The sequence below is a fragment of the Mesoplodon densirostris genome, chromosome 17, assembly GCF_025265405.1.
Source record: "Mesoplodon densirostris isolate mMesDen1 chromosome 17, mMesDen1 primary haplotype, whole genome shotgun sequence".
Lineage (NCBI taxonomy): Eukaryota > Metazoa > Chordata > Mammalia > Artiodactyla > Ziphiidae > Mesoplodon > Mesoplodon densirostris.
In genome coordinates, this window is record NC_082677.1 from 46,150,672 (window position 1) to 46,211,619 (window position 60,948).

The window sequence follows — 60,948 nt, forward strand, 5'->3', positions numbered from 1 at the left end:
TGGCTCACAGGCTCTAGAGCGCAGGCTCAGTAGTTGTGGCACACGGGCTTAGTTGCTCCACAGCATGTGGGATCTTCCCAGACTAGGGATCGAACCTGTGTCCCCTGCATTGGCAGGCTGATTCCTAACCAGTGCATCACCAGGGAAGTCCTACAAGTACTTGTTGAATGAATGAAATTTAATACATAGGCTGGGTGGGTATTTCTGGGCTTTGCACAGTCTTTTAGAAGACCTCGTGAAAGCTTGAGTGGTCGTGAGAAATGGTTGAGCAACCATAATATGAAATGCCAAAGGACCCAGAATGAGACTCCAAGTTATGAGGCTTTTAGAGCACCAATCTTCACACACCCAGTTGGCTAAGAGGGAAATCTCGGATGATGAACAGGAGGGCGCACAAAAAATGTGGAATCCAAAGCAATGGGCAGTTTTCCACATCATTATAGCAGTATTTTGTAACAATTTCTTTGGCAACTGACAGCAGGCGTTTAAATCAGCTATTTCCTCCTCAGAATTCCTCTCCAAAGAATAATAATGACCTCTGCAACTCTGAAGGAAATGTAGCCCCTACTCGGATACAATCTTATCTGGGAAATTGCCATGGTATTCGTCACAGCTGTCATTGCGTGGAGCCCATTAGAGTTGTGCTGAGTGTAGATCTACAGGGTTGTAAGCTCTGAGCTCTCCCACTCCACAATCTCCCCTGGTTTCAGCGGGAAAACAAAACCACTCTGTTTTGGGGACAGAGTCTCCTCAGAGCAGGCTCAGCGTGAGAGAGCCATTCATACAGCTCTAAGCCCATAGAAGTTAGTCTATGGCTTGGGTTGTAGATTTATAGGGACATTTGCAGTGATACCATTGGGAAGGGCAGAACACAGAGTTTATAGAGAAAGCCCAGATTCCTATTTCTTTAATTGGAGAGCACGAGGGGAGCTTAAGACCTAAAAAGCTGGGCTAGCTGTGGTAGGAGGTTGGCACTGGGACCTTGGACCAGAATTCTTTTTGGTTTGTTTCAATGAAACAGTGAGCTGTTACAGTTCTTTTTCTTCTCATGCAGAGAGTGTTAGAGATGAAAGTCTAATGCTGGATGATATATAATTTAAGAAACTGGGGCCCAGATTTCTGTCCAGTGACTGGGCAGAGGCCCACATGCAGGAGGTGGCAGGACCCAGGGTGCCTGGACTTGGACCAGTGGGACTTATTAAAATTTGATTCTGTGAGGGAATTCTCCTGAAAATCTAATGTAAGTTTTCTTCATTAATAACTAAGTACCCCAAATCCAATTCCCTTTTATTTTCAAATAAATTTTGTTTTTAACCCACAGTTGCCTTTACGAAGAAACAGACATAAAAATAGTCTTCTACGCAATAGGATTTAGAAACAATTTATTTTAAAATTACAGGAGAGTTCCCTGGTGGCCTTGTGGTTAGGATTCTGGGCTTTCACTGCCGTGGCCTTGGGTTCAATCCCTGGTTGGGGGACTGAGATCCTGCAAGCCATGCAGTGTGGTCAAAAAAAATTTTTTTTAATTAAAAAAATTTTTAATTAAAAAAAATTTTTTTAATAAAATAAAATTACATTGTCCTAGAAACTAACTTACTGCACCATGCGAGTTGCTTATTTCCAGAAAGTTGTTTACCCACCTTGACTCAAAACAAGATCTTTGCCCACACACAGCACAGCACAGGGTTTTCTAAACTAGAGACTCTAATACTGGGTATCACTTACTCTGCACAGATAACATTGCAGATGTGGTTCCTACCTCCACTCCCCTTGTGCCACCAGAAGACCATCCCTAGGTTCCTGAAGATTGTAGGCATTACCAGCATGCCCCAGAGTTTCCCTTTTGTTGTTTTGTTTTTGTTTTTAATTTATTTTATTTATTTTATTTTATTTTTTATTTTTGGCTGTGTTGGGTCTCCGTTGCTGTGTGTCGGCTTTCTCTAGTTGCGGTGAGCCGGGGCTAGTCTTCGTTGTGATGTGCGGGCTTCTCATTGTCGTGGCTTCTCTTGTGGCAGAGCATGGGCTCTAGGTGCACGGACTTCAGTAGTTGTGGCACGTGGGCTCAGTAGTTGTGGCTTGCCGGCCCTAGAGCTCAGGCTCAGTAGTTGTGGAGCATGGGCTTAGTTGCTCTGCGGCATGTGGGATCTTCCCTGTCCAGGGCTCGAACCCGTCTCCCTTGCATTGGCAGGTGGATTCTTAACCACTGTGCCACCAGGGAAGCCCCTCCCTTTTGTTTTTGTTTGGTTGGGGAAGAGGCAGTCAGCAAAGGCTGGGAGAGAGAGCTGAGGTAACTCAACAACACCATGGCAACTGTTACGTAATCTCATCAATTCTTTTATTTCTTCCCATTTGCTCACCTAACATCTCCCCTCCTCTCTCTATTACTTGCTCTCATTTTGAAAGAAGAAACCATGTTTCCATCCTCACCCCAGCGTCTGACTGAGAACAAGCACTCATCAGATGCTCGTGGACCACACCAGTGATTGGACTTCACTCCTTTCCGTCACCTCCCATTTTCTATCCTTTCTTGTTTTCTGCTCTTTTTTGACAGTCTAGTCTTCAACTTTTTGAAAACCAGTTGTAAGAAAAACAGTACTGAAAACAATGACTGAAATAGGGACAAAAGTTTCTTTGAACTAGTTTGTATTCTATAATTTGATATTACATTATCAAATTATGTCTGTGTTTCCCAACACATTCTCTTTTGTGTAACTTGCTTATTTTTGCTCTTTGTAGGTCCATAAAATAATTTTCTCTTTGATGGTAAATGAACCAGAGCAAGGGTACAGCTGTTTGTGAAGCTATTCTCAAGTGCCTAGTAAAGTGCTCTAATGACAAATACCCCTAAAGAATTATTGTTGATAAATGTAACATGACACACGAAATCGGGGTAAAAAAATAAAAGCCGCGTTAAGGTTATTAGCATAGAAAGAAAACGATATACCACGTTTAACTTTTGAACTGTATTTACCTAGCTAACATAGTTTTTATTCTCTTTCTTTGTTAAAAAAAAGTATTTTGAATTTATAACCATGAATGTATCATCAATCTTTGTAATAATATTATCATTATCTTCAATATATCATAATTAAGTATAGTTCAATTGTACACCTAATTATATCCATATGTAACATTTTTAAAGTTTCTGTATAAATTTAAAAGTGTATTTAAATACTACCTTTTATTTTTTGATTTGTATTAAAAGAGAGCATGACAGTATTCTAAAGTCATTGAAATTCCATCACGTATATATCAAATGAGATGGGTGCATACATATGTACATATATAAACATAAACTAATTCAAAGTTTTCTCCTTAATTTTAAGCTTAATATGTTTAAATTAGTTATAAAATAATCAGTTGTCTTATAATCAGATTCTACTGTTCAAACTAAAATGAAATATACCTCCCTTTATTAAAAAAAAAAGTCTGGGGAAATGATTAAAGAGATGACACTGTAATTTCCATTACAAGTGCTTTTTCTGCCATCTAGTGGAAAAATAAAATCTATGAGGATTCATAATTTACATTTTTAATTCTATTGTCTCAAATTACTTAGCAAGGGCTTATTTGAAATATCAAGAAAAGAAAGCAAATAATGTGTTCTCTCCCTGGTTCTGGTTTGATCTGCAGGTGGACCAAATGGGGGTAAGCCTGAACATTCCCCATGTTGCCAAAGGGACTACAAACAGAATAATGCAGGGGATGCTTCAGGCCATCAACTCCAAACAAGGTACTAGCACCCACTGTTTTATGTAACGACAGTGATCGTCGTTCACTGTCAAAGTGATGAAAGATGCCTCTTTCCCCTACATCCCTTTTTGTTCCTGTCTCACTGCTGCAATCCTATAAACTGGAGGAGAGGGTTTAGACTAGAGAGATGTTTTGTTGAGCACTGTCTAGATCAATGGCTTTCAAACTTTTTAAACTGCAATTCACACTAAGACGTGTATTTGACATTGCGACCCAGTGTATGTACATAAAAGAGAAGACAAATTTCCACAAATAGTAACCTTTATATAAGTGATTACTACGATATTTCACATTCTGTTCTGCTTTATTCTATTTCACTTTCTGGTATTATTTTATAACTTTTTAAATTGATTTCATGATCCACTAATAGTCCTGAAGTTTGAAAAATCACTGATAAGAGTTTCCTGAGAAGTCCTAAGTGTTTACCTCCTCTGCTTTAAAAATAAAAATGACAAAAAGTTAAATGAAAAAAGATGATAGAGATTGGTTAATTAGTACAAAGACCTTTGAGATCTTCTCAAAGATTTTTTATTTGGTGAATGTTCACTATTATATATCACTAACATCATCCTCTCTGTCGCCAAGAATAGAAGGCTTGGATTCATCTTCATAGCCACCTCTCTCATTGAATCAATCATCAAATTCTGTGGATTCTATCATCACAACGTGTCTCATATCTTTGTTCCTCTTTTCATCTGGTTTAGACCCTTCCCATTTCTCCCTGGATGGTCACAGAAGCTTCCACACTGCTCTCCCCACCTCCATCTTTCAACCCTCTGGTCCAACCTTCACACAGCTGCCAAGACTTTCCCTCCTCCTCACGGGTCAATGACATCATTCACTGCATCCCGTGACTAATGAAGAACACCCAAGCGCCTTAGGGTGGCATTCAAAACCCTCCCTGCTCAGTGCTTTGTTGGCATTTAATAGTTTAGATTAGATTATTGCTCTCCCCACTAGATTGTGAGCTAGGACTATACATTTGTCTCTCTTTGAGCATATTATATTTGCCCCAGCAGATGCTTAATAAGTGTCTGTAAAAGTCACTGAACAAAAAGCAAAAGAACCAAAAAAAAAAAAAAAAGTATCAAAAAAAAGGCACGGAACAAAATTTCCTTTCTGACTTTCAGTTCTCCCTGTAGTCCTGTGTACACTCTCCATTCCAGTTGCTATCTTACGAACAATTCCCTGAACTCTCGTTTATTAGTTAGTTTTTTAATTTAATTTTTTTTAATTGAAGTATTGTTGATGTAAAGTAGTATTATGTTATATGTGTACAATATAGTGATTCACAATTTTTAAAGGTTATACTCCATTTATAGTTATTATAGAACATTGGCTATAGTCCCCGTGTTGTACTATATACCTTTGTAGCTTATTTTATACATAATAGTTTGTACCTCTTAACTCCCTACCCCAATATTGCCCCTCCCCCTTCTCTCTCCGCACTGGTAACCAGTAGTTTGTTCTGTATATCTGTGAGTCTACTTTTTTGTTATATTCACTAGTTTGTTGTAATTTTTAGATTCCACATATAAGTGATATCATACAGTATTTGTCTTTCTCTTTCTGACTTCTTTAATTTAGCATAATGTCCTCTAAGTCCATCCATGTTGCTGCAAATGGCAAAATTTCATTCTTTTTTATGACTGTGTATGTAGTATACCACATCTTCTTTTCTTTTCATTGATATATAGTTGATTTACAATGTTTCAGATGTACAGCAAAGTGATTGTTATATATATATATATATATATATATAACTGAATATATATATTCTTTTTTAGATTCTTTTCCATTATAGGTTATTACAAGATATTGAATATAGTTCCCTGTGCTATACAGTAGGTCTTTGTTGTTTGCCAATTTTAGATATCGGAGTATGTAACTGTTAATCTCAAATTCCCAATTCATCCCTCTCCCCTTTCCCCTTTGGTAACCATATGTTTGTTTTCTATGTCTGTGAGTCTATTTCTGTTTTATAAGTTCATTTGTATCATTTTTTTATTTTTATTTTATTTTATTTTATTTTTATTTTTTTATTTTATTTTTTTTTTTGCGGTATGCGGGCCTCTCACTGTTGTGGCCTCTCCCGTTGCGGAGCACAGGCTCCGGATGCGCAGGCCCAGCGGCCATGGCTCACGGGCCCAGCCGCTCCGCGGCATATGGGATCCTCCCAGACCGGGGCACGAACCCGTATCCCCTGCATCGGCAGGCGGACTCTTAACCACTGCGCCACCAGGGAGGCCCCTGTATCATTTTTTTAGATTCCACATATAAGTAATATCACATGATATTTGTCTTTTGTCTGACCTCCTTCACTTAGTATGATAATTTCTAGGTCCATCCATGTTGCTGCAAATGGCTTTATTTCATTCTTTTTTATGGCTGAGTAGTATTCCATTGTGTATATATACCACATCTTCTTTATCCATTCATCTGGCAATGGACATTTAGGTTGCTTCCATGTCTTGGCTATTGTAAATAGTGCTGCTATGAACATTAGGATGCATGTATCTTTTCAACTTAGAGTTTTCAACTTTTCTGGATATATGCCCAGGAGTGGGATTTGCTGGATCTTATGGTAACTCTATCTTTAGTTTTTAAGGAACCTCTATACTGTTCTCCATAGTGGCCACACCAATTTACATTCCTACCAACAGTGTAGGAGGGTTTCCTTTTCTCCACACCCTCTCCAGCATTTATTAGTTGTAGACTTTTTGATGTTGTTTATTTTAAAGAATGTGCCTATGTTCAAGTTTTTTCCTGGCTGCCTTACTTTCTGTTTCCTGCCTGTGGAAATCCTTTACCCCTTTAAATTCCAACTCAGATGCCATCCCTTGAAAGAAAGTCTCTTGGTCCCCAGCAGACTGAATCCCCACAGTCTAATAGTAACTTCAGTATCTATTCAGTGCTTATGCCATTGTGCCCAGTTTAAGATCATGTTTCTCTGTGTCTGTCTCACTTGTCTGTGACCATCTCGAGGGCAGGGAACATGCCTTGTGCATTTTTCTAGCCTTTGGGGCTATTCCAGGTGTTGAATGTATGTTCATTTACTTGAACACACTGGTTACATGTATCTTTTTAAATATATAATGATGTATTATCATCTGATAATGATGTTATCAGATGTGTAGGCCAGCCACATCTTAGATGAACTATTTTAAGTTTTAAGTTTCAGAGCAGGTATTTGGTAAAGATTTTCAGTTTGAATTATCAGTCCACACTCCAACAATTTGTTTTAGTATTTCTCAAGCACTATATCCTTCTGAAAATACCGGAAGGTAGAAAAGCTATCAACAAACAGCCCATTGCCATGTTCCCATAATGATCTGTACTTTCCTCTCTCACTGGACTTCCTCCTTGTACTGCATGATCTGGTTCCATGAGATCCTTGAAGGTAGGGAGTCTCTCATTCATTTGTATACTCAGCAACGAACGTACCACCTGCACCTAGCAGATGGTCAATAAATGTTTGTCGAATGAGAGAACGAGAGACACAGAGAATTAAAATGGGTAAAAAAGAAGTATTCGGTACTATGTCCATCTTCAAGGAGATTATGCACCAGTTAGGAAAATAATTACCTAAATAGTCTGACCATGATGTCCTACACTTAATAGACGTTCAGTCCATTTTAATGAATTACTATTAATGAAATGAGAGCCAATTTCTATGTGCAGGAAAAATGCTAAACACTCCTCAAGAAGTGCAAGTGCTGTCTCTGTCCTCTAGGAGAGCACGATCAAGTGTGAGATAATAAAAAATGTTCACAACACACTACTCAGCAGGTTGGTTTCCTGCCAAATGTGTTTTGGAGATATCACTGTAAGCTGTAATGGTTAGATAAGACTTCCCCAAGGAAGAAGGTCTTTGTCAAGAACTGTGGAAAGTTTGAGATTTTACGCTATTTACAAGCTGAAAAGTTAGTCTGCCGCATTTTCATAGATGCTGGCAGAGGCCACAAAACTCCTGGCTCCGAAGCAACGGACTCTATTGCTCTGAGAACAGCAGGCAGCAGGAGCTTTGTGTCCACATTGGTCCCCTTTGTCCTCCACAGCCCACGGGGGCAATAAAGGAGGATGCTGCACACTCTGTGGGTTTGCATCACAGCTGAGGGACACTGAGCTAAGGAAACCCCAGTCCTCTGAAGAGGCGGCTAGCAAACCTGTCCAATCTTTGTCCTGGAGGGAGACATTATCCTTATTATCCTGGTCAGAAAACAAATCTGTTCTCTCCCAAAGGGAGATCCTGTCTGCGTTCCAAGGCTTTTTGCTGTACAAACATCCTTGACAAAATGGCCCATAACAAAAGCTGTCAAGGTCTTTCCTCAGAAGATAGACAGAAACACAAGAGCCCCATGGAGGACGTGTTTTCGACATTTTAAACTTGGTTCTTGAAGGTCGGGTGTGATTTGATCACGTAATAGGAAGAGAAAGAATATTCTAGGAGAAAGAAGAATTTCGTGTGCACCTACTTATTTGATGACAGACCTCTCCAAGCCTCAGTTTCTTTACCTCTGTGATTGAAATAATACCTACTTCACAAGGTTGCTGTAAAAAATGACATAAGGTAATGTATGTATGGCATCCAGCCTGGTTTTTGACACATAGGAGGTGTCAAACTGTTAGTTCTTTTCCCCAGAATGTATAGATTGAGACTCTGTACACTGCCCTGGCATTAAGAAAGGGAGAAAGAAAGGCCTTTAGTAGTAAATTTGCAAAAATTTTTATTGAGCATCTACTATGTTTCAGGCACCAGGCTAGACATGGTGTCCGTCCTTTTTTTTTTTTTAAAGAATGTTTTCTGTTGTTGTAGGGTGTGGTATTTTTTATTTAATTTATTATTATTATTATTTTAAATTTATTTATTTTAATTTATTTATTTTTGGCTGTATTGGGTCTTCGTTGCTGTGTGCAGCCTTTCTCTAGTTGTGGTGAGCGGGAGCTACTCTTTGTTGTGGTGTGTGGGCTTCTCATTGCGGTGGCTTCTCTTGTTGAGGAGCACGGGCTCTAGGTGTGTGGGCTTCAGTAGTTGTGGCATATGGGCTTCAGTAGTTGTGGCACAAGGGCTTAGTTGTTCCGCGGCATGTGGGTCTTCTTCCCAGACCAGGGCTCGAACCCATGTCCCCTGCATTGGCAGGCAGATTCTTAATCACTGCACCACCAGGGAAGCCCCCATGCCTGTCCTCTTAAAGCTTACATTCTGCTTCATGGGGAAACTAGAGAATAGAATTATGTTGCTTCCATCAACTAAACTTGTTGAAGGTATACTTTCAACAAGGTTTTATGGCTATGCCATCTGACCAGGAAGCCAGGGAATTATTGAGACAGAGAAGGAGCATAAACCTAAAATAAGAACAGAGAAATGTCAGAGTTCGGTGACAGTATACACCAGTCAACAATGGCTTTTCAGGATTATGTTGAAAGAAGGATACTAATAATCACAGAAGGAAGATTTCATGTGAACTTTATCAACAACTACGTATGATTGTTAAATCATTAATTTGATAAATATTTATTGAACATTCACTCCATGTTACGTTTTGTAATAGGTGCTAGAATTCCAGGACCAAGAGCAGCAATTCCACTGAGGGTGAGATGGCCCCCAGGAAACAAGGGATTAATGTTTCACAAGCTGGTATCAATGTTCATCTACATATGGATGGAGAGAAAAGTGTGAGAATCTTGGAGATACTATGATAACGTATTTCATGCAAGGATGATTAGATTATTGAATCATTGGACAATCTTAAATTAGAACTTGAATTAGGAGAAAAGGGAGCTGTTAACATTTCTGTCTTTATCTATGGAAAGGGCAAAAAATTATTTGTCATATCATAGACCATATTTATGCCTGAAATATTTAATAGTAATAAAACAATAATTTTTGAGAGAAAAGAGAGTGTTATAAAGACCATCCCTATTTGGGGGTGGAATGGGTCTTGATAATTTAGCCACTATGTTAAGTCTGCTTGGTGCATTAGAATAGTATATGAAAAAGCATCTCCAGCTGTTTTTTCTGGAAGAATAATGTTAACAGTACTTTCTTCCTATCTTGCTTCCAGTGCAATGCAGACTAGATTTCAGTTATTTGTCAAGAAGCTACCCAAGGGGCTAGATTGTGAGAAATGGCACATGATGTTTGACAGCTGAGTGATGGGGGCTACCTAGGAGAAGTGAATTACATTTGAAATGAGAAGCTGAGATCAAGGGTATGCAAGCAAAGCAGAGGGAGCAGCACCCCATCTTTAGCTTCCATTACTCATGGATCATGAGATGGGCTTAAGCTGATGCTGAGTTGGTCTTCCATTGGATGCCTTCAGGTAGTGTTGTGTCCAGCAGTCAAATGATTCAAAAGACCTTGAAAACTCTCCACCCTCCAATCTCATCCCCTCCCCTACTGCCCTGTGCTTCTAGCTGGCTGCATTCCTTCAAGTTGAATGGTCCTTCTAGGACTTGGCTTTCCCCAGAAAGGGGAGATGCATTAACAGTGAATCCTAGTTTGGATTCCTTTGCTCCGATCTGAGTTTGTGAGGAAAAACAAGAAATCTTGGCACAAAATGCTGAAAGGGAGAACAGAAAAGAGCTGAGAAATCCCAGGGGTGAAAGCATCTTCTCTCTTCCACACGTCATTTTCCCCAGGGGCTCCCTTGTTAACCAGATTTACAGCTACATCCCAACATACCGTCCAAAACCTCTCCTAACTGATGAAAGTGACAGTGCAGGAGTCATAATAATCCATCACAACGGCTCTCTTCCTTTCTAAGTCATGCTGGTGGCTGCTACCTTGAAAGGTCAAGTCCACACGTTTTTCCTAAGACCACAGGGCCCCCAAGGTCTTTGTGCAGTAGCATTTCAATGTAAGAACAGCTCAGGATACAGAGTGCCATTTCTGTGAAATTGAAGCACTTCTGTCTTTGTTCCACACAAAATGCTTTTGTGTCTGTCTTTCTCTCTGAACTTGGCCCTTTACATTTCTATTAGGTAAAGATGGGTAAAAGCAGGAATGGTGTTTATCCAGGGCTAAAATGAAACATTACAGATCTCTCTCTCTCAGGCTGCCCCTACTCTCCCACAATTTTCTATTAGTAGATTTCCAAGGAAGCTCCTGTTTAGCCAGCTATTTGCTCCTATTTTACATGACGATTTTCAGTGTTCAACAGGAACAAAGATCACTGATATTCCCACTGGGCTTATCAGAAGCAACTGAACAACAAGCTCTTTTATGTTGAAAATAGAGATTTAAACATTATTCATAATCCTTACTTCTCCCAACACATGCTCATCCTCACGGGCTCCTTTCACTAATTAGCTATGCAAGGCTTTACACTAAATTTTAGCTACATATTAATCTTTTGGTTTTATTGCTAGTATGTCTTGATTTTCCTTGCTATACAAACACAGTATATGCTTACGTTTAAATACGTTTTGTCTATGTTTCCAAAAAGAGTATGTAAAAGCAGGAGTTTATGAAAACATCAGGTCTGATTCCACTGGTGAGAAGAGTGTATTTTGAATTTGTGCAATCAGAACCATTGAACCACTCTGTAATACGGAGGAACAAATCTGACTCCATATTAGATCCGTTTATTTTACTTTAACCTTTGTATTCTATTGCTTTTGATTAGAGTTATGAATGTTGCCTGTAGCCTGAAATATACAGGATAGCCCATTTTCAAGGCTCTGAACTTTAAGTGTATAACACTTTTCTATTCATATAGAGATAAAAAGTTGCAGAAGAGAATAACATGTGTCTTGCTGGAGGTTTACAGGGACATCATGACCTCAGACCAAGAAGTTTGCAACAAACAGCCACACCCCCTCCCCTTTGAGTATAAAAGAAGCCTAAATTCTACCTCGGGTAAGATGGTTCTCTAGGACCTTAGTCCACCATCTTCTCAATCTGCTGGCTTTTTGAATAAAGTCACTATTCCTTGCCCCAATATCTCATCTCTCGGTTTATTGGCCTGTCGTGTGGCAAGTAGGACTTGGTAACAGCTCCTGAAATTAGGTTGCTAGATAAGTCCAATTAATGTAAAATATAAAATGAAAATTAATATTTATGAAGCCTCTACTATGTGCCAGGTGGTAAGTTATGGATTTTACATATCTCCACTTAATCTTTGTAACACTGTGAACTATATATTATTATCCTCATCCTACAGATAAAGAAATTGAGGCTTGGATAGGGCATATGGAATCCATGCCCAAAGCTTGAGCTTTCTGCTAAACTATATGATTAGAGCCAAAATGAATCTTGGGGATTACCTAGGGTCGTGGCTTTCCAAAATGTAGGATGGGTGTCAAAGGGGGTGGTACATGGGACAGTACATTTCAAATGCAATAAATGCCATAGTGAAGAAGTTCATTCTTTTCAACTCTTTTCATCTTTTTGATAACTCAATTCTCTCTCTCTAAAAGTTGTTCATCTTTTCTATCACAGAAAGAGCCAGTCTCAGTATCACAGCTTCTGAAGACAATACCTAACTAAGATGTAAGTCTATGTTTATTTTTCATTGTAATTATTTTTATAGCTACTTTCTAGCTAGGGCAAATGATGCTGGTTTTCCTTTTTAGTAGTCATGCAAATTTTTATTTTAAAAATCAACATATTTAGATTATTTTAAGCTGGCCTATTTAAAGAAAAATGGTTATAAATAATAGTTCAGTGGTATACACACATGGTAAAAATCATGAAGACGCCCTAAGAAATCTAGACTTTGGGGGCAAGGCTTTGGAGAGTCTAGGCTAAAACTCACATGAAACAATTGAAGAAGCTCACATGATACAATTGAAGAAATTCAGGAGGCCTAGAGAGATGTAATTAAATGTCCATGACATAAATTTTACTGAATTGCTGAAACATGATTTACCTTTTTTTTTAAAATTGAAGTATAGTTAATTTACAATGTTTCAGGAACAGCAAAGTGGTTCAGTTACATATATATATATATATATATATATATATATATATATATTTTCACATTCGTTTCCATTATAGGTTATTACAAGATATTGAATATAGTTCCCTGTGCTTTACAATTGGTCCTTGTTGGATCATTACCTTTTAAAACATACAATGATCGCCCCACAAGCAGGTCAGTTTCCACTGCTGTTTTCCTGGTGGGGCTTCAGACATCTTTTGACTACACATACAAACTAGAATGATAGAAAACAAAAATTCTGTCTCCTTCTGGAGCAGTCACATAGTTTCAGTTTTCTCCAGTGCTAAAAGGTGTGAAATTGAAGTGGGTGGTATGTTAGACTAGTTTGACAGACTGGGACTTTCAACATAAGTCAGAAGTAGATATTTTATATTTGTTTTTATAAAATTTACATTATTTAGATACTTCAACATATAGCAATAAGCACATTCAAGTATAAGCTGTAGCTGTTACAGTAAAAAGACCCTTTACTTGTAGGAGAGCAGGTAGACTGTCTAAAAAATTTAACATGTGACATAATTTTCCAAAATTACCTCTTGAAAGTAAAATTATCAGAACCACCTCTTCAAAGGCTTTTGATGTAACTTTTCAAGTGTGCATCTGGCAATCCATAGTTAGAGGTGAAAATGTGGACTGCTTCTGATATAACATGCCTCCATTTCCATTCAGCTCCTGGGGACCCACAAGATACCCCGGTATTCTGCTCTATTCTAATGGGCAAAGAAGCATTATCACTTAAGAGGTAGAATTCCTGAGGCTATTTAGGGCTGTCAGATGTACCACCTTTTTTTTTACAACACTTAAAATACCTGGTGTATATGAGTTCAATACTGAATTTCATAAAACAAGAGATTTTTGTTGTTGTTGTTAAAACTGGACTCACCAAGTACAGTACTTCTGGAGAATGAATGGTTTAAACCTGTTATTAAAATGCGATAATATAGATCCACAGAGACGTCACAAAAATTCACAAGCCCACCAACATCAGCAATAGCATTCTGGTTAGGAAAAGCACCCTGGAGAAGCTAAGCATCTATCATTAGTCTTTTGTAATATTCTCAGCTTCTGCTTCCAGTTTCAGCTACTACGGTTGGGAATCTGATTCCGTCTCTTTCAGCCCCTCCCATCTTGCCTCTTCACCCCATGAGATTGTGACATAAAGTGAGAGGCACATGATGTGTGTGGGCTCTAGAGTCAGTTCACCTGGGTTGGAATCCTGGCTCTGCCACTTTCGTGATTAAGCCATTTCTTTACCACTCTGTGCCTCAGTTTAAAGCACCAAACAATGCCTTGCATGGAACAAGTTCTCAATATGTGTTAGTTATTATTTTTCAACTGCATGGTGGATATTGTTTCTTGGGTGCTGAGTTTACCCATGCTTTCAGCTAACATATTTATTGAGCACTTATTACATGCCAGTTCAACATGCTTGAGACACACCAATGAACAAAACCCCCCAAAATCCCTGCCCTTGTGGAGCTACTTCAGGTAGAAGGAGACAGACAATAGTCAGCAAATATCACAACTAAGTAAACTGTATTAGAGAGTGATAAATCCTACAGGAAAAAAGAATAGATTTGGGTAAGGGGACCGGGAGGTAGGCAAGGGTGAGATTTCATATATATGTTCAATATGATATTCCTAAGATGCATTTTTCCAGAAAAATTAGATTCCCTTGATTTCCATTTACTGATAAATCATTCTCTTTGCTACCCAGGTTAAAAACTCAAGTCACTTTAGTTTTTCTATTTTCCCCCTAACGTGCCATTAAATCTCATGCGTTTTTCTTTATTGCTCCCTGAATCTACCGATTTGAACCTTAGGCCTGCGTTACCGTCTCCTGTCACAGCCTCCTAGCCAGTCCCTGCTTCTGGTCTCATCCTGCACTTCACTTGCAAAGCAAATTCCATAACAGAGTTTACCCCATCTCTTCCTTTCTCTGATGCCTGTGAAATGAAAATTGAACTCATTCAGGGATGTTGATAATCTGGCTTCATCCTGTCTTTTCAGCCCTCTCCTACCTCCCCCCCCCCAAATATAACTTTCCATTTCAGCCAGAATAATCTACTTCTATGGATTGCCCCTCTGTACCTACACACCACACTAGGTTCTTTTCTAACACTCTATTGCTTAGTGTTTGCTTTCTCTTTGCACAAGTGTTAGAAATTTCATTAAATTTAATATTCCATATGGAATTTTGTATAATTTGACTTATTAAAGTATCCCAGGTAACACATCCTCATGAGGGAAGTGGTGTGCACCTGATCTCAGCAAGGTGGACGTGCTGACGGAAGGGCTCACTGTTTTCTGGAGAATTCGCAAACATCTAAAACTGTTTTGATGCCTTTACTCAGCTTACTCAAGGACAGATTACCAGCTAACTAATTTACCGCCAAAACTGTGCAAACAAGGTCTTTTTCTAGACTGTTTGCCTTCTCCCCTAACATATAAATCCTGTTCTCTCCTGTTACCTCAATGATTTCCCTCTGAGAGCAATTTCTGTAAAAATAACTTAATACCTGCTTTTAGAAATAGACATAGAAACATTTGTTGTTTACACTGAAAAATGTTTCAATGATTCAAGTGATTAAGTCTTCAGAAAAGCAAACCCATCTTCTATTTTTGTTATGTAAAAAAATCCAACCGTTCATTTAATGTAGTTTGTGTAAAAACACCCTTGCCACTGGTGAATATCAAAGCACTTTTATATTAATCTTTCTTCTGTGACATCCTAATCCACAGTGGGTTACCATCTTGATTTCTCAGCAATACCATCCACTTGAGACTCTTCAGGCTGCTTGAATGTAAGTGATTCAACCGATTTCTATTACTTTATATAGGTTTCAATACTAGTGACATACACATTTCTGTCACATAAAATGCAGACTTTCCCAAAGATTCTTTTTAATTTAAATGGTAACCTTCAATTGTGCCAGTCTTCAAAACTACAGGGATCTTGTACCTCGAAAATAAGAAATCTATTATTTCAGAACTATCACCAGCCAAAATTATTCTTATTTCAGATTCAGGTTTCCCAAGTGGCTGGCTGGTTTCTGGGCTATTTTCAGCTGAGTTCTTAAGTAGGACTAAACACAGGGTGCCTCTTCACCAACATGGGGTAAGGCAGCCATCAAGGCTGTGTTACAAAAAAAGCCTATTTCATCTTCCCAATTTGTTTATTAGCTTTTGCTTACTATCCCGGGTAGACCGACTACAATGGTTTGTTGATAATAGGCACTTTATAAATATTTGTTCCTTTATTAGTTTGTTACAGTTGCCATCACAAACTACAGACTGGGTGGCTTAAACAACAGACATTTATTTTCTCACAGTTCTGGAGGCTGAAGTCCCAGATCAGGTTCCTGGGCAGCTTGTTTTCTTCTGAAGCCCCTCTCCTCGGGTTGTAGATGGCCGTCTTCTTGATGTGTCCTCACATGGTTTCTTCTGGGTGCATGCACTCCCCCCTTGTGTCTCTCTGTGTGTCCAATTTCCTGTTCTTGTAAGGGTTGTAGTCAGCTTGGATTAGTTCTCACCCTAAAGACCTATTTTTAACCTAATCACCTCTTTAAAGGCCCTACCTCCAAATACGTCACACTCTGAAGTATGGAGGTTAGGGTTTCAATGTACAGATTTGGGGAAACACAATTCGGCCCAAAGTTTCCTAACAGAGATCCCAACTGTCACTTAAACCATGTCTAAAAAGATTTTGGCTCTATTGTTGAGGAAGGTGTTAAAGTGAATGTTCTTAATGTCACTGAACTGTACAATTTAAAATGGTCAAAATGGAAAAATTTATGTTGTGTATATTGTACTACAATAGAAAAGTGGTTAGTGTGAGAAACTAAACTTTTAATTTTAATTAATTTAAATAGAAGTTTAAAAATATATAGCATGTTTGAAACATGTATGTAAATTTCATAATGTCCACTATGTAAAGTTCTTATTTGAAATACAGAAAAATATAATCTCACATATTTGAAATGCCAACTTTGTTTTCAAGTCTGGGGAAATGTTATAGCTATATGCTTTCATTACCAGGGGAAAAGTACTCCATTTTACCACCTCAAGTCTAATTTTAAATTATAAATTATAAAGCCTACCTTTAAACAGTCTTCAATCACACATAACAAATAAGCATCTAAATATTTACCAAATACCTATAGAAACACAAGTTGAATTCATAGAAGCGTATTTTAAATCAGAAGTACATGCCGATACCACCAAAATGGTTTTATTTCTGACACTGCCAACATGGACAACAATGCATTACTTTGGTTTCCTTAAACATTACTTAAGTACGCATTAGAAATATATGTTTACATTTAAGAAATGTAACACATTAAGAAAGTCCTCTAGAAACATAACTCCTTCTCAATATATTTTCCTGCTTTGTTTCACACATAAATAACATAATCTACAAAGTCATAAATAAAACTATTAACTCTTATGACCTAAAAGTATATACAGATTTTGGAACTTGACAAGAATGTCCCTTTCCTGATTGCATATAAATAACAACATGCAGTATTGGCAATGCTTTTTAATTAAATGAATGACTTACAATCAAAACTTTTATTGTCTCCCAACCAGTTCTCCCTATAATAGACCTTCAGTGCACTTGGTAAAGATGTCATGTATTTAAAAAGTCAAAGTGGTCAAAAGACTAGATTTTTAAAATAGAACAGAAGGTTGCCATTAAATATTATTAAGCCTTATTAAAATCACTTTGGTTTGCCTGAAGAACAAAAAATGCTACCAAAGAGTATATGCTTGTACTATCATTTTAAAAAAAAAATTTTGGCTGCACCCCGCAGCATGTATCGGGATCTTAGTTCCCTGACCAGAGATCAAACTCGCACCCCCTACATTGGAAGGTGGAGTCTTAACCACTGGACCGGATTTCCAGGGAAGACCCTATACTATCATTTAAATGGAAGCTAACAAAGTCTTAAAAAATCAGATTAAATCTGTATTAGTCTTGGGAAAAACATTCCAGTGAGATTCTGTTATAGGAACAGAATCCATGCTATCCTAAGTTTTCTAAAATTTATTTTGAACCATCACTTCAATTAGTTAAAACTTTCAGGGTAAAAATAATGACACATAAAAATGATCTTAGAAAGGCATATTTAGAATTCCTGATACAGAACACTTGATTATTTAGTTTTTGTTTAATGACTAGAAACCTTTATTCCTTCAGAAAATAATTAACACTATTTGTTGAGTGACACCATCTATTTAGTGATTAACTAGATAACCACTCAAGGTATATTAAGTAAGCACTCAAATTATTTTTATGTAACGAAAGTAAAAAAGACTTTTCATGTTGGAATTGTTTCATTATGCATTATTATTTTTAAGGCTGTGATTTACAGAGTATAAAAATTAGAAAGAAAAACATTCTCTATTAATATTCTCACTAAATTTAATTGATTCAAATGATAATAGTAAGCTAAGCACTGTCAGTACTTTTAAAATCTAAGTTTCTAAGTTTAATTTTTCAATCAATACAAATATGATCTGCTTCACAATATTAACTGCCAGTCAAACTTTATGTTTTAAAAAACTAAATATTCTTTGTTAAAGAGCAGTTTACAACAAATGTTTTTCCACGCTCTTATAAAAAACAAGATTCTGATATGCATAATGAATCTAAGTCAAAATCCACCACTGGTAGCCGAAATTGTCAACTTCCAGCCTAATACAACATAAATCCAGTTATTTTGCATAAACAATTCAAAATTAAAGTTTATAATGGAAATGTCAACAAGTCGTAACTACAACATTACTACTGAAGGGTTCCACTATACTTCAACCAGGCACAGCAGATGTGCACATCTGATAGACAGACTGCTTAGAAAATTAAAGCTATCAGAGCTATAAATAAGGAATACATAAATATGAACACAGCGGTGCCAAAGCATTAGAACTGTTAAAAAAAAAAAAAAGATGTGGTGTAAACACAACTGATAGTTTTCTCCGTAAGCCACTTTCCACTGATTTATAAAGCTATGGTTTTATAATTCTTTTAAAAAGGACAATGTTTCCACATTGCTACATGCAGTGATTTCATTCTGCATTCTTAACTACAATGCAATCTTCAATCCTCTTGCAGAGCTTGACATATCTCACCAGGATTTCTTCAGAAAGTCAGCTTGTCATATTTTCAGCAGCCTAGAACAACAAAGTATGATTCATTATAATAAAACCATGGAAAAAGAGACACCATGGAAATAAATCTGTCAATACTGCACTGTTATTAACAAACAACTCCTCCCCCACATATACCAAAGAACTTTTATCAGGATCATGCATTGGTTTTCACTTTTTGCAGTACATTCTTAGAACTACCTTTTGAACTGATTGCTAGGCTAACAGTAGCATTCAAATTGCATTACATACAAAAATCTCTTCCTGGGCTTCCCTGGTGGCGCAGTGGTTGAGAGTCCACCTGCCGATGCAGGGGACGCGGGTTCGTGCCCTGGCCCGGGAGGATCCCACATGCCGCGGAGCGGCTGGGCCCGTGAGCCATGGCCGCTGGGCCTGCGTGTCCAGAGCCTGTGCTCCGCAACAGGAGAGGCTACAACAGTGAGAGGCCCGCGTAGCGCTAAAAAAAAAAACAAAAAAAACTCTTCCTATGCTGCCTCCTTATTCTCTTTCAAACTCCAGCATAGGTGAACAAAAGTTCTTATAGTTGTGGAAGATGTATATTAAATAAATCTTCTTCCACTGGAATTTCAGAAATGTACTGATGAAAGGGTATGATACCTTTTATTTTTATCAACAGGCTTATGAGACAACACTAAGCCAGGGAATGGTCCCAGGCTATAGTCCACTGACCCAGTTCTAATCACCATTTTCATCCTTTCTTAAATAGCAGGCTCAGATATTTTTTAGAACTTACTGTAGGGAGAAACTTAACAGGTAACAACTCTCATGTCAGAGTGTCTGAGTTCAACTCCCAACTCAACCACTTGTAAGTCCTGAGAGAAGTAAGTTAGTCACCATAGCTTCAGGTTCCTTAGCGGTAAACTACTACTAGCTGTAGTACACATCCCTGTTGTCATTATAGAGGAAACAATGCAAGGAAAGCCTTTAGTGCACTGAGTTTGGCAAAAGAAAAAGTACTCATAAATATTAGCTATTCTTATTGTATTATTCAGTTATTCTTTTGTCATATGAAAGCAACAGTTGTGAATTAAAAAACAGAAAATCTGAAGTTTTTATAATTATTTAAAATTTTCGATTAAAAAATCAGAAACCTGACACGTATATCTGACAAAAGGTATATTTCCAAAATATTTAAAGAAAGACTACCCACAAAGAAAAGGACAGACAACCCAGAAAAATGGGCAAGCTACACAAAAAGATATCTCACAAAAGAAAATGGCCAAAAAACATGTGAAAACGCATTCAATCTCACTGGTACTTAGAGGAATGCCAATAAAATGACAAATTCATAAACGCCTACCAGAACAACTAAAATTAAAAAGACTCACAATAATAAGTGTTGGCAAAGTGAAGCAAGGGAAATTCATATGCTGCTGGTGGGGATATAAATTCATACAAATACTTTAGTAAAGTCTGACATTACCTCTTCAAGTGGAAGATACACATAAGCTATGATCCAGCAATTTTACTTCTAGATACCCACCCAACAGAAATGCTCACATACATGCATCAGGAGACATGGAGAACTAAGCTAACAGCAGCACATTTGTAATGGTTCCCGACTGGAAGCAACCTAATATCCATTCATAGTAGGAAGGATAAATAAGTTATAGTATATTTGTACAATGAAACATGGTTCTTACAGTGAAAAGGAATGCACTCCAGCTATACTCAACAGAAATGAACCTCATAAACATAATGTCAAATGAAATAACCCAGTAAAAAAACTGTGCTGGCGTTGTTCATAATAGCCAAAAAGTGGGAACAACCCAAATGCCAATCAACTGATGAATGGATAAAATGTGGTATATCCATACAATGGAATATTATTTGACAATAAAAAGAAATAAAGTACTGATACATGCTATGACATGGAGGGATCTTGAAAACATTATGCTAAGTGAGAGAAGCCAGAGACAAAAGGTCACAAGTTATATGAAATGTGTGGAACAAAACCATAGAGACAAAGTGGATTAATGCTTCCTAGGGGCTGAGAGAAAGGGAGAATGGAGATGACTGCTAATGGGCATAAGGTTTCTTTTGGGGGTGATTAAAATGTTCTAAAGTTAATTGTGATGGCTGTACAACTTTGTGAATACACTAAAATCTATATAAATTTTACACTTAAAAAAAAAAACTGTGCTGCAAGATTCCATTTATATCAAGTTCAAAAATTTTACAAAATGAAACTGGTGTTTAGAGATCCATGCTTAGTCAGTAAAATTGTTAAAAGAAAGTATCTGCCATAAAAATCAGGACAGTAGTTACTGGAGTGGGTAGTGGGAAAGAGAGGTTAGTGATGGGGGAGCATAAGGGAACTTCTAGGGTGCTGGCAATGAGAATTGCATAAGTATTCTCTTTATGATAAATTTTTGCTCTGTAAATGTGTCTTGTTTACCTTTTTGTGCCAGATTTAATACTGAAAAAGTTTTTAAAAGCACAAAACCAATGACCCAAATTATTGGAACTTATTGGAGAGTAACTTAATCTAAGATGGGTAAGCTACAGGTTTTATACGGGCCTACATCCTCAAAGGAAAGAAGGAAGGGTAGAGAGAAGCCATTTTGTCCTTGGACAAGGTTTAAGAGGGACTGACTTGAAGTTTCAGTATTCATGGTTAGTGAGTGCTACATAAACACGGAAATAAAAATCGTGAGATTTTAAAATCAGAGTGTGTGCAAGCAAGAGAGGGAACACAATGCTTTTCCTGTTTCCAGTCTCAGCAATTAAAAGGTGGGGAATGTGGGGCTTTCCTGGTGGCGCAGTGGTTGAGAGTCTGCCTGCCGATGCAGGGGACACGGGTTCGTGCCCCTGTCTGGGAAGAGCCCACATGCTGCAGAGCGGCTGGGCCGGTGAGCCATGGCCGCTGAGCCTGCGTGTCCGGAGCCTGTGCTCCGCAATGGGAGAGGCCACAACAGTGAGAGGCCCGCGTACTGCAAAAAAAAAAAAAAGTAAAAAAAGGTGGTGAATGTGAATTTGAAAAACAGTGGTCCTCTGGGTCCATGTTGGCAGTCCAGCCCACAGGCCTCAGCAGTTCCTGGCCTCTGAGCCACTCTCCCCTCTTCTTGAAGGATGAGCATACATTCACAGCCAGGTAGCTCCAGAAGCCAGTTTCCTGCCTGTGCAATCCCAGAAGTCTGGCAGCTTTCCTTCATTTCATCCTGTACTGGCTCCTTTCAGTCCAAGCTGGCATGGTTTTGTGCTGAGATGGTGGACTGAATGGACATCTCGTGCTGAGATGGTGGATGGTGGACATCTGAGTCACACAACCTAATCTCTTCACCAAAAGGTTGTCCAGCCATACTCTCGGCCTTCTGTCTAGAGCACGCTACCTGGGTAAGCTGAGAACTTCCCAAAGCAAGTGCCGGTTCCTTTTTGCTTATCAGTTCCTTGCTCAATTTCTCATTTATCCTACATTTTACTGTAAGCAGCAAGGAGAAATAAGGCTGCACTTTGCACACTTTGGAAATTTCCTCAGCAAACATCCAAGTCATTGCTTACAAGTTTTGTTTTCCTTTCAACAGCAGAATATAATTCAGCCAAGTGCTCTTTATACCGAGGATGGCCTTCCCCTCCAGTGTCCAACAACTAATGTTCCTCATTTCCATCTGAGACCTCACCAGAAGCACCTTTCATGTTCATATTCTAGCAAGATTCCGTTCATAGTGATGTATGTATCCTCTGAATGACTGAAGTTCTTCTCTCTGCTTTCTGAGCTCTCACCAGAACCACCTATAACACCTACAGTCACCTACAACAGGGTCTTCAAGGCAATCTAGGCTTTTTCTATCATGCATCTTAAAACTTGCCAATCTCTATCCATTACCCAATTCCAAAGCCACTTCCCCATTTTTAGCTATTTCTTACAGCAGCACCCCACTCCCCAGTAGTGAATCTGTATTAGATTTTTGGGGCTGCCGTAACAAAGTACCACCAACTGGGTGGCTTAAAACAACAGAAAAGTATTCTCTCATAGTTCTGGAGGCAGAAGTCCAAAATCAAGGTGTAAGCACGGCCATTCTCTCTCTGAAGGCTCTAGCAGAGCACCCTTCCTTGCCTCTAAGCTTCAGGTGGCTGCCAACAATCCTTGGCCTCCTTTGGCTTGTAGACGCCATCACTCCAATCTCTGCCTCTGTTATCACCTGGCATTCTCCCCTGTGTCTGTGTCTTCACATGGTGTGCACTTTGTATATATGTGTCCAAATTTCCCTTGTCTTTATAAGAACACTGGTCTTTAATCCATTACAAGCTCATCTCAATCTGATTATAGCTACAGATACACTGTTTCCAAATAAGGTCATAGTCACAGGTGGTGGACTTAAGCATATCTTTTGGGGGGCAGACACACTATTACCCACAATACAAGGAGAATTCTAAACACAACTGGAAACTTCTAAGAAAATGCAACATGGTCCAGATAGCAGCAAATTTTGTGATCTGAACATATGCTACAAAGCCCCTGGCCGTCAGAATTTCTCCTGATGATGATAGATGCTAGCTGAATCATGTTTAGAATCTTTCACATAACTTCATCACTAATCATTTTCTAAACAAAAGCATCTTTACTTAGAGAGTTAATATACAAATTTCTACCTTTAATGCTTCAGCGGCCTTGCGAAGTTCCTTAATAACTGATGATAAAGCTTCTGGGTTAATTCCTTGTTCACAGAGCCGTACACATATAGACAGAGTTTCCATATCTAATCCAGTATTCAAAATTCTTGAAATCTCAAGCAGAACTGTAAAAAGACAGAAACTTTTAAAAACAAAATCTTATAACATTTTAAAACATGCACATTAATACTTGTTTTTAATTCATGTAATACTGCATAATACAAGAGAACTAGCATAGCATCCCTAGATTTGGAAACTGGCATGTAATACTGTCTTCCCCTTACCTATAGCTCTAGAAACTTAAAAATAAATTTACATCCTCCCTCCACAAAACTGCTTTCTACATCTTGGTTTACATTCTACCACTCATTTAATATCTATCTAAAATTCATATATCATAATCAAGACTATTTTGAACATTTGTTCACTTTTTAGTATTCTTTTACAATGTAATTTAATTAGTCATGTTACATTCCACTTTATGGAAACATTATACATTACTTAACCACTCTGCTATTTTGTTAGATGGGTCTCATGTTTCCCCCATTAAAATAATATTGTAATAAGTATCTGCACATAGTAACTTAATTTTATCAGAATAAATTCCTAGAAGTGGAACTGCTCAGTCAGTAACATACCATTTGGATTCTGATTTGAATTGTATGAAAACACCACATTATTTTGGGATGAATGAACAAGTTAACAATATTAAGCCATCCATTAACTTAAGTCTAAGTCCTTCTGAAAACTTTTACAATATTCATGATGTTCATGATACGGGCCATTTCCCATTTTTTCATACCTTACATTCATTTTCATCTCTAGTTCAATTTGAGTCTTTTAAAAAGCCTTTATCTTCCATTCCTCTACTTAACTTTTTGAACACATGGAGTACCGTTCTAATGTCTTCATCTGCTAATCCTAACATCAGTGTCAACTGTGGGTCTGTTTCAACAGATTAAAATTTCCTCCTCATCATGGGTCATATTCTTCTGTTTTGCACACCTAATAATTTTTGATTGGATGCCGGACATTGTGAATTTTACCTTGTTGGGTGCTGGATATTTCTGTATTTCTATACATATTCTCAAGCTTTGTAATGAGATACGGTTATAAACAGTTTGATCCTTTGGGATCTTCTAAGATTCATTAGTCAGGACCAGAGTCCCATTTAGCATAGGGCTAATTAATACCACACAATGTCTTGTGAATTATGAAGTTTTCCACTCTGGCTGGCAGACACAGGCTCTATTGCCAGTTCTGTGTGAGCATAATGTACTGTTCCCTTTAATCCTTTCAAATGGCTCTTTCCCCAGCTTTCTGGGTACTTTCCTTGCACATGCGATCAATGCTATGCTGAACACTTGAGGGAGACCCCTCTGCGGATCTCCAGAATTCTCTCTGGGCGCAGGCTCTTTCCTCTCAGGTACTCTGTCCTGAAAACTCTACCTGCCTTGGTCTCCCTGAACCCTAAGCTGCTGCTCAACTCAGGGTGCCCCCTGGGTCCTGCCTGAGTTACTCCCCACCCCCCCACTGCAGTGTGGCCTGGAAACTCTGAAGGTAGGAAGCTGGGGCAGCTATCTGGCTCACTTCGTTTGTTTTCTGCCTCTCAGGAATCATGGTCCTTCCTTGCCTGATGTCCAATGTCTTGAAAACCATTGTTCTGCATGTTTTGCCTGGATTCTGTTGGTTGTTTCAGGTAGGAATGTAAATCCAGTCCCTGTTACTCTATCTTGGCTGGAAGCTGACAGTGCTGTTTTCATTTCTTCAGTTTTTATTTATTTTTTTTTGCGGTACGCGGGCCTCTCACCGCTGTGACCTCCCCCGTTGCGGAGCACAGGCTCCGGACACACAGACTCAGCGGCCATGGCTCACGGGCCCAGGGCTCCACGGCATGTGGGATCCCCCCGGACCAGGGCACGAACCCATGTCCCCTGCATCAGCAGGCGGACTCTCAACCACTGCGCCACCAGGGAAGCCCAGTTCTTCAGTTTTGATATTCCAACATACTTTGCTTTTCAGTTGTATTCATGTTATCTGCTGAATTTATTTCAATAAATCTATTTTAAGATTTCTAATTTCCCCCCATAATCACGTTCTGGTTTCACAGCTAAACGCTTATTTATAACCACTCCTTATTTTGTGGCTGTTGTTTCTGCCTTTACCTACTGGAGGCTATATGTTCTTACCTTTAGCCATTTTTAAGATTTCTGTTTTCTGCTTCACATATAAACAAGCAGCAAAAGAGAGTGGTTAAGAGTGTGCTCTCCAGAGGCAGACGACCTGGGTTCATTTTCCACTTTCATTACTTACTAAGCAAGGTAACTGCTCTGTGCCTTTCTTTCATTATTCTACAAAATGGGGATAACAATAGTACTTACTCATAGGATGGTGGTGAGGATTGAAGGACGCACTTAGAATGGTGTTTGGCATATGACAGTGCTCAATAAAAGGGTCAGCTGTTACTTTCTCTCTCCCTTTTTTTTCATTTTCATGTTAGTTGTTTATTTATGTTTTTCATCTACCTTAGGTGCTCTGTGACTTTTGGCGGAAAGCTCATCTTCCACAGGAGGTTTTTCTTGGACATCCTTGGATGTTCTTGGATGGGTGGTCTCACACTGGCTTCAGCCCTCTGGAAGCATCCTGACTCCAGACCCATAAGATACATGGATGATGCTTCTCAATCCCTGGCCTGGCAGATGGCACAATTTGGGCCGCCGGCTTCACTCAGGCAGGGCGGCATCCTTCCCCCGCAGCAAGTCTGCTTCTTATCTGGAGGTAGACGTTACTTCATCCCTCATGGCTACTCACTGTCACCACAACCGGAGAAACAGCAGGAGGAAAGAGCAGTCAGGGCCTTGCATTCTCGGCAAACAGAGCTCAGGGCTCATGGAAGACGGCATTCCCTAGAGTGACACTGCACGACTTCGGAGGCTGGGTTAAAAAGGCAACAGAGCTCTCTCCAGGCTCTCTCTTGAGACGCTCCTCCTTGGAACCAGCCTCCAAGTGTGAAGAAACCCACGTGTTCCAGGCAGCAACCCCTGCTGAGGGCCCAGCTAACACGAGCATCAACCAGCAGGTATGTGAGTAAGCTCTGAGATGACTCCAGACTCAGCACTGTCTGATGGCAATGTACAAGACACTCTCGGGGAGAACTACCTAGAGCAGCGGTCCCCAACCTTTTTGGAACCAGGGGCCGGTTTTGTGGAAGACGATTTTTCCACTGGGGGGTGGCGGGATGGTCAGGCGTTAAAGCGAGCAATGGGGAGCGGCAGGTGGAGCTTCACTTGCTCGCCTGCCGCTCCCCTGCTGCTGTGCGGCCCGGTTCCTAACAGGCCGCGGACGGGTAGCAGTCCACGGCCCGGGGGTTGGGGACCCCTGATCTAGAGGAGTTTGGGCAACACCCAGGACTGTGAGAGAAAAGTAACTGTTGTGGTTTTAGGCCCCCAAGTTTGGGGTGGTTTGTTACAGGGCAACAGGCAACTACAACCCACATCCTGACCCTATTCCAACTGTGTCGTCATCTTTCCAGTTCTCTCTCAAATTCTCCTCTCTCTCCAGTTTTCTCCTCATGGTAGACCCTCATCTATAAATGCTCTAGTTTTATTTATGTTTTTATAAATATTTTATACTTTATTTATATTTTTCTTACTCCTGGCTTCATGCCTTTGTTCATGCTTTTCTCTTCCCTGCATACAACTCCACATTGTCTTTCAGGGCCATCTCAGTACTAGTATTTCTTCTGTTAAGCTTTCTTTTAAAAGTCACTTTGATCATTATGTCCTGACTTCACATACTGTCTGCCATCAGTCAATAAATATTTCTGTAGTGTCTACTGTATAATTGGTACCTGTATGTATTTTGTGCCTACTATGCTACTGCTGGAAATGTAGCTGTGGACAAGACAGATATGGTCCCAGTCCTCATGGACAGTACAGTCTAAAAGAGACATATGTTAAAACAACCACTGATTCCAGTTATGATAAGTAAAATGACGGAAAAGGATAGCATGCTTCCAAAACAAATTACAAGGCATCTTACTTAGCTGTGAAGGACACAACTTAGGAAAGACTTGTCTGAAGAAGTGATGATTAAGCTTAGACTTCGAGGGTGACTAGAAATCAACCTGACTAATGCAGAGGCAGGAGGAAGGGCAAAGACTGGGAGCCAAGAAAACAGATTGTGCACGAGGTCTTACGCTGGGGAGACTTTGGTAAATTCACAGATTGAAAGCCTCATGTGAAGGCTGTGTAATTAAGGGGGCTGAATACGTGTAAAATATGAGATGAGGCAGACATGAAAATCCACTAAGGCCCTATTAAAGATTTGAGAACTTTGGGAGGCTATTAGAAGATATAAAACAGGAGTGTGACAAGATCAGATTTTCATTTTTTAAAGATTTTGGCTACAAAACATAGAATGGATCCTGGAAGGGGGTAGAACATGTGTGGAGAGGGAGTCCAGCTAAGTTATTGCAATTATGGAGAAAAGACTGGTGGGTGGCATGGACGGGAGAGTTTAAGACAAGTGGTCAAATCTAAGATGAGTGAAGAATTGAAAAAGATTAGTGAAGAGGAGGAGGAGGAAGGGGAGGTCTCACATGAGCAACGGGATTGATGGTGGAAGCATGAGCTATACGTTTGCTTCACTGACACTGCCCTGTACACCGTGGACTCTCTTCACTCCTTTTGCTAGTTTACTATCTGATACATAAAGTAGAACAGATGGCCTTCCGTATCCATGGGTTCCACACTGCATTCAAGCAACTGTGGATTGAAAATATTTGGGGAAAAATATTCCAGAAAGTTCCCAAAAGCAAACCTTGAATTTGCCATGAATGTGCAGGCAACTGTTTTCATAGCATTCACATTTATTAGGAATTATAAATAACTGAGAGGGGATTTAAAGTATACAAGAGGACGTACAGAGGTTATATGCAAATATTCTGCCATTTTATATGATGGACTTGAGCATCCACAGATTATGGTATTAGGTGTGTGGGTGGGGTCCTGGAACAAATTCCCCTGCAAATACTGAGGAACAATTGTATTACAACGAAGCCTCTAGCAGGGAAGAGGTACATTTGAATCACAGTTGCCAAAAAACGTAATTACTAGTAGTGAAAAATTAGAGGCATAAGGAAAACTCTAGAACTTTAAGAAAATAAGAATTAAAGTATGAAGCTATCAACAAAGAGTATCTAAAATTTCAAAATGTTGAAAAGCAAAAGGAGCAATTAAGTACATTGGAGGAGGGAGAAAGGTAATTGAAAGAGGCTGATATTTTAAAAAGGAAATGCAGGAAGAGAATGTTGAGGATCTAAGAGAGAGTGGAGGCCCTTATGCAATAGACCCTATACTAAATCAGGGCCAGGATCAATCAGTTTCCTTTCAGAGTGATCTGTGCAGATAAATAAAGTCCACCGCTTTCCTGTCTAAAGTACCTTTATCAAAATCCTTTCATTTCACAATAAAATTACAAATATTCATAGCTGAATTCTACAACCACTGCAAATCATCTGACATCAATTAAAATATTAAATCACTTAGCTGACTCTAATACTGATGGGAAGCAGGTAGAAGAGGATGAGGAGAAATATACTAGATCTTGAAGGAGGGCAGTCAGACCCAAAAAGTTTTGAACACTTCAGACTGGCTCCCACAGATAGATCTGAATACAGGGAAACCCCACATTAACAGAATTTCAAATAATAATGGTTTTTGAGTAGGTCAGCCCAGTCCATTGGGCAATTTAAAGCTCTATTTCTGAGAACGAGCGTGGAGGAAGGTGGGTTTATGAAATGACTGCATTTAGGACTTTTTCAGTTCAGTGTATGGTCAATTATTGATAGCATGTGCACTATGTTTCCCACTGTGCCTCAATCGTTACAGGCAGCATGGAAAATATTTTCATTAACTTTGCAATAATTAAACTTCACATTTTTATGTGAATGATTGTTTTGGACCCAATTATGGCATGATAGCAGTGATTTTCTGTAAGTCTGGAGTTCCAATGGACACGACAGGATCTAACTGCCACATTTAACAGATGAGAGCCACTGCCAACCTGGGGCCTTTCTTTTTTACCTTCTGGTTTGTGGGCAAAGTGCATGTAGAGGAGCAGTGTTCTTTAATTCACATTCTCTCCGTCAATGTTGGTTTAAAAAAAAAAAAAAAACCTGGTCTTTCTTCACTTTTTCACGTTCTTACACTCTCTATAATCTTCATTTTACACAAAGTTCTCTCAGTGAAAATCTTGATGATGTAACCAATACAAATGATCAGTTCTCATTTCTGTAACAGGAGTTCCACCAGAGAGAAAATGAGAGTTTTCTATTCAAATGGAATCCTGTGGCCATATAATTAAGGAACCTATGCACAGCTAACATAAGAAAACTGACTAGAAATCCGGCCATACATGCTCCTTCCTGTTCAGAAACCACACTGGCTTCCAAGCAAAGATAAAAGACAATAATGTTGTACACGTATAGTTTCTATGTACATATATCCACTTACAAAATAAAACTAATAAGCTGTGATACATCTAGAAGGATGGGAAAACAGGCTGAATATGGTATTAACAAAATTCTATTTTTCATAAAAAGGGCAAAGCAGATACTTGGTAAGTAAAATATTAGATGCAAAGGCTCTAATAATAAACCTAATTCTTTGAAAAGGCTTTTTTTCAGGGCAGAAAAAGCCAGAAGCTTTATCAGAAGTCCCCATAAGGGGACTTCCCTGGTGGTCCAGTGGTTAAGGATCCGTCTTGCAATGCAGGGAACGCAGGTTTGATCCCTGGTTGGGGAACTAACATCCCACATGCTGCAGGGCAACTACTGAACCTGCGCGCTCTGGAGCCCGTGAACCACAGCTAGAGAAGCCCAGGCGCTGCAACGAAAGACCGGACACAGCCAAAAATAAATTAATTAAAATCCATAAGGAGGGGCTCTAAAAGGAAGTGGAGCCTACGGTGGAGACAAAGACACGACATGAAGGCTGACACTGCTTAGTGAGAATTCCATGTTTTGACAGAGATAGAGGCCGATGTGGGTATCCCCTGCAAAGTGCAAACACCAATGTTTACCATCTATCAAACACTCATATACAGGTGGATGCAAATAAAATGGGGACAAGAAAAGCGTCTGCAAGTGGGATGACGTCTTATACACAAAAATAATACAAGAAGTCTCTTTTAATGGTCACCTTCGAGATGTTTTTAGCTGATTATCTTATTTAAATATTTACAACCCTGGGAGGTAGTAAACGTGTTTTACAGAATAAAAAGAAGCGGGCTCAAAGGCGTTTAAGTAGCTTGTCCAAGCCCACCACCAGGCGTATAAAGTGGCAGGGCCGGCATAAGAGAGGAGAAAGAGAGAGGATAACTCCAAGACGCTTTTTTTCCTCTACTACTTGCGGGTACGCTTTATCCGCGTGCTCCAAGCTCCGAAACGGATAAATACGCCCACAGCCCCCCGGACACCGGCATCACCTGCTCCAAGACGAAACTGGGGCAATTTTGATGAAGGGACAACTTGCTCCTCCACCGGGTATTTAAAACGCGTCTGCTGAAGTGCAAGAGACAAAGGCCGTGGCGGTGACCAAACACTCGAGGCCACTGTCCGCAAAGGTCCTGCAGTCTGGGGCGCTTTCGAGGCGCCCAGGGCACTGGCTGCGGCGCGGGGTGGCGGGGAGCGCGAGGCCGGTACCAAAGGAGGGACGCGGGGACCCTGCGCGGGAAGGGGGCGTGGAATGAGCGCGCTGGAGGAAGGACGCGGGGAGGTGGGCGTACAGCGGGGAGAGGGCGCGGGATGTGCGCGGCGCGCGGGGTTTGCCGCGGGAGGGACGGAGCGCTCGCGGGGCTGACGCGGGTACGCAACGCCGTACTCGCGACAAACTACTCAGGAGCGAAGAGACGACTCTCAAAGATGGGGCCATCAGCCCTGCGACCCTGGCGGGTCCCTTGGGAGGATTACCAAAGATGCCGATCTAGGCAAGAGGTGGATCAGAAGTCCTTGTGGGCCCAACCCCGCCCGAGGGCCTGGGCTCTGGGGAACCGAGGCAAGGTAAAGGGGGTGACACGGGCACTCACCGTCCATGGTCTCCCTCACCGCATTCAGATTCGCCGCCGCCCCGGCGCCGCCGCTACTCGCCATGGCGGAGGCCGAGAGCGGGGCGAGCGAAGGGCCTGACCCGGAAGTCGAGCGCCTTCCTTTCTCCTGGGCAATCACACTGCGCGTCCCCAGCTCACGCCGGGCAGGCTCCGCCCCTGGCGCTCCTCGCCAGCGTGAGGCTGCGTTGATTTGAATTTGGAGCCTGGTTACTCCGGGAGGAATGCGAAGCGAGGAGTTGTCATTCGAATTTACTACGCGGCCTCGGTGCGATTGGCTGGTTCGCGGACAGCGGTGAGACGCGATTGGCCAGTCGCGCCCAAGGCCCGTGCTCTGGTTGGCTTAAGCGCGGAAGCGGGGAGTTAAAGAGTCTGTGCCTGTCGTGGGAGCTGGACTGGCACCTCGGAAGCGCCCTGGAGTCGCTTTGGGGGGCTTCCTATTTGTACACACCACTAGGTATGTTCTTTGTAGTTCCTGGCCTTTCCTCCTGTCTCGAATTGGAGAGCTCACGTAGCCCGGCTCCGGACCGGCCTGCACGCTCTCCTCGGGATGAGTGGAAGCTGCCCGGGAGTAGGTGCGGAAGAGGGGGCGCCAAGAAAGAGTGATCGAGTAGGGTTGGGGATGACACCGGCGTGAGTGTCCTCTTCTGTTCTTCACCTGAGGAGGCCAGCTGCAACGTCAGCCTTCCAAGGAGTGGGTTCTTTTTCTCTAGTTGTAGCTCCCCTTGACGGGAAATAATGCAGCCTCGCCTTCTATCCTGGGGGTCTTAGCCTTTCGCTAAGGGTGTTTGAGAAGAGGCAATCCAAAGTGGTTAATTTCCTAGCCCTAATTAGTCATTCTTTTCTGACGGGGGCTAATGTGCAAGAAAGGCACCCGTGCACAGAGAGACCAGAGACTTCCTGGTCTCTTGTTTGCTCGCTATTCATAATTGTTTAGTAACTGCAGTTTGCTAGGGAATTGCTGGGCTATCCGAATTATGTTCAAAGTGTATAGAGACTTGAGATAATGAATAAAAAACTGTAGGTATAAATTCTTTAGTGGAAAAAGGTTTTGTGCCTATTGGAACATTTAGTTGTCTCGAAGGCGGACCTGAACTCATTCACCTTTGGTTGACTGCTACTTACAAGCCACTTAACTTCTCTGAACTTGTTAATTCTCCTGCAAAATTATACCACTAATACTTTATTTCTCTAGCTTTCAAGGTTATTTAGAGGATCACATTTGTGTAAACTTATATAAAAAAAAAAGCCCAGGAGCCTTAGGTTTTGAGTTAATTCTTTTTGTGAACTGTATGTTTGTTGAATACATTTTAGTTGTCAAAATGAATGTCTGTGGAACTTTGTACTTTTATTATACATACTTCTGATTTCTTTTTAGTTTTCTCTCTGTGCTATGGGAGATGTCAAAGAATCAAAAATGCAAATAACACCTGAAACTCCAGGAAGAATTCCTGTTTTAAATCCTTTTGAAAGTCCTGGTGATTATTCTAATCTCCACGAACAAACTGTCTCCAGTCCTTCTGTTTTTAAATCGACAAAATTACCAGTAAGTTATTCTTGACTAGTGTTTCCGAACAACTTTAAATGTAATTATCTTTCTTTACAAGATAAGTGGGAAATTTATCATGGAACATACATATCTGGAATGTTCTTTTTAATTGTAATGTTCATTATAATGTAGTGGTTGGGCTAAAAATAACTTAGCCAGATTTTTTTTTTTTTAGTTAGCATTTCTTTTTATTTTATTCAATAGATAGCATGTTAGCTTCCTACAGCTGTGGGTGCTACTAGTTACTATGGTTGATGATATGTGTACTAATCCATAATAAAGAAGAAACTATGTCATCTAATTATTCTCCCGTCTTCAACAAACATTATTTGAGTGCTATTTGTCAGGTACAGTTCTTAGCTATAGAGGTTACACCTTGAACAAATCAGGGTCATAAAACACAAATTCTCAAAGAGCTTATACTCTCATCCAGGGGTCAGCAAACTTTTTCTGTCAGGGGCCAGATAGTAAATATTTCAGGCTTTGCAACTCATCTGGTTGCTGTTACAACTAGTCACCTCTAACTTGTATTGTAGAAGCGGCCGTTGGTAGTATGTAAACAATAAATGTGACTGTGTTCCAATAAAGCTTTATTTATGGACAGTGAAATTTGAATTTCATTTAATTTTCACATGTCATAAGTTACTAATATTCTTTTGGATTTTTGTCACCCATTCATTCTTAGCTTGCAGATTGTTTAAAAAGAAGTCAACCTCTAACGGGATAGACACAACTAAATTGGCAACTTCAAGAGAATATGTTATGTGCTATAACACAAGGATGATATGGAAGGGAACGTTGCTCTTTAGGAGATTAGGGAAGGCTTCATCTCTTTAGCTTATTTTTACTGTTATTGGCTACAGTGGAGAAGTTCTTTTGAAGTCTGATCTTTTAACTTAGTAAATTATCTAGGAAACTGTAAACTGGGTGGCTGTTGATGCTAGCTACACATTCATATCAGCATGAAGCTAGTTATGCACTAGAGGAAAGTTTTACAGTGATACACTTTATATTGAGTCATTATCTGACTTCATGATTTTAAATTGAATAGTATTAAATTTTAGTCTTAATAAAACTAACAGAATGACGGCAACTTAATCCTCAAAGCAAGAATGCATGACATCTTGGGTTTTTAGGCCTGATATTTCAAAAATATATTCTGAATTTACAGATTAGGATTGGATAAGTTTTTTGGTTTATTGGGTAATTGAATATAGAAAAGCAGCACTGGTTACCACTCATAATTATTTTGAGGATCACCTATTTTATGAGCTTTTGCAGGCACTTCTGTAGTTAGGACTTTGTTTAATTTCTGTTTAATTTCAGTTCATTCTTGGTGAAAATAAAGACTTGATAACTCTAAGAGATTTTTAGTTTTACTTGGTCATGTTGCATCACTGATGAGTGTTAATTGTGCAGTTTCTATACCTTTAATACTCTGTGATTTTTCTATTATTATGTAATTTAAACAATCACCCAGAGGGAAGACTTGGATATTTTAAAGAGATACAGTCAAGTCAGTTGATTTAGTGTGATTTGGTTACCATTTGCCATTTAATTTAGTAGTAAAGTCAAATTTTAAAATATGAGCTGTAAGATATTTTAGTATTATAACCACATTAATTTTTGAAGCTGACATTTGAAGTTAGCGTTTTGATGAACTATTTTAGTATACTTTTACTCATAAGATCGCTTTCTTTTGTTAAGACTCCAGGGGAATTTAGATGGTCTATTGATCAACTAGCCGTAATAAATCCTGTAGAAATAGACCCAGAAGACATTCATCGTCAAGCTTTATACTTAAGTCGTTCTCGGTAAGTTTTCCTTTTTGGCACCTAAGGGTAATAACGTACTTTCAACTGAAGAGAGATAGGAAATTCCAAGGTTGAATATTTTTATTTGGAAAGAAATCAGGGAGGAAGAATTATGATACAGATTTATCTTATCTAAATAAAGAGTGAGCTCAAAGAACTACATCCAGCAAGACCCCCTTGCTAACAGTTCCAGATCTGGGTAGGAGTCCTTTTCTTTTAGAGACAGTTTCCTCCCTCTGCTACTTATGGGACACCTTTGCTTCCCCAGCACTTGGTAGAAGGCAGGGCATTTTGAAATCTGTATCTTTGTACATGATTGTGACTTCTGCCATTGAATTTTTGTTCTGTTTTCCTTTTTGGTGGTAGGGGATAGAGTAAAATGCTGTTTTATTACCACCTACATTTAGGGAAGCTGAAAGTCCCTTTACCTAGTTAAGACACATTGAATGGAAGAGTATCCATTATCAACAGAGAGAACTTTTCTAGACATCATCCAGCTTTGACACTTGGGGATCTGATTTACATTATCAGCCTAGTAGTCACAGCAGCCCTAACTAATGCTTTTGTTAATGTGTTGTATGGATTTCCAAGTACTAGTGTGTCTTAGACTCCAGTTACTTAATGATGCCTAATGTAGTGAGACCATACACTTCTTTGGGGGAACACGCATACTTTTTGATTACCAACTGCAGTCATCTGTAATTACAAATTGCAGATAGCAGTAGTCAGTCATAGTTTGAGGGACTCTTTTGTTGATGTCAGTTTTATAGTTTGACTTTTTTTTATATTTGAAACAATCAAATCCTGATATGATCAGCTTTTAATTTTTGGTACTAAGGTACATGTGTTATTGGTCTAAGATAATGAATAATTCTTTTCCCTTTAACTAGAATTTAATCACACAAAGATGTACACGTATTGAGATGCTCTTGCAAATATTCATCTGGCTTTTCTACCCCCTTCCTCTTTTGGCTTGGTAGCTTGATGACCATCCCCTCATAATTCATTAAAGCACATCCAAAGTGCTGTAGCAAGGGACTAGAATGGGGATGGAGCATGAAAGATTTTCACTTAACACTAGATAATACCTTTGAGAGAGAAGGTGAAAAGAATATCTGAAAGCAAATGTGTCACGAATGAGACGAATTTTTTGTTTCACGCAAACTGTGTCCTGTACTTCGCCTCCTCTCTTCAGTATATTGATCCATGGACAGTCAAGAGAGATGCGTTGAACGCTGTGAGGCACTGAAGCAGTACAGGAGTTTCTTCCCGCCCTGCAGTCAACAAAGTTGTGACACAGCATTTCTTTACTTACTAGTAAATCCTGTATTGTTTGAGCAGGTTTGTGAAAAGAATCTTGGTGTATTTCAGTAGATAGACATGTAATGTAGAAGCGGGGGAAAGACCCTGATTTAATTTAACTTCCTCATGTCATTCAATGAATGGTTATGGCTTCTACCGAGGATAGTGAGTATACTCTTAAAACATGTTGATTCCTTCTTAGAAATAAGCAAAGGCTTCCAGTGTCTCTTCCTCTCTAACCCAAGTTCCCTATTTCAGTGCTTTCTGCCTTTTTCATGCCATGCTACACATAAAAATGAGAACTGCAAATCATCCTGGTGTAAACAAATGAGTCTGTCCATACAGGAGGTGCAGTCCTGAAAGCTCCTCCCTGCCTTGGCCACCAAGGGTCCATTCAGGGCATACCTGTAATACTGGACCCTGTATGCATCATGCTGGTCAGGATACCCTGCCCTATGTGACTCCTTAGAACCTTCCATGATCAGGCTCTCCACTATTTGGCCAAACTGATTTTCACTGCTTCTAGCCATCACTTGAATATTTCAGGTTATTAAAGTCCTCTGATGAAGCAGCAGAAGGTTTCTGAATGAGGTATTGCTAGATCAGAGCTTACTAATACTGTACGCTGTTATTGTTACGCCCTGTCATTTTGACCTGTTTATGTCCACAATAAGATGAAGAGAACTGAGTTAGTAATCTCAAAATGGCTGTTCAAGCTGAGATACGTGGATTATCATTGTAGTCTATTTTCTCACAATTCCCTTATTTGAGAGATCCACTTGATTTTAATTTCTAATACACGTACATTATTATAAGCTTTGTTAAGCTGCAAGTTATACATGAAAAAATTTGGAGAGAAAAAAGTATCTTACCAACTTATTGATGGTAAGCAAGTATTCTTTCTGGGAACAGATTAAAGAAGTGGGCCCTGGGAATTCCCTGGTGGTCCAGTGGTTAGTACTCTGCTTTCAATGCTGAGGGCCCAGGTTCAATCCCTGGTCAGGGAACTAAGATCCCACAAACTGCACGGCGGCTTGGCCAAAAAAAAAAAGAAGTGGTCCTACAAGGCTAACTGCTGAGTCCTTGGCAAGTATACGCCTTGTGCTTGAGACCCGACAATTTATATTAAATCTTACAGCTGATAAATTTGGGGTGCTATAATTGCATAATGTATCAAAGTGGGATAAAAAGAATTTGTTTGGACAAAGTTTTATATTTTATATTTCAAATTTTATATTGTTGATATTTCATTTCAGAATTAATAATTTTGCCTGTTTATTTAGAACTGTAAGGATGAGTTTTTTTTCCTTTTATTTCAGAGTAAGAGTTGATTCTAAAGTTACGACTATGATAAACTTGCTATAATTGAAGAAAAAGAATTTGGACAATTTTTAGATTTTTTTGGAGTGACATACTTCTTAATTTGTGGCAAAGTTTAGTCAAATTACTTTCTTTACATTGTTAATAGTAATTTAAAAATTGTATCAATGTCAGCCTTTTAAAAGAAAATATTATTCCATTCCAACTGTGAATGGAAAGGGGGGAGGTAGGCCTAACAGCACAAGGCTGAATGAATATCTAAATACTGTCATTTACGAAATGGATAAGGTCCCAATTTTTCTTTTAAAACGAGCTTAACATTTGCCAGTTTCCAATGGGGAAAGAAACGATTTCTTTGAAAGGTTATTATTTTAAATGTTCAATCTGCTGAAGTAATGGCATGGTTATTTTTCTTCTTTATCTCTGTATAGAATAGATAAAGATGTGGAAGACAAAAGACAAAAAGCCATTGAAGAGGTAACTTAAAACTGTTACTGATCATGAAGCTAGTTAAGCATCGATTCTGCGTGCACAGCACCTCTAAGAGAGGAAGACTTCCTTCAGATCCTTTCCTGTCCCAGCTCCCACACCAGCCTACCCATCCCCAGTCCCTCTCAGAGCTCCCCTAAGACCAGTGTTTTTGAGCTGTTCCAGCGCCTCTCATTGTAATGACCAGTTGAGTGCTTTTCTCCCCCAGACTGAATTCTTATTTGGCCAGCATTGTGCTTGTTCATCTTTTCATTCTCACGGCCTAGCACAGTTGGTCTTCCCTGTGCCTTGGATGAGCACAAACCATTGTTTCAAGTTGGAGTTTACATAGAGCAAGTTGAATATTTTCAAGCCTTGAAAGTCTAGATTGGCCTCAGTAACGGTTTTATCTTTTGTTCTTGTTCTTCGAATTTTTAAGACATAGAATATATTTCATGAAATATAATATACTGCTAACTAGAAAAAGTATATCCCAAAGGTAGGTTTTTTTCTTTTTAATAAAACTAATGAACTTAGTTTTTCACTTTTTGCTTTCTTTGTTTGCTGAACTCTTAGAGTGTAAAGGTTGTCTATCTAGATATTTGCTCAAAAGTCTTCATGTCATGGCAGCATTTTTTGTTTTTCCTTTTTCTCTCACTAGCCCCCTCTGCCCACCTCTATTCCTTAGCTGCACTTGGATCTTCTGCGCCCCAAAAGACTTCAGCTATGGCATGTTCAGAGATCCAGTGATGTGCTGGCCCCCATATTTCAGATGTAGCCTATTTCTTAGGAAATCGTTTCATATGCTTTACTCCTGAGAAACGTTATCTACTTCTTAATCTATCTAATAACTTCAAAATTTTAATTCTAATCCAGTCACTTGATTCCTCCCCAGTTGAATATTCTCAGACTCTTTCCCATTTCCCAACATTTTGGGAAGTATGCTTTCTCTTTCGAATTCTCGACTTAATTTTAAAGGGAAATTCAGGAGAAAAGTTAAGAAAATGAATTTGGAGTGAAGATTAGGGCCAATGTAGCAGAAGTTAATGTATCAGCAACAAATTAAATTCATACGTATACATGTGAAATACAATAGATACATGCACATAATAAAAAAAAACAAACTGCAAAGAAAAAATACAAAATGAAAATGAAGAGCCTTTTGTTCCCTGTCTCACTCCTTAAAAGTAATTACTGTAAAATTTCTTGAGTATACTTTCAGATTCGTGTGATCACATGTGTGATAATAGCACATGCCCTTTAAATATTTGCACATAAGTAGGATCATCATTTTTATACTGTTTTGCCTCTTACTTTTTTGCTTAATAATTTCTTAGAATTTTTTTTTGATTATCAGCATGTACCAGTTATTAATAAATAGCATACATAGTATTCCATTGTATGAATATATCATAACCTAATCCAGCCCCTATTGACAGATGTGTAGGTTGTGTTCAGTGTTTTTTCTATCACAAATAATGCTGCAGTGAACACACTTGTACATATATCTTTGTGAACTTGCTAAGTCAGAGGGTTTGTGTTTTCAGCTTTTGGTAGATTTTGCCAAATTGTCTTCCCAAAAGGTTGTACCAATTTATTCTCCTGGCAACGTTATGATACTGCCTGTTTTCTCATATCTGCAATATTGGCTGTTATCAAACTTCTTAATTTGTGCTACTCTTATTACTTTAAAAATTTCATCTTGTTATTTGGATTTGTATCTCTTTCATTCTCAGTGAACTTATACTTTGCTTCATGAGTTTGTGGGTCTTTTATATTCCTTTTTTTCTGGGAATTGTCTGTATCATCTCTGTTCCCCCTCCCCCCTCCTTTTTTCAACATCTTTTCTTCATGTTTTCATACGTAGTTTGTCAAAGAAGTTAGTTCCTTGTCATAGGTACAGCAAAATGTGAAGAAAATGTTCTGAGTTACCTCCAAAACATAGAGAGGGGAGGAGAAAATAGTGTATTACTTACTGTATTAGGCTTGATTAATTTTATATCCAGAATGAAAGAGGAAACACATTTATCCAAATGCTGTATCTCCATTTGAGTGTACTGGACAGTGGTGTGCTGGTAAATTAACAACAGGCCCTCTGACTGTGGGAGGAGTATGAGTTTTAGTGATTGCTGCTGTCCATAGTGTAAATACTCCAGCCATGGCCAATTTCAAGTTAGTGATATGACATCGCTGAATGGGGAAAGAAATGTAGCAGTACACCATTATATGTAGGCATTCTACCACACAGATACAAAAGACATAATTAACCTCAAGAGCATAGATTTTGGTAAATGTAGTAAAATAATTAGCAGATGATGATTTTGAGTCTTTATTACCTTTATTTTTAATATAGTTTATTTAAGTTTACATAATTTTAATATTGGCTTTGTTTGATAACTGACACACAGAATTCCTGAAATTTTAATAATTAGATCTTGAGAGACAGGACAAGCCAGCTCCAGCACACTATTGACACCGGCTTACACGTATACATTTATCTCCATTTATTCCTTCCCTCTTCATCCTCCCTTTTGTCAGCCTCCCCCTCATCTCCAAAAAAAATTGGGGGAGAAATGAAAAATATTTTCTTTATGATTAATAACCTTAGCTTAATTTGCAAATTTAAGTGGTTGATTTGAAGTATTAACACTTTCTTTATATATACACTTTAAGCTTTTCCATTTTACCTTTGCTCATTTGTGCTTTTAAGTATGAAATTTTAAAATATAACTATAAAGTCAGTATGTAACGTGTTTGATGGTTATTTAACACAGCTGCCTTTTCATGCTTCCTATGCCTAATTTTATGACTTTAATTTTCCTAGTTTTTCACAAAGGATGTCATCGTACCCTCTCCTTGGACTGATCATGAAGGGAAGCAGCTTTCAGAGTGTGATTCCAGTAAATGTGAGTGTGTTAAACATTGTTTGAATAAAAATCATGAAAATAGGGCTTCCCTGGTGGCGCAGTGGTTGGGAGTCCGCCTGCCGATGCAGGGGATACGGGTTCGTGCCCCGGTCCGGGAAGATCCCACATGCCACAGAGCAGCTAGGCCCGTGAGCCATGGCCACTGAGCCTGCGCGTCCGGAGCCTGAGCGTCCGGAGCCTGTACTCCGCAACGGGAAAGGCCACAACAGTGAGAGGCCTGCGTACCACAAAAAAAAAAAAATCATGAAAATAAAAAGCAATGGATGTAAAACAACATATAGTGAGTGTCAGTTTATCTGCTTTGGTAGGAAGCTTGCTCTAAATTAAATTTCTGGATACCGGAGGATTTAACTATTTAAGGGCTAGGATTCAAAACTTGACTAAAATTTACTAAATTCTTTTTTTTCTTGGCCATTCTATTTTGAATTTAACTTTTTCTTCATAATCATTGTGAATATCAGTTATAATGATGGTTATAAAAGATCTGTAGATGCAGAAATAGTTGGTATTGAATATAGAGCTGAACTGTTAATTTTTGAAGTGATTTTGAAGGTTAATTTTTTTTAATGAAATGCTTAAATTGCTTTGCTTTTTGCTAATTTCCTGGTTTCTTATAATAGTAGAGGAAGGATGGGCATGTATAGGACCTCTGGGACAGTGTAATACAGCTGATTATCTGCAAAATTAAAAAGGAAGTTGAAGAGCAAGCCAGTAATCTTTCAAATATTTTTCTACCTGTAGGAAATGGTTATCTTATATTTGCTCTCACTGCCCTTTGAGTTGTGAGCAATGTTCAAGTATTACTTGTTTATATGCATCCCTCATTTCAGTGGAATTGCCCGCTCTTCTGTATAGCATACATTAATTATGCTCTCAGTATAACAGGGAATATTTGTTCCATTCTTTATCAAAAACACAATATAGAGGGCTTCCCTCGTGGCGCAGCCATGGCCGCTGAGCCTGTGCGTCCAGAGCCTGTGCTCCACAACGGGAGAGGCCACAACAGTGAGAGGCCTGTGTACCGCAAAAAAAAACAAAACAAAAAAAACACAATATAGAAAAAAATGGATTGAGCACTTTTCATGTGTCCAGACAGTGTTAAGTGCTTTCAGTATTCCTTACAGCTCATATGAAGTAGGTGCTATTATTGGTCTCATTTTATAAGTGAGAAAATCTAGTTTTAGAAAGGTTAGAGCACTTGTCCCAGGTTACAGATATGATAAGGTGGCAGAACCTGGATTTAAAAGGAAGCATTTCTCAGTTCAGATTCTGAATCGTTGCAAACTAAAGGTGGCATGCACTAGTGGATGGAGACCTGGGTTGTAGACCTTCTGTATTATAAACCAGAAGGGGTGACCTTGATCTACTTTTTCAATCTCTTTAGGCCTCAGTTTCTCACTTGTAAAATCAAGGGGTTAAACTAGATGGTTGTGTGATAACATCCCTCCCAGCTCTAAAATTCTGTATCCAGGGTGACTTATTCATAGATGGTAGGTTTCTTCCCCCCAATTTTTTAATGTTGGATTTTTGAACAGGTGAATCAGCCTTGTTATGTGATCTTTTTTATAACATCATTTTATATTTGAAGTATCCTGTTTTAGTTAAAGTGAGGCAGATCAGGAAGATGCTAAAAATACTACATACAGCCTCTTTGGTATGCTCATCAAGCCCATGATGACAGAGGGCAGTGGTTAATTGGCAGGGGTGGGAGGGGGTGTGCAGGCCTGTGCCATCTACGATGGTGTTGGGAGATAGTTCAGTTCTCTGTGGGTCCCGCATTTCTATACATCTCATGAAGAGCGGCACGGACAGGTTTTGATCCAGACGGTTTTTTCAAGGCTGTTTGTATTGTGTACATCCTTGGAAAACAGAGATGGAGTATCCCTCTGGAGCAGAGGGTAGGTTTGTTTGGCTGTCTAGTACAATAATGGTAATGTCTCCCTCTGGGGCAGGTTTGCTTGCAGCTTATAAAGAATGGGAGGGCTTCCCTGGTGGCGCAGTGGTTGAGAGTCCGCCTGCTGATGCAGGGGACACGGGTTCGTGCCCCGGTCCGGGAAGATCCCACATGCCGCGGAGTGGCTGGGCCCGTGAGCCATGGCCACTGAGCCTGCGCATCTGGAGCCTGTGCTCTGCAGCGGGAGAGACCACAACAGTGAGAGGCCCGCGCACCGCAGAAAAAAAGAAACAAAACAGAATGGGATTTCCCGTGCTTAGGGTTCCTCAGCTGGGGCACAGACCCTCTGTGTGTGCTGTATCCACCTGGCCTCTTTCATGTTCCTTCCTTGGGACTGAGGGGGCAAAGGGAGCTGACGTGCACATGAAGCTCATGTTGCCTGCTGTGCTGAGAATAATGAAGTCCCTTTGTCTGTGACCCGAAGCCTCCTTTCTTCAGCCAGCATCTATGCAACGTTGACACGCTAACCTGTCAGACCCTTTACAGTTCTTGACCTATGGTAGCCACTAGCCACATGTGGCTATTTACATTTAAATAAATTAAAATTGAAATTTGAGTTTCCTGGTCATACATTCACATTTCAGGTGCTCAGTAGCCACACGTAGTGGTGACCGTATTGTCCTGCACAGATAATGGAACATTTCCATCATCACAGAAAAAGTTCTGGAAAACACTACCTCAAAGTAGAGATTGGCAACCTCTATCTGTAAAGGGCCAAATATTAAATATTTTAGGCTTTGCAGACCATACAGTTTCTGTTGCAACCAGTCTACTCTACTGCTTTACCGTGAAAGTGTATCCCTGATGATACATAATGAACGAGTGTGGGTGTGTTCCAGTAAAACTTTATTTACAAAAATAGGCAACCAGCCCGATTTGTCTCGTGAGCTATCATTTGCTGACCCTCACTCTAGAGTAATGCCATCTGGGTTTGAGTCGTGCCCAGTATAGCTTAGTAGCTGTGTGAACGACTTAGCTTTCCTGTGCCTCACTCTCCTTCCCTATGAAATGATGAAATGAGATAATACTTCAAAGATCATGTACCTAGCACATGGTAAGTGCTCAGTGTTATTTACCCAAAGAATAACAAAGACATTGGTGAGTCAGGGGGAAAAATGATTTTGTTTGTACACATTAGCTTATGCTGTCAATTTTTACTGTCACCAGTATTTATGCAACAAGGTGCTTCAGTGACTGTACTACCTACCCATTGCGTTTTTATTTATGGACTTGAACGAGAATTTCTCTGGGAGCTATACATAGGCTGAGGATTTCTGAGTTATAGGCTACGTGTTTTCTGATTTGACTGTGCGGTGCCAGACTGCTCGCCAGAACGACTGTACAGTCTGCACAGCCACCCGCAGTGCCTAGGGTTCCCATATCCCCACATCTCTGTGGGTACATGGCTTTCACATTTTTGCCTTTCTCATGGGTTGTTTGACATTCTAAATGATGGTTTTAATTTTCATTTCTCATATATTAACAGCCTTTTTTTTTCCTCTCTTGTAAAATGCCTATTTCTAATTCCTTCCTGTTGGAATTGTTGTCTCTTTCTTTTTCCTTTTAATTTCTAAGATACCTTGTAGTTACATTTGTAGTTATCTTAGTTCTAAACATTTCACATGTCATCTCCTGTCACATATGTGCTACTTTTGTTTTGATGTCTTTGGTTGCCTAGAAATTCTTATTTTGGTGTAATCAGATCCATCCATTTTTCCTCATTTGATTGTGGTCTTAAAGTCATCTATGAAGCCCTTTTAGAGGAAACAACCAAGAAAACACTTGCAATACAGTTGAAAAGTGGTGTGAGAATAATCCTGTCTAGATGGAAGACACAGTTTAAGCTGAGACTTGAGTTAGCCGGACTCGGGGAATGGGGCAGAAAAGTCAGAGAGGAAAGAATATCAGAAATACCTAGAGGTGAGAGAGAGAACCTGTTTGTTTTTTACGGTATTCAGATAATGTTCGGTTGGAGAACAGCTGTGCTAGAGACAGAGACAAGGTTTTGAAAGGGCTTTATTTACACCATTAAGGTGTTTGGACTCCAGCCTAAAGACCAAGGACATTACAGGGTTTTCGCAGCAGAGTGCCTTGGTTGCATTTGCCTTCTAGAAGGTCACACTGCCTACAGCAGAGAAGGCATTTGAATCTAGAATTCTATTTTTTTATTTTATTTTTTCACCCATTTATTTACTACCTGGTGCTTTTTCAGGTTAAGAAGCTTAATATTAGTCATTAGCTTCAGATTTTTAAAAAAATTATTTGCACCCATATTTTTGACTCCTCTCTTGGGGAAAAAAAAAAAACTGAACATGGTTTTATTGATCAAATTTCAGTTTCTTTCAGGATGGCCTGGTGCTTTAATTCCGACAATTTATCTATTTCCATTTTGGAAAAGCATCAAGCAACAGAAGATCTGTTTGAGGACACTGACGTTGACTAACATGTGTCCCCAACCTTTTAAGGTTGACGTCATGGAGAGCAACGCTGCTTTCCCTAAAAAGTATCTCTTGGTGCCGCCTTGCTGTGGTAATCCTTAAGTCTTATCCTTATGCTTCCTCAAAGTTGACCATCAATCAATTAATCAATAAAAAAACAAACAAACTTAGCAGAAACATGCCAAGTTATATACTTACATATGCAGACATTTATTTCTTAAATGTAAAAGTTTCCACACTTCATTTTTTTACTCTGGAAAACGTAACCCTAAAGTAAATGAAGAACAGAAAATGTAAGATTTTTCACTTAAAATGTTTTACAGGTATTAACGTCAATAATGAATCTCCAGTTGGAAGAAAGCTGACCATACATTCTGAGACAAGCAATGGTGAGTATGAATGTAAATTGGAAAAGAAGTATGTTCCATATTAAGCGACATTTGATGTTAATTTCAGCACATGTGATAACACTTCACTCTGGAATTGAAGTTGTTTACTTTTTATGAATAAGCTATATGAGAGCTGACCTTGAGAAACAGTTAGAATAGATATATGCAGCCATGTTTGAGAAGTGGCAATAGTGTGTTATTTTGTGGTTCAAATCACGTGAATCGAATTTTGGTTTTGGAAGGCATTCTTTTGAAAATTTGTTAATATTGGGAAATCTATCCCCAAATATATATAGGCCGGCTCCTTTTTTTGTTGTTTTTTGCGGTACGCAGGCCTCTTACTGTTGTGGCCTCTCCCGTTGCGGAGTACAGGCTCCGGACACGCAGGCTCAGCGGCCATGGCTCACGGGCCCAGCCGCTCCGCGGCATGTGTGATCTTCCCGGACCGGGGCACGAACCCGTGTCCCCTGCATCGGCAGGCGGATTCTCAACCACTGCGCCACCAGGGAAGCCCAGGCTGGCTTCTTTTTTGATACAAGTGCCAGCAGCACAACCAGAAGTTAACTTTTACCATTAACAGATTTACATCAGTGCTGGAAAGTGTGGGAAACAGGAAGGTGGCATGTTATGGAATGGGATGCGTAAAGTAAATAATTCAGTTTGTCTGGAGCATCATGGGGAGGTGGTTGATGGGGAAGCACATGCTAAACTGCATGGGATACACTTGCATTGATTTAACCACGTTTGTGTTTATCTGCTTGCTTCCAGCTGCTTGCCAGACATTGCTGTCTCTTCCTGTGGATTTTAATTTAGAAAAGGTATTAGGTAAGTACTGTATTTGTTTAAACCTTTAATAACTTAAATAAAAGGTTTTGTCTTAATGGCTTTTTGTAAGTGGGAATCTGTGGCAATGCTTCTTTCTAAAGAAGTGGGGAAGCCGTCCTGAAATTACTCATTTTTCTTTAATATGGCCTGAATTAGCCTTTTTATCATAGTGAACTTAACTGTAGACATAAACTATTCATGAACACATCTTATTGGCACTACCCATACTAATAATGAGGCACAAAAAAAAGAAGGGATCGTTTCAGATTTCAAGCAGCACCTGTGCAGTTAAACTTTGCCCTCTTTTTGGAAAACAATTCAAACATAGAGATTGGTTTTTAGAACATCAGACAACTGAAATATAATTGCTCTTCCAAATGACTAGCTCTGCCTTTTATTCTGTTAATATTAAATATAGGTGACTATTTTAGAGCTGATGAATTTGCAGATCAATCTCCTGGAAACCTCAGTTCTTCATCCCTCAGAAGAAAGCTATTTTTAGATGGCAACGGAAGTATCTCTGACTCCTTACCTCCAGCTTCTCCCAGAAGTCCTCGTAGTGGTGCTCAAGCATCACTTGAGGTTTTTTATTCAATAGATTTATCTCCTGTGCAGTGTAGGAGCCCTGTGCAGACCCCGAGTTCGGTAAGAAGTGGGCCAAGTGACTGGTTGGTTGGCTATAGGCATCTTGGACCTAGATGCTCCTATTGCTGTCAAGAGGAATGATTGTCTTTTGGGTTTTATATTTCATGCGGATTAGCCTAGTTCATATTTTGTCATTTAGGTATAGGAATGTTTTTGGTCAGACTCTCCAATTTTGTATTTAGAGGTAAATGAGTCTCAAGGAATTTCAGGGTAAGGTACTTACTGAATTACGGAAGATTTTCAGTATAACACAGCTAGATTGGTGTTAGTGGACTAACCTAAAATTTTTCATAAACTGCTACTTGGTTTGTGTAAATACGGTGCATTTATATTTTATCTTCTCTAGTATATTCTATTTCAGAATTTTTGGAATAGTCTTCTTAACTATCCTTGTTACAGGATCCCTTGCCTTTTAGCGTGTTTTTTTGTTGTTGTTGTTTTACCTTTTTTTTCTTATTAAAGTATAGTTGACTTACAGTATTGTATTAGTTTCAAGTGTACAACAAAGCGATTCAGTTATATATCCGTATATATGTTTTTTTCAGATTCTTATCCCTTATAGGTTATTACAAAATACTGAGTAGAGTTCCCTGTGCTATACAGTAGATCCTTGTTGATTATCTATTTTATATATAATAGTGTATATATGTTAATCTCAAGCTCCTAATTTATCCCTCCCCACCTTCCCCTTTGGTAACCATAAGTTTGTTTCCTGTGTCTGTGGGCCTGCCTTTTGGTGTCTTGCCTTTTGCCACAAAGCAAAGGTGGCATCTTGCTTTCTGGTGAATAACCAAAGTTATACAACCTAGTTTATGAATGTGTTTCAAAAATAAAGGTAAACAGCACTTGGTGTAACAGCTAAGGAAGAAAACCGTGTAATTTTATTTATTTATTTTTATCACAGGGTCAGTTTTCTTCTAGCCCTATTCAGGGTAGTGCAAAAAAATACAGTTTGGGAAGCATAACCAGTCCTTCACCTATTTCTTCACCCACTTTCTCACCAATTGCATTTCAAATAGGAAAGGCACCACTCTCAGGTATGTCTTGTAATACAACTCCCAATTAAAATTTTATATTGTCAATATTTGTAATTAAAGAGTCTCTTTTTAGCTTGTTCTAACTACAGAGCTCCAAGTGACCAGTCACCCTTTTAAAATTTAGAAACTTGGATTTTTTTTTTTTTTTTTTTTTACAAAAGGAACAATTTACTTTCAAAGACTGAAATTCGCAGCAAAGTTCTGCTCTCATGTCAGATACAGGTAATTTGATTAGCAGTATTTATACCACACATCTTACAAGCAGAATCAAAGAAAGATGGCTGTCATAGAGATAAGTTGGTTTCGGTATGCCTTCCAGTGTGTAGGTTCAGACTTTGGTAATCAGACATTCATATTGCTATTGTGTAAAGGTATATTTGTTTGAGTAAAGGTTTTAGGTAGTGTGTGGGAATTTACATATTTTTCTTTGCAATATGTCAGTTTTTCCTTGAAAAAAATTATAGCACTTCTTGAAAATTATTCACGGTTTACAAAACCTATTCATAGTAAATAAAATTGGAAAACTGAAAACTATTTTTGTTAGTCTTCCTTTTATATATGTACATGTGTATGTGTGTAAGTATCTCCATACATATATGAACACACACACACACACACATAGTTCTATATCCTGCTTTTTTCACAAAGCATTCGATTAGGAGTATTCTCGTAGGTCATTCAAGTCATTTATTATTGTTTGAAACCATGATTTTGAATCACTATATGATATTCCATTTCACGGATGTATCTTTTGTTTTCAATCATTGATAAACATTTAAATTATTTCTAATTTTTCCTTGTATGTACAGTGTATTGTACATATTTATTTCTTTAGGTTAAATTCTCAGAAGTGGAATTATTTGGTGAAAGGGGATGACTGTTTTGAAGGCTCTTGAATTTTATCAAATTTTCTTCATAAGAAGTTGTACCAATTGAAATTTTCATCAGTGGTGTGTGAAATGTCATCTTTTTCCCCATCTAGCAACACTGGTCTTACCATTCTTTTTGATGTTTGTTAATTTGGTACATTACAAAAAGGTCTCTTACTGCTTTAATTTTCTTGTCTTTGGTTATTACAATGTTGAACTTTTTCCAAATGTTTATGGGTCATTTTTTGGGGGGGATTATTAGTTCAGACTTCAGTGTTTCTGTTCAACAAATGGTCTCTCATTACTTTAATTTCCATATTTTTTATTATTTGTGTGACCAAATACTTCATATGTTCATTTACCATTGGGAGGATTGTTTGTATGCTTTTGCCCATTTTTTTAAACTTTTGTTTTTCTTAAGCTAACAAAGCTATAAAAATTATTAACTTTTAAGGCATTTTGATCATTTTGTTTTCCATTGTTAAGCTCTTTATTGTTACAAATATTATTTTGCAGTTTTTTGTTTGCCTTTTAATGTTGCTTATAGTATTTTACGTAAACAGAAATAGATTATTACATATTTCATTTACCAGGTACAGCTGTTAATTTGCAGCTATCAGTTGGTTTGTTCTGTTATCTTGGATGTGAACAGCATTGTTATAGTAGCAATGTGCTTGTGAGGAAATAATTCTCAGGGAATAAAATATTTTGTTTAACTGAAAAAGGGAAAGTGCCAGAGGAATTATTTTTGAAGAGCCTCACCCTATTTATGGATACACATTCATTTGTGCTATTATTTTTAACACCAAAATTTCACTTCAGGAAACAACACTACTGTTAGAGAAATCCAGTTTTTCTGGCATGAAACATGATGATGACCATTTAGTAATGGCTTTTCCGTGTCTATGTTTTCATGATGTGATTTTTCCTTCCCAATCTTTTTTTTTCCACTCCCAATCTTTTAGAGCAAAGGAAGTTAACTCTCCATTCTCCTGATGCTTCGTCTGGAACAAATTCTAATGGAATTACCAATCCGTGTATCAGAAGTCCTAATATAGATGGCTGCTCACCAATTAAAAATTGGTCTCCTATGAGACTTGAGATGTGTACAGGGGGTGCTAAGTATCGGCCCTCACTGATTCGGGTACCTTTTACTCTCGAGGCTCACAGCGAAGATGAAGGAGACAAGGCAGATGTTCCTTCCACAGACGCCTCCTCCCTAGCCACAGGCACGGCCGGAGTCCACCTGCCACAGTTCGATGGTGACACTTGTCCACATGGCGCGCACTTGGTAGTGACCGCCATGTCTATTACCCAGAACCAGTCCGGTGCTTCTGAGAAAGAATTGGCACTGCTGCAGGATGTGGAAAGTGAGAAGGAGAATAACACTGTGGATATGGTCGATCCCATAGAGATAGCAGATGAGACCACTTGGATCAAGGAGCCCGTTGATAACAGGAGTTTACCCATGACTGACTTTGTGAGTGGGCTCGCCTTCAGTATTGAAAACTCTCACATGTGCATGTCACCTCTCGCGGAAAGCAGTGTCATTCCTTGTGAAAGCAGTAACATTCAGGTAAGGTATTTGAATATTCTAGAGTCCCTTCCTTGGTCCCTTGGTGTTCTTCATCCTTTCTTTTGTAAGATTATAGTGAGAAAATGTGTTGTATGTGAGACTTATAGCATTACATATGTATTTTTAATCAGTACTGAGTGATATCAAGAGGGTTAATTCTTTTAACTTGGACTGATGATGCATATATTTAATATTCACATTCACTGATATTTATTTGGAGTAGGAAAATAAGAGAGCAGAAAAGAAATCAGGCTGCTCTGTTTTTACAAACTGCTAGAATCCGGCAACTTCTCAGGGTTCACCTCTCTTTCCTGTGGAGCTAGTCCCCAGAGAATTCAGTTTCTGGTGTAGTGTTTGTATTCTAAAAATACAGTAGTTTTGGTTTTTCCTTTATATAAGTTAGGAAAAGCAGTTTAGAGCACTTTTATGTATATTTCTTTTGGACTTTTAAAAAAATGTGATTTGTAACCACCATTTTTCATGTAATCATACATTTCCAATTTTGCAATATCTGACAACAGGAAAGCATGATTCATTTGACAAATACACGTCACAGCAGCGCTTACTTTCAGAAAGACATTTGTTCCACTAACTGTCATATTCTTTGAGTTGAGAGTTTTGAAAGAACTTTAAACTAGAAAGGCAATTCTACCTGCCATTTCATAGTAACAATATCTAACACTTATGTAGCTCTTACAATATGTCAGGCATTATTCCAGGTACTTTACACATGTTAATTTGTTTAATCTTCACAACGGTCCTGTGAAAGAGGTATACTGTCATCCACATTTTACAGATGAGGAAACCGAAGGTCAGAGAGGTTCGGTCAATTGCCTGTATAGCTAGCAAGTGGTGGAGTCAAAAGATTCAAATCCTGGCAGTCTGGGTTCCATGTTCTTTAATCCAAGTTTATACTGACCCATAGTAATAGTTAATACTACACTGTCTTCCAGTGTACCAGACACTCTTCTAACCTCTTTATAGATACTAATTCATCTGATTCTCACAACAACTCTATAATGCTTTAGTGCTGTCAGTTTTTTTTTCTTTTGAAATTTTTATTAGGTTGCTTTCTTTTTTTTTTCTGCTTTATAACAAACTTAATCAGTTATACATATACATATGTTCCCATATCCCCTCCCTTTTGCGTCTCCCTCCCACCCTCCCTATCCCACCCCTCCAGGCGGTCACAAAGCACCGAGCTGATCTCCCTGTGCTATGCGGCTGCTTCCCACTAGCTATCTACCTTACGTTTGGTAGTGTATATATGTCCATGCCGCTCTTTTGCTTTGTCACAGCTTACCCTTCCCCCTCCCCATATCCTCAAGTCCATTCTCTAGTAGGTCTGTGTCTTTATTCCTGTCTTACCCCTATGTTCTTCATGACATTTTTTTTCTTAAATTCCATATATATGTGTCAGCATACAGTATTTGTCTTTCTCTTTCTGACTTACTTCACTCTGTATGACAGACTCTAGGTCCATCCACCTCATTACAAATAGCTCAGTTTCGTTTCTTTTTATGGCTGAGTAATATTCCATTGTATATATGTGCCACATCTTCTTTATCCATTCATCCGATGATGGACACTTAGGTTGTTTCCATCTCCGGGCTATTGTAAATAGGGCTGCTATGAACATTTTGGTACATGACTCTTTTTGAATTATGGTTTTCTCAGGGTATATGCCCAGTAGTGGGATTGCTGGGTCATATGGTAGTTCTATTTGTAGTTTTTTAAGGAACCTCCATACCGTTCTCCATAGTGGCTGTACCAATTCACATTCCCACCAGCAGTGCAAGAGTGTTCCCTTTTCTCCACACCCTCTCCAGCATTTATTGTTTCTAGATTTTTTGATGATGGGCATTCTGACTGGTGTGAGATGATATCTCATTGTAGTTTTGATTTGCATTTCTCTAATGAGTAAAGATGTTGAGCATCCTTTCATGTGTTTGTTGGCAGTCTGTATATCTTCTGTGGAGAAATGTCTATTTAGGTCTTCTGCCCATTTTTGGATTGGGTTGTTTGGTTTTTTTTTGTTATTGAGCTGCATGAGCTGCTTGTAAATTTTAGAGATTAATCCTTTGTCAGTTGCTTCATTTGCAAATATTTTCTCCCATTCTGAGGGTTGTCTTTTGGTCTTGTTTATGGTTTCCTTTGCTGTGCAAAAGCTTTTAAGTTTCATTAGGTCCCATGTGTTTATTTTTGTCTTTATTTCCATTTCTCTAGGAGGTGGGTCAAAAAGGATCTTGCTGTGATTTATGTCATAGAGTGTTCTGCCTATGTTTTCCTCTAAGAGTTTGATAGTGTCTGGCCTTACATTTAGGTCTTTAATCCATTTTGAGCTTATTTTTGTGTATGGTGTTAGGGAGTGATCTAATCTCATACTTTTACATGTCCCTATCCAGTTTTCCCAGCACCACTTATTGAAGAGACTGTCCTTTCTCCACTGTACATTCCTGCCTCCTTTATCAAAGATAAGGTGACCATATGTCCGTGGGTTTATCTCTGGGCTTTCTATCCTGTTCCATTGATCTATCTTTCTGTTTTTGTGCCAATACCATACTGTCTTGATTACTGTAGCTTTGTAGTATAGTCTGAAGTCAGGGAGCCTGATTCCTCCAGCTCCATTTTTCGTTCTCAAGATTGCTTTGGCTATTCGGGGTCTTTTGTGTTTCCATACAAATTGTGAAATTTTTTGTTCTAGTTCTGTGAAAAATGCCAGTGGTAGTTTGATAGGGATTGCATTGCATCTGTAGATTGCTTTGGGTAGTGGAGTCATTTTCACAATGTTGATTCTTCCAATCCAAGAACATGGTACATCTCTCCATCTATTTGTATCATCTTTAATTTCTTTCATCAGTGTCTTATAATTTTCTGCATACATGTCTTTGGTTTAGTGCTGTCAGTTTTGACATGCTAAAGTGTAAAACTCATGGAGGGATTTCAAATGATCCCAAATTACATATAATCTTTTGCTCATATTTTATGCCTATGTTGTCTATCCTGACTTCTAGGATTGTTGCTCAAAAAAATACACTAGAATCGCTTTTACATAGTCCAGCTTCTAAATTTGGTTTCTAAGTAAAGAAGCACATCCAGTCAAACTTAGCCTTAAAGGTATTGTTAACTTTTTTGCTCTCCTTTTTTCTTACTGCCTCTTTTTTTCAGGGCATCTATAGAAGCATTATAGAATACTTAAATGGAAATACACATTAATCATCCAGTCCGACTACCCCTTGGAAGCCTGTCTCATTATAAATTGCCATCTCTTTCTGCCTGAGTACCTGCAGGGGTATCCCAGCCCACCTTAGAGGACTTCTCTCACCATTTACAAGCCTCTTCCCTAGCGAGCTGAACTATGGTTCTGTCTGTGGTATCTACCAGTCAGTTTGAGTTTTATCCTTTGGGTCATATCATAATAATGTGTACTGTTTGCAGGACATTTTATAGTTTAAAAATGTTTTCTATACATTCTTTCCTACCACAGGGGTAGCTCCAAACATTCGAAGACAGTCACATTTTCCCAGGGCCTTTTGACTTGCTTTACTGTGACGGGTTGGCCTCCAAGCATTGTACACAGCTGTATTCCTGGAATATCCCTTCATCATCCTGAGAATTCCCTTAACCTCTCGCATGTTCTGTACCCCGTTCCTCTGTTTCCTGGTTTACTTCTCACTTGACTGGAACACATTTTCCAGTAGCTTTCTGAGGAAGAGTACCTTTTTCAAGATACTGCACGTCTGATCACATGTTCTTTATTCTCTCACATTTGAGTTGGAAATAATTTTCCTTCAGACTTTGTTTCGTTGATTCTGTTTTCAGTGTTGCTGGTGAGAGATCTGAAACCATTTTAATACTTAATCTTTTGCATATGGTCTCTCTTTTTTTTTTTTTTTTAATTTTTTAATTTATTTATTTATGGCTGTGCTGGGTCTTCGTTTCTGCGCGAGGGCCCTCTCCAGCTGTGGCAAGTGGGGGGCCACTCCTCATCGCGGTGCGCGGGCCTCCCACCATCGCGGGCTCCCCTGCCGCGGAGCACAGGCTCCAGACGCACAGGCTCAGCAACTGTGGCTCACGGGGCCAGCCGCTCCCTGGCACGTGGGATCCTCCCAGACCAGGGCCCGAACCCGTGTGTCCTGCATCGGCAGGCGGACTCTCAACCACTGCGCCACCAGGGAAGCCCTGCATATGGTCTCTTTTTATCCCTTTCTGGAGTAAAGGATCCTGAAATTTCAGTGATTCTTTGGTGTGGGTTCCTTTTCATCAGTTGTGCTGGGCACTCAGAGGGCCCTTATGATCTGTAAACTCATGCCCTTCACTTCTTGGATCTTTTCTTTTTTTTTTTTAGAAGATGTTGGGGGTAGGAGTTTATTAATTAATTTATTTATTTTTGCTGTGTTGGGTCTTCGTTTCTGTGCAAGGGCTTTCTCTAGTTGTGGCAAGCGGGGGCCACTCTTCATCGCGGTGCGCGGGCCTCTCACTATCGCAGCCTCTCTTACCGTGGAGCACAGGCTCCAGACGCGCAGGCTCAGTAGTTGTGGCTCACGGGCCTAGTTGCTCCGTGGCATGTGGGATCCTCTCAGCCCAGGGCTCGAACCCGTGTCCCCTGCATTTGCAGGCAGATTCTCAACCACTGCGCCACCAGGGAAGCCCTCTTGGATTTTTTCTTGAATAATATCTTAGATTTCTCTATCATTTTCACCATTCTTTGGAACTCCTTTTGGTTCTCCAATTTTAAAAAATCTTTTCACAGTTTTTTTTTTTTTTTTAACTCCCTTTTGTTCTAATTTTTGGGAAATTTGCTCAACTTCATACAATAACCCTTCCATTGAGTTTTTATTTCCGCATCTTAATCTTAAATTTGTAAGCTTTTTTGTTTGTTTTGCTTTTGGTATTAATTTAAAAATCTGTAGAGTGGCTGGCAAAGCGTTGCATGGTCTGGTCTTCCCCTTACTCTCCAGCCTCATTTTGTTTCCCTTCCTTCTCCGTTTCAGTCACATTGGCTTTCCAGAGTTTGGAATACCATGTTGTCTCCCTTGACACCTGTGGCGGGTAATGAGATGACCTGAGTTGTCTGGTTGGCACATAGTAGGCACTGACATTAGTAGTGGTCTGGATGGGAGCCAGTGTGGTAAGCCACCATGTTATGTTAGGGGCACCCATGATCCTTCTCTTCCTAGAGAGTAGGACAGACTCCCTGTGTACTGTACTCCCTGCACCACAAGGGTTTTGTTCAAATGGAACATCACTCCCAGGAGTAAACAAATATGCATCCATTCCCGAAAACTGGAAACATTTTTCTTAAGATGATGATAGAATGCACTTTCTAGGCTATTCTTATGTTTGTGTTGGGGGCAAATGTAGTCTTTCCTTCGCTGATCATAATTTGCATAAAAGGGCGTAAGTGCAAGATGACTGCGTTGTGGGTTGTGTTGTTTGGTGTTCGTCACTGTGCACGTAAGTGTGGAGCGTGCAGCGAGTGGACAGGGGCAGTGGGGCCTCAGCTCTTCGTCATCTCATTCCGACACTGTGAAAGTTACCCTTTCTGAGCCTTAGCCTCATTTGTGAAGTTAATAGGGTGCTGCAAGGAGAAAATAAGAATATTACATGGAGTGCCATACAGGGCTGGTGCTTTTTTAGGCCCTCATGAAATAAATATTTGTCATATTTGTACCCAAACTGAAGTTTGCTAGTCCCTTTTTTCTTTTGCTCTTTTGGGCTGTAACGGTGTGTTGTAGAGTGCTGTAATTTTAATTAAGATGAAAAGCTGAGCTAACATCTAGAACCATTTATATACGTGGTATTATTATGAAGGTAAGATTTTTATTTCAACGATGGGTATGAGTATAATGTAAGCCACCTTTTAAAAAATGTGTATTGTTTTGAATCCTCTTAAAGGTAGCTTGCCATTTAGGTAAATTTTATTTAGAGATGCAAGTAAGCCATTTAAGACAAGCTTGGTAAATGAGTTGGAAGAAGTTGATCGTAATCTTCATTTTCATCTACTGGGTGTGAGCACAAAGTAACAAGGAAGTATGTTCTTAGTGGCTTGTACACTGACTTTCAAGAAAATTACAGGGACTTCCCTGGTGGTCCAGTGGTTAAGACTCTGCGCTTCCACTGTAGGGGGTGGGTTGGATCCCTGGTCAGGGAACTAAGATCCCATATGCTGCGTGGTGCAGCCAAAAAATAAATTAAATAAAATAGCCTAGAATTTTAAAAAAATAAAGAAAATTACAAGATATGTTTTATTAGAAGGAATTATAGTAACTACTTTGAAGAAGAAGCAATTTTGTTTATTACTTTTAAAATTCATTCAGTATGATCAATATTAAATTGTATTGTTAATACAATATTAAATTGTATCATTCAGTTGTGAATGATAGTATATAGTGATTCATTTAAATGTTTTAAAATATTGTCTTTATATATAATTACATTAGCCATATCTTACATATATATATTTTATATAAATATTTTAAAATAAATTTACTTATTTAAACATAAAAGTTCTTCAAAATAAATTTTGTGGTCAAGTGAATTACACTTTGCAATGTTACCTGTGGTGGTTTTTTTTCTCTCTCTCCTTCTCATTCCTGTCAGATGGATAGTGGCTATAATACACAGAATTGTGGAAGCAATATTATGGATATGGTTGGAGCAGAAAGTTACTGCAAAGAAAGTGATGCACAAACCTTGGAAGTCGAGAATAAATCTCAAGTTTTTAATATAAAGGTATGGAAAAAACAGAGAAAGCTTGATATGGTTGTAGTTCTTTAAGTATTTACTAAATGTGACTATTTTCAGCCTATTTTTTTCCCGTTTTGTGTAAAATTTCGTTAATTATTATCTGTTGATGCCTCATCCTGTCTTCAGTTCATTTAATAGCAGGAGAAAGTGCTTCAAAATTTTATTTCCCTACCTCTTCTGCTATGAGGGAGCATAACAGAAGAGGTGGGGGAAGGAGAGCTAGCGCTGCTCTGGAAATGAGGCTTGAAATCAGTTCCTTTAAGCGAAAAGGGGAACAGGAGAAGGTGCCCAATAGGAGGTGGAGGGTTTTGCCTCTAATATTGGCTCAAAGCTAAACAAAAAAAAAGCATCTTGATTACTAGAGAGGGAAATAGTACAACTGAGAGATTACACATCAGTTACGAGCACTCAAAGGTAAGGGTTCTTTTCTTAAAATCCAAGCCTTTAGAGATAACACATGTGTATGTAAAAAACTGGGTATTTATACAAAAGTATACTGTTGAAGTGAACACTTACTGAACCTCCAGATAGGATGGTTATGTCTGTATATGGTTGGCGAGTTCCACATCCATGGATTCAACCAACCTCAGATCAAAAATATTCAGGGCAAAAAACCCCACAAAATCCAGAGTTCCAAAAGCAAAACTTGAATTTGCCATGTGCCAGCAACTATTTACATAGAACTTATGTTGTATTTGCAACTATTTACATAGTATTTACACTGCATTGGGTATTATAAGTAATCTAGAGATGATTTAAAATATATGTAAATACTACGCCATTTCATACGAGGGACTTGAGTATCCATGGATTTGGGTATCCTTGGAGGTCCTAGAACCAATCCCCCATGGATACTGAAGGACAACTGTATTCAGATTTGAAGAATCCCATCATAATTTTAGGCACTGATCAGGAGAATTTTTTATTTTTATATGTCAGTTTGTTAATAAACAATAAACATCAAGTGTGCAACTAAACATAACTCTCCAAACGAATATTCAAGTTTAATATGGAGGCCACGTTATTTTACCTTTCCTCCGTTTTGTCATGAGGTGCGATTGTCCTTGTCTATTTAAAAGCAAGCAAGCATTAAGATACAGGAAGTACTTTTATGATACAGAATACTGATTTGTAACAAAATGTATCTTCACTGTCCCTTTAGAGTGCATAAGGAAGTTTGCATCTCGGTTTTTAAAACAGTTCACATAATTGTTGTATCCTTGAATGGTCCTATTTAAACTGAAAATAAGGTATCTTCTTTTTCACAGCAAGACCACTCAGTGCAAAGGTGTTGGATGAAAATTGCAAATCGCCCTCAATGCAGCAGCCCGTAGAGTACCTCTCTCAGAACCAAAGACTCTAACTGGACAGCTCCTCACATATTTTTCATGCATGGGATCCATAATGTGATCATGATGGGGAAGAAACTGCTTCAACTAACATGCTGAGCTTCTTTTCTTTCCCTCCTTAATGTGAAAAATCAAGGGCTTAAATTTAGTGACAACAGAAAAGCTCCTGGAACTTTCAAGAAGTTACTGAAGTTCAGTTTTTATCAATAAATATTTTTGTACTGACCTTGAGTGATGTGTTTGTTTAACAAAAAACTTGAGCGATAACTTTGCTCCTGCCCTACAGGGTCAATGAACTGCTTCTTAGTGAGCCTTACTGATAGCACTGAATTTAGCAGAAGTTCTGGGAACATGTGGAACTGTGAAGGTGATATGTTTTATTTTACTTAAAAGTATGTGAATATACAGATGAATTCAAATTTATAACCTTTGTGAAAGAAATAAATTTGAGTTAGAAAGGAAAATCGAAGAGGCAGAAAGGAGGTTAAGCGGGTTTCCAACATTTTTCATGCTTGAGCTATTTATTTCAGTGTAGAAATTCTTAGTTCCAGTGATAACTGGTCTAAAAAATGTAGATCTTCGGGCTTCCCTGGTGGCGCAGTGGTTGAGAGTCCGCCTGCCGATACAGGCGACACGTGTTCGTGCCCTGGTCCGGGAAGATCCCACATGCCACGGAGTGGCTGGGCCCGTGAGCCATGGCCGCTGAGCCTGCGCGTCCGGAGCCTGTGCTCCACAACGGGAGAGGCCACAACAGTGAGAGGCCCGCGTACCGCAAAAAAAAAGTGGCCCTTCATGTATTGTTATTAGTGAGGTTAATGTGGGATGCCCAGAATGTATCTCCATCCCTAGGGTAGGGAACATCCTTTCCAGCTCACATTTGGTACGGAGAAGACTTAGTTAAGAACACAGGAGAACCAGGATAAACGGGGGGGGGGGGGGGGGCATTGCCACAGAGCTTTAGGCTTACGAAGCTAGGGTTGGACAGACAGGTAACTAATTTTTAAAAATTAAATAAATAACTAATTTTTAAAAATTAAATAAATAAACATTCATGTTGGGAGTAGAATGGGTATATAATTCGGGGCGAAAATATTCTTTACCTTGGGAGAATGTATACTCTCATATTTTACAAATTACCTTTTAAAAACTCTCATTCAGGAAGGAATAATTCATACGTAGCCCTAGGAAATAAAGACATACTATGTGTCACGTCCTTCCTTACTTTTCTGCAACTTGTAAACTTCCTGCCAACCTGGAAGACATTTCTTGCTGCGTACCTGGCTCATCCTCTCCCCTCTGTACGCTAAACATTAACGCCATTAGCCACTAGGTCCATTGATAAAGATTAGTGCATTAGGAAGTCGAGTCCTTAATCACAGGCTTTAGAATTAATAGGAGCTTAAAACAATTGTACATAAGAGGAATTCTAGATCCTAAGGGTAGGTGCTTCCCTGGCTGTGTTTTTTTTTTTTTTTTAATAGCAAAACTCAAGAAAAAGTTGTGATTGTAACTTGGGATTCAAATCCTCCTCTGTCACTTATGACCCAAAATAGGCCATAAACCATCAATCTCCCACCGGTTAAATGGGGATAACAGTCCTTACCAAACAGGGCTTTTAAAATGAGCTATTTCATGTCAGCTGCTTAGCATAAGAAGTGACATTCGAAGCATTTTAGATTAGCAAGGAAGAGGCTTCGGGGTGAAAATAAGGTTCCTGGTCATCCTGAACTACTCAATAGGGACTAGAGCCTGAAGCAGGCCTTCTTCATAGAAGAGGCGTAAGGAAACAAACCTGGAAAGACAGACATGTGAGGTCAGCGTAGCCTTGTTTTACGCAGAAGCCTCCCTTTTCCTCGACTGCAGGTAAACTATGGCCCCTGGGCAAAGAATTTTTAAATGGCTGGGGGGAGAGGTGCAGCATGGAAATTGATTTAAGTAGTATTTTGTTAAACACACGAAAATTAGGAAATTATTTCCATTTCCCTGTCCGTAAACAAGGTCTTGTTGGAACGTAGCCATGCTCGTTTGTTTACGTATAGTCTGCTTACGTTCTGTAAGAGGAGTAAGTGGAGAGCTATGGTTGTGACAGGAACCACCCGGCTGGCACAGCCTGACACGTCCGGCCTTCACAGAAAAGGCCTGCCGAC

At 39.2% G+C, this 60,948-nt stretch overlaps 2 protein-coding genes across 4 annotated transcripts; one reads left to right on the forward strand and one right to left on the reverse strand.

The window, feature by feature from the left end:
- Window positions 1–15,997: 15,997 nt before the first annotated feature.
- MZT1 (mitotic spindle organizing protein 1) lies at window positions 15,998–31,756 on the reverse strand. Of its 2 annotated transcripts, none has more exons than XM_060079957.1 (4): window positions 31,572–31,756; window positions 23,463–23,608; window positions 18,831–18,872; window positions 15,998–16,189 (listed from the first exon to the last, which is right to left on the reverse strand). In XM_060079957.1, the coding sequence occupies exons 1-3, from the start codon at window positions 31,633–31,635 to the stop codon at window positions 18,849–18,851; spliced, it is 234 nt and encodes a 77-aa protein (XP_059935940.1). In that variant the 5' UTR covers window positions 31,636–31,756; the 3' UTR covers window positions 15,998–16,189; window positions 18,831–18,848. The 2 variants fall into 2 exon arrangements, with proteins under 2 accessions (XP_059935940.1, XP_059935939.1); XM_060079956.1 differs by having other exon boundaries at window positions 15,998–16,194.
- A 191-nt stretch (window positions 31,757–31,947) lies between these two features.
- Window positions 31,948–59,021, forward strand: BORA (BORA aurora kinase A activator). 2 transcript variants are annotated; one of them, XM_060079954.1, is made up of 12 exons: window positions 31,948–32,046; window positions 32,968–33,135; window positions 34,846–34,952; window positions 38,006–38,051; window positions 40,867–40,948; window positions 45,685–45,750; window positions 46,519–46,575; window positions 46,994–47,220; window positions 48,125–48,257; window positions 50,092–50,702; window positions 57,306–57,437; window positions 58,721–59,021. In XM_060079954.1, the coding sequence occupies exons 2-12, from the start codon at window positions 32,983–32,985 to the stop codon at window positions 58,784–58,786; spliced, it is 1,680 nt and encodes a 559-aa protein (XP_059935937.1). In that variant the 5' UTR covers window positions 31,948–32,046; window positions 32,968–32,982; the 3' UTR covers window positions 58,787–59,021. The 2 variants fall into 2 exon arrangements, with proteins under 2 accessions (XP_059935937.1, XP_059935938.1); XM_060079955.1 differs by lacking the exon at window positions 31,948–32,046 and adding an exon at window positions 32,131–32,283.
- Window positions 59,022–60,948: the final 1,927 nt, after the last annotated feature.

Bases quoted from the DNA above. Each gene is read 5' to 3' on its own strand.
- BORA (XM_060079954.1), top strand. From the start codon at position 32,983: ATGGGAGATGTCAAAGAATCAAAAATGCAAATAACACCTGAAACTCCA. The intron at 33,136-34,845 runs GTAAGTTATTCT...TCTTTTGTTAAG, and splicing joins TTAAATCGACAAAATTACCA to ACTCCAGGGGAATTTAGATG. The intron at 34,953-38,005 runs GTAAGTTTTCCT...ATCTCTGTATAG, and splicing joins TTATACTTAAGTCGTTCTCG to AATAGATAAAGATGTGGAAG.
- MZT1 (XM_060079957.1), bottom strand. From the start codon at position 31,635: ATGGCGAGTAGCGGCGGCGCCGGGGCGGCGGCGAATCTGAATGCGGTG. The intron at 23,609-31,571 runs GTGAGTGCCCGT...GTCTTTTTACAG, and splicing joins GGTGAGGGAGACCATGGACG to TTCTGCTTGAGATTTCAAGA. The intron at 18,873-23,462 runs GTAGAAATTTGT...TTGTTGTTCTAG, and splicing joins AGGCCGCTGAAGCATTAAAG to GCTGCTGAAAATATGACAAG.